Source organism: Schistocerca nitens, chromosome 8 (genome assembly GCF_023898315.1).
Source record: "Schistocerca nitens isolate TAMUIC-IGC-003100 chromosome 8, iqSchNite1.1, whole genome shotgun sequence".
NCBI lineage: Eukaryota > Metazoa > Arthropoda > Insecta > Orthoptera > Acrididae > Schistocerca > Schistocerca nitens.
Window position 1 is genome coordinate 572943275 of NC_064621.1, and position 72089 is coordinate 573015363.

The window sequence follows — 72089 nt, forward strand, 5'->3', positions numbered from 1 at the left end:
CACCAGCACTGCATTCTTCGTCAGGTTTCCCAATTACACAGACCTTGCCAGCTTACACGCTCACCGCCTCCTCCACCCCCTCTGCATCTTATGCTGTATACGGCCACCACCCTATCCAGACCTCGGGTGATGTACCATTCACCGATTCACCGCTACCGCACATCCGGCGTCAGAGGCATCCTGCTCTACCCGCACCTATCTCTGCCTGCTGGTGCTGACTCAACACGTGTTACCAGGCTGGTTCCCTAAGCTACCTGAATTTCAGAAAGACAAATCAAAAACTTGGTTCACCTTAGTGGACCACCTCCTGGACATCCACAGCATTTCCTATGACAGCACCCGTTTTGTCTGCCTCATGAACCATCTCCACTCACATACGGACCTCATCACCAACTTGCTCCTCTCACCACCAACCTCGCACAAATATTCGACTGCCAAATCACTGCTTATTGATGGACTCTCCTGCCCTCCAGCGGAGGCTATCCATCACATTATTCACAAGGAGCATCTCGATGACCACACCCCTTCGCAACTTTGGCAGTGTCTACATGCTTTAATTGACACCTATGCATTGCCTGATACTGCCCTTTGGACATTGTGGATGGTCAACAACTTCATCTACCGTCTCACAATGCTGCCCCACTCGAGGTTCAATTACGCATGATGTATCCACGCTTATGCCATTGCTCATCACCGACACCGCCTATCATGAATGGCATCTCCATCATCCTCAGTTGGCACACCTGTGCCTCTGGTTCCACACCCAGTCAGCAGAGGCCGGCGCACTCACCTCAGCTGCCGTTAGGAGCTGCCACTTAGTGGCCTACAGGATGTACTGCCAGCAGGCTCCCAACTCCCGTTTAGCCTCAGCACCTGCAGACAGCATACCTGCAGTCACAAGAATTCTCTTGCTCATTATGCTGAAGGTATCACAAAGGCTTTCGCTGATAGGTGCTATCCCCTAAACCTAGTCTAGGGTGACCAGACTCCTGTATTCTATAGGTTTATCCCTTATTTAGCTTAAGTGTCCCGTTGTCCCAACAAAGTACATACAGCATGTATTTTGTCCTATTTTTTATTAACCGTCCTTTATATTTTGAAATAGTGTGTATTTAAGAAATAAGTAATGTAACTAAATGGAGAACCAGTGTGGTCATACCCAAAAAATAAAGAAAACACACTCTTAGACTAAACAATACTGAATGAGACATGATTTTTGAAATTAATGGTTTGTTCTATGTAATGATTTTAAATGGTGATCAGTTTGCCACTTCCATTTTCTTTGAGAATTCCTGTCACTTCAGCTTGTTGCATTTAGAAGTGTAGTTTTAGGCCTTTAGAGTCACAGGTTGAAGTGATGTATTGAAAACCTTCCATAGTAATGCAAAAAAGGAAAAGGTGTGTATGTACTGACAAAATTAAAGCAGAGTTTCAGTTTCTGAAATTAGAACAGTAAAGTGAGAAATTATTTTGCACATTTTCTAAAAGCATTTTTTCAAATGATTTTGGAGGTAGATGTGATGTTCAACACATTAATCTGAGGAAATGCTCGCTGGACAGATGAAAAAAAAAATAGATTTAGTGTGGAAACAGTTAAGGAAATAGTTATAAATATGACTTATTTTCAAGATACCTCTATTTGAAAAATCAAACTTCTGAATGACATAAGCTCACCAGACAAGAAATTGCTGCTCCAGTGCAGACACACACAGATGAATCATTAAGCCTTTACAGATGGTACAACAACTGAGTCGTGAGCTCAACCACAGATGCTCTGTCTCTACATGAGCATAAGGCAGTAACGATCACTAAGACATTTATGTTTCAAGCGGACATTGTGTGGAAACATGATTAAGAATGTGACAGACTGGCAAAGAGGGGCAATTGTGTTTGGCCATGCAGTACATGAAGTTGCTGGATTGATGGTGTTTCATGGTGGGCTATTCAAGCAGCGGTGTAATACATCACCACAAAACACAACTTCTGAATTGTGGTCCTGACTGAGAGGGACCAGAGACTTGGTTCATGGCTTTTGAATCAAAATCACTTCCAGAACCTTCAGGAATTGCTGCAGACAATGAATGAAGGTCCATCCCAACCTGTAAGGGAGAGAACATTGTGATGGGGACTGCATGCAATGAATGTTTGTAGTCAGTCATCTCAAAAGAGGACATTGCTCAAACGAGCACATAAAGATGAAAACAGCAAATTTCATCAGTCTGGAGGAATATGTGACTGGTTTTCTGAACACTCTCACCCTATTACGAGGGTGGTTTGAAAAGTTCTCGGAACGGAATAGAAAAAAAGTACTTACATCACTGAAACTTTTTTTATTTTTCAATGTAGTCTCCTTGTAGATTACTGCACTTGGTCCAACAATGTTCCAGTGCCTTGATCCCATCTCGAAAATAAGGTTCCTCTAGACCTGCAAAACAGTTGTCAACTCCTGCTATCAATTCTTCGTTTGAAGTGAATCTTCGTCCACCAAGAAAAATTTTCAGTTTTGGGAAGAGATGGAAGTCTGACAGAGCCATATCAGGTGAATAAGGCAGGTATGGCAACAATTCATACCTTAGTTCGTGTGATTTTGCCATGGCTATGTCACAATGTGAAGTCACGCATTGTCTTGATGGAAGATGACTTTCTTCCTTGCTAAACCTGGCCTTTTTTTACATATCTTTCGTTGCAATTTGTCCAGGAGGTTAGCACAGTATTCTCCAGTAATTGTTTGCCTAGTGGGGAGATAATCTACAAAAAGAATCCCCTTCACATCCCAGAACACTGACGCCACGATCTTTCCTGCCGAAGGAACTGTCTTTGCTTTCTTTGGTGGCGGATAATCAGCATGTTTCCACTGCTTTTGACTGTTGTTTTGTCTCTGGGGTATAGTAGTGCACCCAAATTTCATCTATGGTCACAAACCAAAGCAAAAAATCTTGTTCCTTTCTTCCAAAACAGGCCAAACATTGTTCCGATATGTCCATTTTCATGTGTTTTTGATCCAGTGTCACCAGTCGTGCCACCCATCTTGCAAATAATTTATTCATTTTTAATTCTTCAGTTAAAATACGATATACCCTTTCAGATGACATCTGGCTAGCATGATCAATCCTCCATGACCATTTCGAGCACTTTTGCAATGATTTCTGGAGTAGTGACACATCTTGGCCGAACACTGTGCGGATCATAGTCCAAGCTCTCCCAATCAAATTTGAATTCATTTGTCCACTTGGCAACAGGTGAATATTAAGGATCAGAGTCCTCCAGCGTAGTCTGGAAATCGGCATGAATGTCCTTTGCTTTCATACTTTTCTTTACGAAGTACTTAATCACTGCTCGGATCTCAAAATTTTTTTTCCATCTCCGCAAATCATTATGTGGGAATAACAACAGAGCCACATCACTGCCACAGCTCTTTTCCAAGAGCACTGATGTGGCAAATGTTTACAGGCAATAGTACACTGAATATCATATGAACAACTCATTGCGCTAGTGCTGATCTCTCATGGTGATTCCAAGAAGTTTTCAAACCACCCTCATACATTTCAACTGGCCTACAAAATGATCTAGCTTGAACCCCATGAGGGACATGTTGGAATAGTGGGTAAAGTACCAACATCAGCATGTCCACAATTTGTTGCAACTGAGTGACCAAATCCTCAGTGAATGGCTTAACCTTGATTCAATGTACCTGTACAACCTTGTGGACTCACTTTCTAAACAAATCAAGGTGGTTATCGAGTCCCAGGGCAGAACTACACAGTATTAAATGATAATTGTAATGATTCCTCTAGGGGTGTCTAACTTTTTGTCTGGTGAGCTTTCATTTTTCTGCAAAATATAACAAAAAAATTTTCTACAATCTACCCAGGGTGAAATTCCCTGGTCAATTGAAAGTGAGAAATATGTAACCTAGCAGGGCACGCTGACAAGTTATGCCTCCGAACTTTTTATGTGACATCTCTTCAAGTTTTTTTTAAATAAAACATTGTCAATATTCTACATTGTTTTCTTCATGTCTACATATTTATTTCTCAACATTATCATCTTGGTCATGAACACATTTCTCCCAATGAGAGACCAGTTTGTTAACACTGTCACTGTAGAATGTCTGACTTCATTCATGGAACCATAACCTTACTGCTGCTTCCACTGTTTATCACTATCAAAGTGTAGTACTCGAATGAGAGATTTGAATTGAATGGGGCCAAGTTGGGATTGCAGCCCTGGAGGGTAATCAGTGAGAGTGAACCCTGGCATTGGACTTTTGCAGATGTCACAGCGCTTGTGTGTGGTCTGGCACTGCCATGCTGAAGGAGAGGGTGCTCCATGTGTGGATGAACTCTCTGAATTTGAAACTCAGTTACAGCGTGCTGTTTATCACTACCCCAGCAGAAATAATATCCATCATAAAATCTTTAAAATCAAAAACATCTAGTGGGTATGATGGAATATCAACAAAGTTAATTAAAGAATGTGATTCTGAGTTAAGTAACATATTAAGCTATCTGTGTAACCAGTCATTTATAAGTGGAATATTTCCTGAATGGTTGAAATACGCTGAAGTTAAGCCACTGTTTAAGAAGGGAGACAAAGAAACAGCATCAAATTTCTGTCAAATTTCACTTTCGCCAGCATTCTCAAAAATTTTCGAAAAAGTAATGTACAATCGGCTTTATAACCATCTTATCTCAAATAACATACTGTCAAAGTCACAGTTCCAATTCCTAAAGGGTTCTGATATTGAGAAGGCTATCTACACTGAAAATGTGCTTAATTCATTCGACAAAAATTGCAGGCAACTGGTATATTTTGTGATCTGTCAAAGGCATTTGACTGTGTAAATCACAATATCCTTTTAAGTAAATAAGAATATTATAGTGTAACAGGGAATGCTGCAAAATGGTTCAAATCTTATATCTCTGGCAGGAAACAAAGGGTGTTAGGAAAGAGACATGTATCAAGCTATCAGGCATCATCCAACTGGGAACTAATTACATGTGAGGTCCCACAAGGTTCCATTTTAGGGCCCTTACTTTCTCTTGTGTATATCAATGACCTTTCACCAGTAACATTACCAGAAGCCAAGTTCATTTTGTTTGCCGATGATACAAATGTTGCAATAAATAGCAAATCAAGTATAGTCTTAGAAAAGTCAGCTAATAAAATATTTGTGGACATTAATCACTGGTTCCTAGCCAATTCTTTGTCACTAAACTTTGAAGAAACACACAACATGCAGTTCAGAACTTGTAAGGGGTGTCCCACGAGTATATGTCTAACATACGATGACAAGCAGATAGAAGAAGTGAACAGTGTTAAATTTTTGGGATTACAGCTTGATAATAAATTCAACTGGGAGGAGCACACCACAGAACTGCTGAAGTGTCTTAACAAATCTCTAATTGCAATGAGAATTGTATCAGACATAGGGGATATAAAAATGAAAAAGCTGGAATACTATGCATACTTTCAGTCCATAATATCATATGGGATTATTTTTTGGGGTAATTCATCAAGCCAAGCTAAAGTTTTCCAGGCAAAAAAATGTGCAGTAAGAGTTATATGTGGTGTGAACTCAAGAACATCCTGCAGAAGCCTGTTTAGGGAACTAGGGATACTAACTAATGCTTCCCAATATATTTAGTCCTTAATGAAATTTATCATTAAAAATATATCACTTTTTCAAACCAACAGCTCAATTCATGGAATCAATACTAGAAATAAGAATAATCTTCACAAGGATCTAAAGTCACTTAGTCTTGTACGAAAAGGTGTGCATCATTCACGAACACACATTTTCAAAGTTCAGTGCAGTAATGTGTTCACTGTAAATAAGTATTTAGTAGTTGTATTACACATTTATTACCTTATAAATAAATAAAGAACTTTTTTATTTTAAATTCATTGCATTAGTATTTGTAAAATGATTCTTTCATATAGCGTTCATTAAAAAATGACGACCATGCCACTTGGGACCTGTGGAATGGTACATTAGCTTATTTGTTTGAGTTGTAAATATTTGTCACGTATTGTTGTTTTTCTGACATATTCTACATCCTGGAGGACCTCCTCACTACGGATCAATTGGAATGAAAGTAAATCTAATCTACTCTAATCTAAAAAAATTAACCAAGATATTTACATTACACACCATCATGTTACATGCTACAGTGCAGAGCCCTCTAATGGCAGAGGGCTGCAAATATGTACACATGAAGAATAAAGATGTAGAACATTAATAATAATTGTTTTATTTAATAAGCCATAAGAGCTTTCACATAAAAAAATTTGGAAGCAGTACTTTTCAGCACGCGTCATATGCAATTGTTATCACTGTTGAGCCCAATTAAAGACCTCGTTATATTAAACAGATACATTGTATTTGCATTGGACAACAATAAAAATTTACTCATTTAGTAATGCAAGGTATTATTATGTTTTTTTGTGTGAGATTTAAGAAAAAATATGATCTATGTAACTGTAACATAAGCCATGTATTTTGATACAAATCTGCTATATAGATGAAGTGTTACCAAGTTTCCACAAAATGTCAATTGACTTCAGTTTCTAGTTTGTGTACCATATTCTGGAAATCTGGTCCCCCTAACCTAGTCTGCAAACAAATTTCCCACACCATATCCTTACACACACTACCACCACCACCACCACCGCCACCACCGCCACCACCACCACCACCACCACCACCACCACCACCACCACATTCCTCCTGCTCCACCTCACCCTGTCTCCACAGGTGCCGACTCCATGGGGCCTGAGGGGGGCCCGAGCTACTTCAAAAATTCTTTTGGGGAGGCAGAGCCCCCCCCCCCCCCCCCCAATAATTTAAGAAAATTATTAGTTATATTATACTTTGTAAAATCACAAAATTATGTTGAAATTTTTCATTTTCCTTGTTTGACAATAGCTACCTCTTAAAATACCTTCAGTAGTGAGTTAAAACAAATAATTATTATGGTAGTAAGCAGCTTAACTGAAAATGAGTGGTGTGAATCATGATAATGTTATGGATCTGCGGGCACACTTAGAATTTGTCCCCATGCGCGAACCTTTGGGTAAAGAATGGTGCCGGTGGGCCAGGGCTGTGGCCGTGGCAACATCAGAAGGACTGGAGCAGAAGCGCCCAGAACCCTCCAACTCGCATCGCCTTGATGCTTTGAGACATTACGATGCCGTGGCATATAAAGCTCACCCTGCTGTCACAGTCATTCAGTGTGGATAGTTTCATTCAGTGCACGCTGCAGACATGTTTAATGTTCCGACTTTATTATTGTGTCATCAACTGCTTTGTCGTCTTCAGGCAAGAACCGTTCACAGCCGAAACCTGGACAATCTGGTAAGGGAAGATCATTTCAGAAGTCTTGGTTGATCAAATATACATGGCAGAATATGAAGCATCGACTGAAAAAGTTTTTTGCAAAACCTGCAAAAGAGGCAGAGGCTAAAAATCTACTACAATTTTCTTCAAAAAAAGAAGGTGCATTTACTTCCATAGGGTTTTCTAACTGGGAAAAGGCTTTGGAAAAATTCTGTCTTCACGAAAATACATTTACACATAAAGAAGGTGTTCTGAAACTAAATTCTATCACTAACCAAAGTGTGGCCTCCCAATTGAATATACAGTGAGATAGTGATATGAAGAAAGGACATTTAGCTCTTGAGACAATTTTTACTACCATGCAATTTCTATGCCAACAATAACTACCAATTAGAGGGCACGAAGATGTAAACTCAAATTTTTTTCAATTGTTGGAACTCCAAGAGAATGACATACCTAAGTTTAAAGATTGGTTAGGGCTTTCAGAGTATAAGTAGACATCCCACAATATTAAAAACAAGATCAGTGATCTACTAGGAAAGTCTGTGTTCAGAAAGGTACTGGCTTCAATCAAGAAGACTAAACATTTTTCTATTATGGTTGACAAAACATGTGATTCTTCGATTCACAAACAAGTGTCATTTTGTATTCATACTGCTGATGATTCCTTAATCATCAATGAAGATTTTATTGGCTTATATGAGACCCCCAACACTGAATCACAAACTCAGTTTTGTATTTTAAAAGACGTTTTTGCTCATCTTGATTTTTCAATGGATAACTTAAGACGACAGTGCTATGATGGTGCCTCGAATATGAGAGGTATGTTCAACAGACTAAAAAAGTTAGTTCTGGATATACAATAAAAGCACATTATGTGCACTGCACTGCTCACATTTTAGACTTGGCTGTTGTAGACAGTCTCCACCATCTTACATCTATGAGGGATATTATGGCTTTAGCCAAGGACTTTATAAACACCGTAAGGGAATCCAACAAAAGATGGGACTTTCCAGAAGCATATGCTGTGAGAGCTCCAATAAGCAAGTTGGTCTACGACCCTTTGACTGACTCAATGGACTATGCGAGCTTCTAGTGTCTTGAGAATATTGAAAAACTTTGAAAAACTTCTAGAGTTTTTTTGAAACATTTTCTGCAGAGGACAAAACAGAGGCAGGTTACAAACGTGCAAGCTACCTTGAGTCAATGTTACAATTCAAGACTTACTTCTTTTTATGTCTTTATTGCCATCCAATGAACCCAGTAGAGGACGTCAATGAAAAAATTCAATGCCCTCATCTATGTGTTACTGATCTGGAAAAAATATATGAGGACTTGATTTGTATATTGAATGGAAGGCGTGATACACTACTGGCCATTAAAATTGCTACACCATGAAGATGACGAGCTACAGATATGAAATTTAACAGACAGGAAGAAGATGCTGTGATATGCAAATGGTTAGCTTTTCAGAGCATTCACTCAAGGTTGGCACCAGTGGCGTCACCTACAACGTGCTGACATGAGCAAAGTTTCCAACCAATTTCTCATACACAAACAGCAGTTGACCGGCATTGCCTGGTGAAATGTTGTTGTGATGCCTCGTGTAAGGAGGACAAATGTGTACCATCACGTTTCCGACTTTGGTAAAGGTCGGATTGTAGCTTATCGCGATTGTGATTTAACGTATCGTGACATTGCTGTTCGCGTTGGTCGAGATCCAATGACTGAATCGGTGGGTTCAGGAGGGTACTACGGAACACTGTGCTGGATCCCAACGGCCTTGTATCACTAGCAGTCAAGATGACAGGCATCTTATCCGCATGGCTGTAACGGATCGTGCAGCCACGTCTCGATACCTGAGTAAACAGAAGGAGACGTTTGCAAGACAACAACCATCTGCACCAACAGTTCGACAACGTTTGCAGCAGCATGGACTATCAGCTCGGAGACCATGGCTGCGGTTACCCTTGACGCTGCATCACAGATAGGAGCAGCTGCGATGGTGTACTCAATGATGAACCTGGGTGCACGAATGGCAAAACGTTATTTTTTGGATTAATCCAGGTTCTGTTTACAGCATCATGATGGTCGCATCCGTGTTTGGTGACATTGCGGTGAACGCACATTGAAAGCATGTATTCGTCATCGCCATACTGGCGCATCACCAGGCAGGATGGTATGGGGTGCCATTGGTTACGCGTGTCGGTCACCTCTTGCTTGCATTGACGGCACTTTGAACAGTGGATGTTAAATTTCAGATGTGTTATGACCTATGACTCTACCCTTCATTCGATACCTGCGAAACACTACATTTCAGCAGGATGATGCACGACCGCATATTGCAGCACATTCTCCAGATCTCTCACCAATTGAAAATGTCTGGTCAATGGTGGCCGAGCAACTGGCTCATTACAATACGCCAGTCACTACTCTTGATGAACTGTGGTATTGTGTTGAAGCTGCATGGGCAGCTGTACCTGAACACGCCACCCAAGCTCTGTTTGACTCAATGCCCAGGCGTATCAAGGCCATTATCACGGCCAGAGGTGGTTGTTCTGGGTACTGATTTCTCAGGATATATGCACCCAAATTGCATGAAAATGTAATCATGTGCCAGTTCTAGTATAATATATCTGTCCAATGAATACCCGTTTATCATCTGCATTTCTTCTTGGTGTAGCAATTTTAATGGCCAGTAGTTTAGTTTTGAACAGTTTTGGGAATTGTGTTTAGAAGAAAAACCTTCATAAGTTGATGATCCTTCACTTCCTTGGAATCGAAGTATACCAAAGAAGTATGAAAGCAATGAAGCCAGCTCACCGCACACTTTCAAGACACCAAAGGAATACTACAGAACTATTTACACTGAAGTTTGCGAAACGGTGCTATCTTGCATTAATGAGCAGTTTGTTTCAGCTGGACTCTCACAGGTCATTGCAGTTGAACACGAGTGCTTGCTTTTAGTAAACTAATTTGAAAAAATCAATAAAGTTTTTCAAAAATGACCTAGACATTGAAAGACTGTGCTTACACTTGAATATGTTAGCTGATATCGCTAATAAAAAACACTTGGTCTTAAAAACCATGAATGATGTAAGAAACTACATTACATGAGAGCCTGCAATTGTAGAAATGTTATGTGAAGTAGCGAAGTGCACGAAGCTTCTCCAAGAACTTCCAATCATGACAGCAACAGCAAACAGTCATTTAGTGCCCTTAGATGTCTGATGTCATATCTCCAATCAACAAGGAGACAGAAGCGATTGAACAACCTGGCTGTTCTTCATGCCCACCAAGATGTTTTGGATGAATTGGATATTCGACCAGTCATCGACGACTTCATATTCAGTAATCCTGTAAGATGGTCGACATTTGCACCTTTCTAAAGACACTCTAACCCTAATAATGGCATTTAGAGCAATATTAAAAATCTTTATAAAACAGAGAATTAAATACATACATACTGTTAAATTTTCAGTTTTGAAATATTAGTACTAGTTTAGTCGGTATTACTATAGTACTGTATTAGTTATTTACAAATACTTAAATATTTTTAGGGTGTAAGACCCAATTAAAACCCGCTATTTACATCCTTTTTGACTGAAAGTATTAGGCGTACTGTATTAACTTTACTAACTGTATTAAAGCATTAACTTTGACATATTGTTTTTATTTAATGAACCCTGAGCCTTATTCAAAGTAAACTTAAATTAGCTATTTCCCTTATTAATAAAACTGCTATTACTGTGTGACAGCAATATTTTATGTTTTATTCTTTTAATGATAGTTTAGGACTTATGTAAATATAATTTCAGTCTTTTCAGAGTTATATATTCACTGCTTTGTAACAGTCTATAAGCACGATTATTAATGTAAATTAAATTAGCTTTTTACAAAAATACCATGCATGTTTATGTTTTGCTTCTTTTTTCAAAGCCAAAAAATGTGTCAGGCTTGTTGAGTTTCCTGGAGTGTTGAGTTATCGAGAGTCCAGTTTTCGGGGTTCTAATGTTGATCATATGACTCTAAAATGCTTACAAAACTTTAAAACTCACTATTTTTCATCTAAAATTTAGAAAATTTCCCAGGGCAAGGCCCCCAATGTGCCCCCCCCCCCCATATTTTTTATAGGTCAGTGCGCCTGCCTGTCTCTCAATATGCCCTGGACTGGAGCAAATGAACAATGTGATTTGCCACAGCTTGGACTATCATCATGCCTGGAAATAAGAGACATCCTACCCACAATCCTTCCCTCCACTCATAAAATGATATTTTGAAACCCATCCATCCCTACTCCGTTCCAACTATTAGTCCCTTGCCACAGGAGTCATATCCATGTGGAAGACCAAGGTGCAAGATCTGCCCAATTCACCCACCAGCACATCTTACTCTAGCCCTGTCAAAGGCTTGTCCTATCCCACCAGAGACAGTGCCACCTGTGAAAGCAGCCATATCATACACCAGCTCTCCTGCAATTTCTGCACAGTATTTTATGTGGGCATGACCAAAAACCTGCAGTCCACTAGAGCAAATGGCCACTGTCAAACTGTAGCCAGGAACAGAGTTGACCACCCAGTGGCAGAACAAGCTGCTGAGCACAGCATGCCCAAGTTCAATAGCTGTTTCACAACCAGTGCCACCTTGAGCCTTTTCTGCAGCACCAACTTTCCTCAACCATACAAATCAAAATTACCCTTCCAACACATCCTTCACTCCTGTAATCATCCAGGTCTCAACATCTGCTAACTCACAGCACCCACACCCTGTATCCAACAGTCTCCCATTCCTCTGTCCTCCACCTCCCAATTTCTGCCTCCATGTCACCATCATTATGTACTGCATCAACTCACATGCTCTGGTGCTCATGTGTCACATTTCTAACTCTCTGCCAGAACTTTCCTTAAAATATCTACATATCTTAGATGATGTGTGTTCAGAAAAATTTGGGAATTTTAATTATTCATCTACATTAAAGTTGTCTCCTTCAAAGCAGTCCTCATTACATATTGTACACTTATGCCAGTGCTTCTTCCAATTCCTGAAACGCGATGTCTAGGATAGCACTAAACTCTTTCAGCAATGTGCTTTTAATCTCATCTCATTTAAGCTTGTAAAACAACAACCTTTTAAGGTTCTCTTTATTTTTAGAAACAGAAACAAGTCACAAGAGGCCATAGCTGGTGAATACGGAAGCTGAAGTAACATTACAATGTTGCTTTTCACTAAAAAATTGCGAATAGGCAATTAAGTGTGAGCAGGTGCATTATCATGAATCATCAGCATGAATCGTTTCACCAGAAATCCAGACTTTTTTCAGATTTCTTCCAGCAAAAGGCACTGAACTTGTAGGTAGTACTCCTTATTGATAATCTGATCTTTTGGCAGGAACTCATGATGTATTATGGCACTAAAATCAAAGAAACAGTGACCAGAACCTTCACTTTTGATTGCACTCGCCAAGCTTTTTTCAGCCTTGGCAATCCAAAAAGCCTCCACTGTGTCAACTGAGCCTTAGTTTTGACATCATACACAAACACCCATGTTTTGTCACTGATTATGTCATGTTTCAGTAGTTCTGAACTGTTGTGGATTTAATTTAGAAACTCCTGAGCAACTTACATTCACTGCTGTTTTTGATTGAAATTCAACACCTTAGGCACAAATTTTGCTATCACATGTTTCACCCCCAAAACATCCAAAAAGATTTCATGACCTGAGCCGACTGATATGCCAACAACATCAGTAATTTCTCTGATTGTGAACAGGCGATCGCTCATTATCATTTCTTTCAAATTTTTCAAGTTTCCTTCAGTTGTTGATGTCGTGGGTGTCCAGAACATGTCATCTTCTACTTCTTTACGGCCCTCTTGGAAATCCTTACACCACTTGTAAACTTTTTTTTAACTCATAGCAGACTTGCCAAAAGCAATATTCAACATTTTAAAAATATTACTCTTTATTACATTTTGTAGCACAATGAAATGCAAATCCTCTGATCCATTGTTAAAATAAATCAGTAATTACCACTCATAAGCAAACATACATACCCTTCGTGACAACTGCTGATAGAGTAAACAGCCAATATGGCTACCAACGTACAGGTACGTTTCAGACATGTGTATCAACACAACAATGAAAAATCACACAAACTGGACTAATAAGACCAACAAAATCACAAAATTCCCGATACTTTTTGAACACACATCATATATTACTATGCAAATATCATATACCCAAAACCTAATCCCAGGAATATTGGAAATGGAAATGCCATGTGGCTAGGGCCTCCTGTCATGTAGACCGTTCACCTGGTGCAAGTCTTTCGAGTTAACGTCACTTAGGTGACTTGCGTGTCGATGGGGCTAAAATGATGATGACGATGGTGATAAGGACAACACAACACCCAGTCCCTGAGTGGACAAAATATCTGACGTAGCCAGGAATCTAACCCGGGCCATTAGGCATGACATTCCGTCGCACTGACCACTCAGCTACTAGGGGCGGACATCCCAGGAATATTCATCAGACTCTAATCATTCAGTTTATATTTTACAGACTACTGATGTTAGCAATATAAAAAGTTCATGAAGAAATGTTTTATTTAATGATATATCAAAAAAATTTAATTTCAGAAAATGATATACACTTGTAAATACAACCTCATAAATAGTTTCTTTTATGAAACTTCCTGGCAGATTAAAACTGTGTGCCCGACTGAGACTCGAACTTGGGACCTTTGCCACAGTTTGTCAGTGGTCATCCAAGCGAACATGGTTGTCATGCCTACATAGAATGCAGCACAGTGTTTGCAGCTTAGCTTGTAGACCACATGACTGGTTTCACAGGTAGCCCTGCCTTTGATGGGATAGGTGATGTTAGTGATCGGACTGGAGTAGGTGGTGGTGGGAGGATGTATGGGATAGGTCTTGCACCTAGGTCTATTACAGGGGTATGAGCCATGAGGTAAGGGATTGGGAGCATAGGTTTTGTAAGGATTGACGAATCTATTCGAATCTATTGTGTAGGTTCGGTTGACAGCGGAATACCACTGTTGGAGGGGTGAGAAGGGTAGTGGGCAGGACATTTCTCATTTCAGAGGATGACGAGAGGTAATCCGAACCCCAGAATCCATCTTCCTACTCATCCCTACCACTCACCGCAAAAAAATGGTTCAAATGGCTCTGAGCACTATGGGATGTAACTTCGTTGGTCATCAGTCCCCTCCACTCACCGCACTCCTACCTTCTACATACTTCCTAAAGTCCATAAACCTAACCACCCAGGATGCCCCATTGTGGCCGGTTACTGTGCCCCCCACTGAGAGAATCTCTGCTCTCATAGACCAACACCTTCCCTATCCTCCTATATAAAGATATCAACCATTTCCTACACCAACTCTCTACAGTTCCTGTTCTTTTACCACACCGTGACCTGCTCGTCACTATTGATGCCACCTCCCTGTACACTAACATTCCTAATGCCCGTGGCCTTACTGCTATTGAACACTACCTTTCCCAATGCCCAACTGATTCCAAACCAACAACCTCCTTCCTGTCACCATGAGCAACTATATCCTCATCCACAATTACTTCTGCTTTGCTGGTGTTACCTGCAAACAAATGGCTATGGGCACCTGCATGGCACCATCCAATGCCAAGCTATGCATGGGTCATGTAGAGAAATCGTTCCTAAACACCCAGAAACCTAAACCCCTCACCTGGTTCACATTCATTGATGACACCTTTGCTATCTCGATCGAACGTGAGGACACCCTATCCACATTCTTCCAGAACCTCAACAACTTCTCCCCCATTTCCTTCACTTGATCCTACTCAACCCAACAAGCCACCTTCCACCTCAAAGATGGCTACGTACCTCCGTCCATATCAAACCTACTAACCACCAGCAATACCTCCACTTGGACAACTGCCACCCATTTCATATCAAGAAGTCCCTTCTGTACAGCCTAGACACCATGGTCGTCACATCTGCAGTGACAAGCAGTTCCTCTCGAAATATACCAAGGGTCTCACTGAAGCCTTCATTGACCATTATTATCCTCACAACCTTGTACAAAAACAAATCTGCTGTGCTGTATGTTTCCAGTCTCTCACCGCCTCCCAAAGCCCCACTGTCCGGCCACAGAGGAGCATTCCTCTCATAACTCAGAACCACCCAGGACTGGAGCAACTGAATTACATTCTCCGCCAGGATTTCCATGACCTCTCATCATACCCTGAAATGAGTCTTGTCTGGCCGACTAATCTTCCCACCCCTCCCACAGTGGTATTTTGCCGTCCAGCGAACCTACAAAATATACTCATCCATCCTTACACAACCCCTGCTCCCAATCCCTTACCTCAGGGCTCATACCCCTGTAATAGACCTAGAAGCAAGACCTGTCCCATACATCCTCCCACCACCAACTACTCCAGTCCGATCACTAACATCACCTATCCCATCAAAGGCATGGCTACTTGTGAAACCAGTCACGAGGTCTACAAGCTAAGCTGCAACCACTGTGCTGCATTCTATGTAGGCTTGACAACCAACATGCTGTCTATTCATATGGATGGCCACTGACAAACTGTGGCCAAGAAACAAGTGGACCACCCTGTTGCTGAACACACTGCCAAACATGATATCCTTCATTTCAATGACTGCTTCACAGCCTGTGCCATATGGATGCTTCCCACCAACACCAGCTTTTCTGAACTGCACAGGTGGGAACTTTCCCTGCAATACATCCTATGTTCCTGTAACCCTCCTGGCCTCAACTTTCATTAGTCACTGTCCTCACCCATCCAGCCCATTCCCTGCTCCCATTCTAGCACTACACAGCCGTCATTCCACCACCACACCCAGCCTTTTTTAAATTTCATTTTAGTTTTTATTTCTTTCTCTCTATTTCTCTCCTATTCCACTATTTCCAAACCCCCCCCCCCTCCCCACCTCTTCCCTGCCCACAACCCAACCTGCAGCACTTCACTTCACTGTCTGCCATCCCTACCATACTATCCCTCCCCCTCACCACTCCTGCCTCCTCCTTTCCGCCACTCATTCGCCACTCCCATCACGCACTGGAGCTGCTGCTCACAGTGTGGTTTCAGTTGCCTGAGTCTGCAGTCATGTGTGTGAGTTGTGTTTGCTTGAGTGTGTGTGTGTGTGTGCGGGCGTATGTGTGTCTAATCAGCATCACTCAGTAAAGGAATGAGCAAGAAAGGGTCATGTGAGTGGTGGGAGTGGTGTTGGGTGAACAACAAAAAGCAACAAACATAAAATCACTCTGTCATGAAGTTAATGAGCCCGAACCTCAACGCGAAAGTCAAACATGTCAATGCTGAAGACCACAGCTATGGTAGAAAGGGGGGGGGGGGAGATTATGAAATCACAGAACGCCTGCGCCTGCTTCGCCCAACGACATCTTTCAGCTGGGGAAGTGTCAAGAGGCACTAGGGTCACAAGATACACTGGAGGTGTAGAGCACTGGGAGGAGATATCCTTTATCTTTACCCACAACAAGGGTATCATCTGTCGGAAATGCATCTGCATCTGCATCTGCATCTACATCTACATCTACACTCTGCAAGCCACCATGAGGTGCATGGCAGAGGGTACGTCTCATTGTACCACCTATTAGAGTTTCTTCCCATTCCATTCGCGGATGGAGTATGGGAAGAATGATTGTCTGAATTCCTCTATGCGTGCCGCAATTATTCTGACCTCCTCCTCATGATAACCTATTTGAGCAAAATGTAACGTAGGTGGTTGAGTACGTTACTAGAGCCATCAATTAAAGCCGGTTCTTGAAACTATGTTAATGGACTTTCTCAGGGTAGTTTACGTTTATCTTCAAGAGTTTTCCTGTTCAATTTCTTCTGTATCTCTGTGACACACTCCCATGGATTAAACAAACCTGTGACCATTCATGCCACCTTTCCTGTATACACTCAATATCCCCTGTTAGTCCCATCTGCTACAGGTCCCACACAGTTGAGCCATGTTTTAGAACCAGTTGTTTGAGTGATTTGTGAGCAATATCCTTTGTAAACTGATTGCACTTCCCGAATATTCTACCAACAGCCCAAAGTCTATCACCCGTTTTACCCACACATGAGCCCATGTGATCATTTCATTTCGTATCCCTACAAAGTGTTACACCCAGCTACTTGTACGGGTTGTCTGATGCCAACAGTGATTCATTGATATTATAGTCATAGGATACTACAGTTTTTCATTTTGTGAAGTGCAAAATTTCACATTTATTAACAATGAGAACAAGTTGCTGATCTCTACACTACATTGAAATCTCATTGAGATCTGACTGAATATTTATGCTGCTTCTTTCAGACAGTACTTCATTACAGATAACTGCATCATCTACAAAAGGCCTGATGTTCCTATTAATATTGTTTGCATGGTCATTACTATACAACACGAACAGCAAGGGTCCCACAATACATCCCTGGGATACACCCAAAGTTACTTCTACATCTTACAATGACTCTCCATCCAAGATAACATGCTGAGACTTCCCTGTCCTCAATCCAGTCACAAATTACACTTGATACCCCATGTTATCGTACTTTTGACAATTATCATAGGTGTGGTACTGAGTCAAATGCTTTTCAGAAATCAAGAAATACTGCATTTACCTGATTGCCTCAATCCCAAGCTTTCAGTATTTCAGGTGAGAAAAGTGCTAGTTGGGTTTCACAGTTTTGATGTTTTCGGAATCTGTGCTCATTGGCATTAAGGTAATTCTGTTCAAGATACCTCATTATGTTTGAGCTCAGAATATGTCCTAAGATTCTACAAAAAATCAGTGTCAGCAATATTGGATGGTAGTTTTGTGGATCACTTCTGCTGCACTTCTTGTAGACAGGTTTGACCTGTGCCTTTTTCCAAGAACTGGATCCAATTTTTTTTTGTTTAAGTGATCTACAATAGATTATAGTTAGAAGAGGAGCTAACTCAGCCGCAAATTCAGTACAGATTATGACAGGGACCCCTTAAGGCCCTGCAGTTTTTGTTCAGTTTTAACATTTCAGCTATTTCTCAACAGCACTGATACTAACACTGATTTTATTCATGTTTTCTGTGGTTTGAGGATTAAATTGGGGCAGTTCTACTGGGTTTTCCTTTGTAAAGGAACATTCGAAAATGGAGTTCACAATTTCAGCTTATGCATTGCTACCCTCAGTTTCAGTTCCTGTCTCATTCACTAGGGACTGGACACTAACTTAAGTGCCACTAACTGGCTTTACATATGACCACAATTTCTTAGCATCCGGGGAATGATCACCTGATAATATTCTGCTATGGTAGTCACTGAAGGCATCATGTGTTGCTTTCTTGACAGCCAAATGTGTTTCATTTAGCATCTCTCTATCTATAGCCCTACACATTGTTGGACACCTATTATGCAGTAATCTGTGTTTCTTTAAAAGTTTCTTTTCAGTGACTGTACTTATCCAGTTTATTGGATATATGTATCTCTCTGCTTGTTTCAGTTGTCCTTTGTACTTCAGTAATCATTGTTACCACAACCGTGTCATGGTCACTGATTCCAGTTTCGATGTGGACATCCTGAAAAGGTCACGTCTATTTGTTTCCATTAGATCCAATATATTTCCATTTGAATGGGTTCCTAACTATCTTTTCTGGGTAGTTTTCAGGGAAGTCATTTAGTAATGTTTCACAGGATGTCTTAATATGTCCACCATTAACAAAACAGTACTTTTCCCAGAATGAGATTTTCACCCTGCAGCATAGTGTGCACTTATACAAAACTTCCTGGCAGATTAAAACTGTGTTCCAGACTGAGACTCGAACTCGGGACCTTTGCCTTTTGCAGGCCAGTTTGGAAAGTGGGAGACGAGCCAAGAATTGGAGCAGTGAGGACGGGTCGTGAGTTGTGCTTGGGTAGATCAGATGGTAGAGCACTTGCCCGCGAAAGGCAAAGGTCCCAATTTTGAGTCTCGGTCCAGCACACGGTTTTAATCTGCCATGAAGTTTCAGTACTTTTCCCGGTTAATAGTTGGACAAATAAAGTCTCCACTAAAGATTACACTATGGCTGGGGAATTTATGTAAAAGTGAACTGAAGTTTTCTTTAAAGTTTTTGGTTACATCAGGACACGAGTCTTGTGGGTGATAGACAGATTCAATTATCATTTTATGCCCACCCCCGATACTAAGTCTTGCCCAAACAATCTCACATGTAACTTCAATTTCTACCTCAGTAGATTTGAGTTCCTTGTCTACTGTCACAAATACACCACCTCCTTTTCTCACTTGTCTATCCTTATGAAATACACTCAAATTTTGCAAATTTGCTATCAATTTCAGGCTTAAACCACCTTTCTGTACCTAATATTATGTGAGCTTCACTGCTTTTCAGGTTCACTTCAAAACCTGTGGGAGGCATTTCTTTCAACCTTACACTGATACTTCTGTGTTTCCTACAGCTATTTATTTATTTATCTCTTGTTCTGGTGACCCATGTTGTGACACTATCACAGGATATGGAACATGTCAATTTTACAAGCTTTTGGCCAGAATTTATGGTAATACATTACATAAAACAAAACAAAAACAGTAAACAGTAACTTTGCTCCCACTACAAAAAATACATTTTAGAGACAGATAAAGATTACAAAATAATAAGTGTTACAGAGAAATAAATATTGCAATATATATGTTAACAATAAAATTTTTCAGTATTACAAATACAAATTTGGGCATACATTTGCAATTTACAAAACAAGAAATGTTAAACACTGTAGTTCAGGAACTCTTCTATTGTATAAAATGATCCTTGCAATAGGAAATTCCTAAAGGTTTTTTTTAAACAAGAAATCATCATCTACCAAACACTTAATTCGTGAAGGGAGGGCATTACAAATCTTACAGTCACTGAAATGGACTCCTTTCTGCACCATACTTAAGATTTGGCTGTTCATAGTGGATATCATGTTTCCTTCTAGTATTGTGACTGTGATATGCACTATTCAGCTTAAAGATGGATTTTTCTTTCCTTATGAAGCACATCAAAGAGAATATATATTGCGCATTGGATGTAAGTATTTCAAGCTTCTTAAAGAGATTCCTGCATGTGGCTCTTTTTTGTACACAAAGTACTTTTTTAGCCAGTGGCTGATTTCCCCAAAATATAATTCCAAATGCCATAATTGCATGAAAGTAACCATAATATGCTGACTTCATGGTTTCAATATTTCTGTAAGAAGAAACAATGCGCAATGCGTATGTTGCCGCATAGATCCACGATGTGGTTTGACCAATTCAGTTTGCTATCAATATGCAAGCATAGGTATTTTGAGGACTCTACCCTGGTTATTGTCTGCTCACTTATTTTTACTACTATTTCCTCATCTTTGGATGTTTTGTGGAACTGAATGTAGTTTGTTTTACAGTAATTTAAAGAAAGACCATTAATGTTGAACCAGTTCACCGTTTCATTTAAAACCTTATTTGTTGTTACCTCAAGTTTATCTACTGAATTATCAATAAGTAGTATAGTGTCATCAGCAAAAATGGCGAATCTACAATATTCCGTACAGAGAGGGGGATCATTTATAAATATAATAAAAAGTAGGGGGCCCAGAACTGAGTCCTGCGGCACTCCACATGTGATGGTACCCCATTATGAAGATAATGGGACACCATCTTGACTATCTACTACAACTCTTTGTTTCCTGTTTGACAGATATGAGTCAAGCCATTTCCCTGCTACACCACTTATACCAAGATGTGCAGCTTTTTGTGAAAGGATTTGGTGATTTACACAGTCAAATGCTTTTGTTAGGTCACAAAATATGCCAATCACTTTCAGTTTTTTGTTGATAGATTCCAAGAGTTTGCCAGTAAATGCAAATATTGCATCTTCTGTTGACAAACCTTTCTGAAATCCAAACTGACTTTTGCTGAAGCTATTGTGTTCACTGAGATGCTTAACTATCCTGGCATGCATTAATTTCTCTATAACCTTTGAAAAGCTTGTCAGTAGTGATATTGGCCTATAGTTAGCAGTATCCGTCTTATTCCCCTTCTTATACAGCAGTTTTACAACTACATACTTAAGCCTCTCAGGAACTATTCCTTGCTTAAGTGACACATCAAAAATGTGGCAAAGGACTTTACTTACATGACTGGAGCAGTATTTTAATAATTTGTTAGAAATGTTGTCAATTCCAGCAGAGTTTTTACTTTTCAGGGATTTAATAACTCTTTCAATTTCTTGAACAGTGACTGTTTTTACCTTCATGTGTTGTACTGAATCAGGGACTCTAGCTTTCAAAAGATTGATGGCTTGCTTCATGGACCCTTGTAAACCCATTTTTTCTGTTACTGTTAAAAAATTTTTGTTGAATGTGTCTGCAACTGTTTTCGGATCGCTAACAAGATTACCCTCACTTTTGATTTGAATATTTTCACTACAAACTGCATTTTTTCCCGTTTCCTTCTTTACAAATTTCCAGATAGTTTTTAGTTTATTGCTCGAGTTGTCAATTTCTGCCTTCAAGCACATGTTCTTTGCTGCCTGAATGGTCTTATTCAGAACTTTATTGTAGGTTTTATAGTGTGTAATCCTACTGTTATCATTTGAACTCCTGGCTGCAACATATAGTTTTCTTCTTGTTTTACAAGAGATTTTGATGCCTTTAGTAATCCAAGGCTTGTTTCCAGATTTGAACAGGTTTTCTCTCACTGATTTTTTAGGGAAGGCTTCTTCAAAAAGGCTTGTAACTTCACTGATAAATATATTAAACTTTGAATTAACATCAACTGTAGCATATACAGGAGACCAGTCCACAAGCTGTAATTGCTGATTAAATGTTTCAGTGGTGTGTCTCCAGTAGAAATTGTCTCCAGTGGTGAGTCGTGCTTCAAACTGAGCCCCAATGACCAACGAAGATGTGTCTATAGATGACCCTTACAGCAGTGCGATACCAACTTGACTGTCACCTGCCATACACCATGACAACCAGGAGTGATGGTCTGGGGTGCCATTTCATTTCGTAGCAGGAACCCTTTGGTTGTCATCTGCATCACCCTTATAGCACAGCAGCACACAGACAATATTTTACACCTCATTTCATGGCAAGCTATCCTGGGCTTACATTTCAGCAAGATAATGCCCTCCCACACATGCCAAGAGTTTCTACTGCTTGTCTTCATGGTTGCCAAACCCTATCTTGGCCAGCTAGGCTGCTGAGAACGTCCAACAACTCTATGGATCAATGCCAAGCCATATAACTGTTTCCAAAAGGGCCAGAGGTGGACCAACATGTTACTGACTTGGTAACTTTGTGAATGTCTTTACCTTGAATAAATCATCCCTTTTTCCTAAATTGTAATCATTTCTTTCTCTGTACGTGTACATCCCATCTACCGATTTCTGTCACATTCAGATAATTCCTTTGTGGTGTGCCGTTCTTCTTAAGAAATGAGTACATGTACTTATACTTTACCATTGATGTGTTCCTGGTGTAATGGTGGAAATACAATTGATTCTCTTCAAATTATTTATGATGTGGGGCAGTGTGGGTACCATTCGAGTGACTGAGGGACATGCTGGTAACACAAAGGTGTTCATGTCGCAGTAGTGTATTCTACTATGGCTTCCATGGGCTGGATTCTGGGCAGTATCTATCTCAGTATAGGCACATGTTGTATGCCCTTGAACAGCACATAATCGTGCGCACATTAGGTGTGCATTTTAAGACCAAAATAGTCCTTGCAAAATGATTTAAGAGCTGCCGACAGTTCTGTCCATGAATAACCAATAGAGTAGACAATGTGTTGCTAAAGCAATCAGTAATTCACTTTGAGAAGGTGGGCATATGGTCCCCTTTAATACATTCCAAGAGTAACTATGAAAACTGTTAACTGTAAACTTGAAGTTGGAAGAACCAATGTGTCAGCTGATACAGCTTGGTGCCTAGGATTATATGGGCAGACTGGTCAGTAGCAGATGGGGGCAACCACACTAAGAACAATGCCTGAGTGGACATTTTGAAGGGGGTCAAATTGAGCATAAAGGGGAGACAGATAATCAATTATGAACCATGTAAGGCAATGTTTTGCAAGTAAAATAAGAGTCACCTTCTGTCCTTGCTAGCAGGTATGGCTGTGAGTTTGTGCAGTAGTATACACATGCCTGATGTGTCTGTAGACCAGTGTTCCAGCGTCTTTAAACATAAAAGATAGAGTATAATGATATACTGTGTGCAATTACAAAACTAACAAGAGGAAACGGTGCCTATACTATCCATGAAAAACACACCTCATTGGTTTCAAAACAACATATATGGTGTTGTGCTTGGGAGGTGACAGCAGAGACTTGAGAGTTATCGGGCACATGTATCATATCTCCATGTGTAGGTGCAAGTGGCAGTGGTTGTAGACATGGTGGGAGAGAGGAAACTCCACGCAGTAACAGAGTGCGGAGGGGTAGGGCACTAGGGGGGAGAGACTTCCCATCTTTCTTGATGTCGTCTCTGGTGGTGGCATATGGCACACCACATGCATTGGTCTTTAAACAGCAGTAAACAACATGCACAAAGTGTAGCAATGACGCCGTGCGGTTCTAGGCGCTACAGTCTGGAGCCGAGCGACCGCTACAGTCGCAGGTTCGAATCCTGCCTCGGGCATGGATGTGTGTGATGTCCTTAGGTTAGTTAGGTTTAATTAGTTCTAGGTGACTGATGACCTCAGAAGTTAAGTCGCATAGTGCTCAGAGCCATTTTTTTTTTTTGTAGCAATGACAGCTGGGCCACTGCTGACAATGGTGAGTAGCATGCTGCACGCCTATCACCCTTGACTCACAGAAACCTCCTCTCCCATGTTTCTTACTGGTACCACGAACAGTAAGAGTGCTCGAGGAAAAGGTATTGTCAATGTCAGATTTTACCTGAAGGAAATAATCCCTCCCCTCTCTCTCTCTCTCTCTCTCTCTCATACATGAGATGGATTCTAGGCAAAACAAGTAAGTCACAATATGAAGCCTTCATCCGGGAAAGTACCAATAAGGTCAATGCAAAGACACAAAAAGTAACTAACAATCAACTGTACAGCCACGTAGGTTTGAGACATGATAACTTTCATAGGCACCCCAAAAACTGTTAGGGTGTTCATCACCTATGTGAACCTGTTAAACAACTAACTCCCACACCATAAAATTTCTCACATGGAACTATAAAGCTTCAACACTGCAAGTGATCTCATGGTAAGGGTATGTTTACTACCTCTACATAAATAAATACCATACAAAATTTCATAAATGCTAAAATAAAAAGAACATGTAATCTTAGGCAGTCCATATACTGCAAGCGAGTGGCACAGTGCAGCACTGCGATGCAAATATTTGATGGGGTCACAGGGGACCCATTCTTGAAAAGAGAAAGGCAAGAAGCCTTGTAACTGCCCTCATGTTACACCTAGGTGGCGGATCTTCTCTCCTTTGATTGATTTCCTAAATACAACTACAATCAGACTTGACCAGGGTCTAGTTGATGGCTGAATAATTGCTACATCAAGTTGTTGCTGGACTGTTTCTCCCACAACAGAATGTAATTGATGCAGAATTCAGTATGGCTTCTGTGCTATTGGTCTAGAATTTCCGGTAGGTGTTTCATGGTATAAAACATCAGTGGCAGGCAAGTATTGCCTGTCATCAAACAGCCACAAATAGTTCTCTAAAACTGGGTACAGCCATCCCTGCTTGGAATCAGTTAAAAATGACAGCTTATTTAGCAACTTATGTTCAAAGTATGGCATGATTGTGTATACATCTTGAATAAGCAGTGGCTTGCGTTGGTTTCTTCTCTTAATCTTTTGCTCTTTGGCAAACGGCACCTCATCCCCAGATATTTCTTCAACAGTGGCTAGTATAGTTCCTCATGGTATTGCTACACCTCATGCGTGAAAATTGTCTAAACTCTATGGCATCCACACATTTGTCCCTCTGGTCTCAGCCTTACATAGGCCTCTCTTTACATGCACTTGCGTTCTATGGAGAACATCATTTGGTGTGAGTGAGTCATTCAAAAAGATGGCCCCTTTGGGCTTCTGGATTTTGACAGTAACTGAAGAACCTTCCACAGCATCCCCACTGATTGTTACAAGGATATTGTTATAAGGACATTAGCCGAACATGATAATTAGGCCTTTTTTCCTGGGTTTCTCTCATGGATGGCATGGCTGTCGTCAGAATTATGGTTCGCCCCACTGAATTGAATAGTATGTGGCCTATAGCCAAATACATACTGGTAATGGTGTAGGAAGTCATCAAAATCTGACCTATGCCTTACAGTTTCCACCTCAGTCATAAAAGCACGCAATTAATTGTTAATTTAACTGGACACATATCCACACCACTAATACAACATCAGGGCAGTTTTAGCATCCAATTGTAATTAGGAGGAAGAAAATTTAACTTACCTGTGTGTCCATATCCACCTAAATTTTGCCCAGTTTTCCTTGTATCCCTCCATTCACAGTGACACTTGCCAGCTCCTCCAGACCTGAGTAATTTATGGGGTTACTGTTCTTTCTGGGGGCAGGGTTGGGTGGCTGTACCTGCAATCCCTGCCATTTCCCTGCTTAACTGTAAAATGCTCATTTCCTCTGTTACAGGAAGGACCTTAGCAACTACAGTTCGATCTATTGCGAGTCTGCAGTCAGTGCATTCCTAATGCCCAAAATCCCAGCAATTAGGACAATAAGGAGCCAAATACTTGCCAGCTGTATGACCAGCTTGCCAAACACAAGGTGTCGTTCATTATTCCGCATTGGGGCAGCAACAAATCCCCATGTTTCTCCATGCAACAAAGGCAAATGGACTGCCTCGTGAAGTGAAGTGGGAGAGGGCACTTCAGTCTATCCTCCAATATAGGGCATGATACAAGGAGTAAAAACACTAATCGTATGTGCTTCTGCTTCGTCTAGAAGAATATGGATGGTATCCCAACCAAGAGTATATATTTTGCGTAAGGTAGCCATTATGGGGTCTGCAAATTGTTCAAAATTGTCCCCTGATCTTTGTCTAAGGATGGACCTCCTATGCCTTACAGTTTCTATATCGGTCATAAAAGGGTGCAATTAATTGTTAGTTTAACTGGACACATACCCACACCACTAATAAAACACGCAACAGCAGATAATGTTCTGGGTAGAGCCACCCAAGGACTGCGATTCATTGGCAGAACACTTATAAGGTGCAACAGGTCTATTAAAGAGACTGCATACACCACACTTGTCTGCCCTATTCTGGAGTATTGCTTTGTGGTGTGGGATCTGCATCAGATGGGACTGATGGTTGACATCGAAAAAGTACAAAGAAGGGAAGCTCATTTTGTATTATTGCAAAGTAGGGGAGATAGTGCCACAGACATGCTACGTGAACTGGAGTTGCAATCATTAAAACAAAAACTTTTTCATTGCGATGGGATCTTCTCATGAAATTTCAGCCACCAGTTTTCTCCTCCAATTGTGAAAACATTCTGTTGGCACCCACATACATAGGGGAAAATGATCATCACAGTAAAATAAGAGAAATCAGGGCTCATACAGAAAAATTTAAGTGCTCGCTTTTCCTGTGCTCCGTTCAAGAGTGGAACAGTAGAGAGACAGCTTGAAGGTGGTACATTGAACCTCCTGCCAGACCCTTCATTGTGAATAGCACAGTAATCACGTAGATGTAGATGTAGACAATTTTTCATGGTAGTAACTAACATTCCGCTTCTCAAAGTATCGCTCTGCTAAGTCTTTTGCCAGGATTCAAATCTTTTGGCATTTTTCAATGTGTCAACCGACTCTAAATAGATACATCCACTGACAGCTTCAATCAGACCGCATTTAGTAGGAAATTACCCAGCCATGGGCAGATATGACCCACATTTGCAGGAAGGTATCCACATTTTCTGTGGATTTTCCTGAAAATGTAGGAATGCAATTTACTGCTGGGAAGCTGCTTGTAGTAGCAGACAGTGGAATAGCTGAGCTAGTTTCAACTCCTCTAACTTGGCAGTAGCTTGAGCATTAAAGTCTGCCCTCTATGGAGCAGCTTCCCTTCTCAATTTATGTTCTTCTCTCTTAACTCTACATTTCTTCCCAGAAATTTGTGAAGTTGGTGTTGCAAAGATCCAATAGGGTTTTCGCCATCACTCTCAGCATCACTTCGCCTGAGAGCACGTTTGAGGCATAGTTACAGCAGAAGAGGACCTAACTGTTAACAATAATGGATTAAAGCAAAATGTCTGTGATAGTACACAACCCCTCTGGTTCTTCTTGAAGCCCCTGAGATTCCAGGCCAAATGCACCTGACACCCTGGAAACAGGCTTGTTGGTATACAGAGATCAATGCCAGTTGGCACAGGGGCTGCTGCGAGCTCAGCCCCCATCCTGTGATTCGCCTATAAATTGTCCTTGTCATCATTGAAGCACCAGTTGCATGTTGCATCAATAATAAAGATGAATCCAGGGCTCTCAGTGTGCCTCTGGCGATTGCTCGGTCCTTAAATTCTGTCATCTCTCTATGTTTATCGCTTCATTCTTGACACTCTAACTGGCTTCTTTGACCATCACTACATGCCCGCCTGCCCGCCGCCCCCCCCCCCCCCCCCCTCAAATGATGACATGACATCTGCATACATTGTTCATGTACCTGTCTGCAAGACATAGTAATTGTCTGACTGAGTACATGAAATCTTCTCTACAATCGAATCTACCATCCTTACACACTCACTATTCAGACACCTCTATGATATGTGCAAAAAAGTAAATTTTCCATTAGTTTCTTCCTCTTTATCCAGTGATGAACTGTTGGTATGAAATCAGATGTTATATGCATGCCTCTGGCCAGAAGGCCACTTCAGATTGACTATATTACGCTTGGACTACACCACATCAGCTGCTCAGCCTTGTTTGGCCTCACACACTGCTGTTAGCCCACAACAAGACCAATTGTAGGTTATACTCAATATTCGCCATTCATGATGCTTCTCCGAAAGATAAAAAGTGGTTAACAACCCAGGAAAAAATAAGTCATTGACTTTGCTGCATTTTCAACAGAATTCTTTTTAGATACTAATCAAAGCAGATGTGACAGTAGATTTTTTTGAATGATCAGCACAGAAGTGTGGGTGTGGAGGAATTTTACTTAATATTTACAAAAATGTGAGCTTAGGCTTCAGTTTACAATGGCACTTCTCCTCCAGCACCTGGCATTTCCCGTGCAGCACCTTCCCACAATCTTCACCACTAGCACTCTCCCCATGTATGCCCTGCTGCATCTACAGGCCATGTTATTCTGTATGCACTCTACTACAGAACAGCATATGAGGTGCTATCCAAAATTTTCAGGACCAGTGCTGCCATCTGTTGAAAACTTTACCTTTGGACTAGTGGTCACCATCACCCTCGAGAAAGTTCCCATCTACATGTACACACCGGTCCCAGCACTTCTGCCACTGGTCAAACATTTTCTGGAAGTCCTGTTCTTTGAGGGTGTTTATCATCACCAGCAATGCTTCTTGAATCCTCTCTAGTGTGTTGAACCGACGGCCTTTCAACTTGAGTTTCAGTTTTGGGTATAGCGCGAAGTTGCAAGGTGCCAAATCGTGGTGAGTACAGTGGGTGGGGTACAAACGCCATGTTATTTTTTGCCAAAAAGGTCCTGGTGAGCAAGGACATGTAACAGGGTGTGATGTCATGATGCAGCAGCCAGTTCCCTTGACGCCAAATTTCAGGCCTTCGGCACCGCATGTTTTCATGGAGTCATCGCAAAACGTCACAGTAGTATGCGGAATTCACTGTTTGATTGGGTGGGGCGAATTCTTTGTGCACAAGTCCCTTGGTATCAAAGAAAATGATGATCATGCTCTTCACTTTGCTCTTCACCTGTCTAGCTCTTTTGGGTCTTGGAGGGCCCGGGCCCTTCCAGTGGGAAGATTGTTGCTTTGTCTCTGGGTCATAACCGTAAATCCAGCTCTTGTCGCCGGAGATTTTCCCGAGATTCGCACAGAATTTGAGACACACGTGCTGTTCTGTTCGCGTATCCATTGAAAAATTGCCATATGTCAAACACAGAGTATTACGGAAATGAAACGAAATGATCGTATGGCATTGTAGGCCGGGAGGCCCCTTGCGGGGAAGTTCGACGCCGTATTGCAACTCCTTGTTAGTTGATGCCACTTCATCGACTTGCAAGTCAATGATGATGGAATGATGATGAACACACAACACCCAGTAATCTCGAGGCAAAGAAAATCCCTGACCCCGCCGGGAATCGAACCCGGGACCCCGTGCGCGAGAAGAGAGAATGCTACCGCAAGACCACGAGCTGCGGACAATCGCTGTGGACATGCAAGACATCTTCCCAGTTGAATGCCACCCCACACACTGACCCATCAGATATGCAGCTCTCACCACCTAGTGGTGCAAAGATCTACTACTCCTACTTTCAGATGGCAGCACCAGTCCCAAAAATTCTGGATTCCTCCTCGTATGCTCCATTTGCCTTAGGCAACCAAATGGCTGTTTGCATGATCTGGATGGATTGGCAGAGTTATTCTGCATCATATATGATTAACATTTAATGCATTTAGTCTGGTACAACCTATGCACTAGTGCTGTATCACACTATGTTCCCTACAGCTTATAAGGTTACTACGGAACAATCCTCTTCCATTATTCATTATGGGTTCATTACACTGCTTGGCCCCTGTTCTGAAGGGCATAAATTACAGAAATCCACAGTGAAAAGCTGTGGAGCTTGTCTGTCATATTTTGTTGTCATCTGTTTAATGAATGGGAAGTTAGAGAGATTGTTTCACACACACGACAGACAGGGGCTAGTTGTGACACACTTTGGGTGGCAAAGTTTCTTCTGCTACCAAAGAGGCACCAACACAGTTGCCTGTTCTGCCAACCTGTGTTGTGAATTAATGTTGGTCAGTGGCTGCTGTCTGAGACTTCTTGGTTTTGTTTGGCCTGCCCCTATTATTGTTGCTTTAGTATGGAGGCACCCATTCTATTCTTTGTTTTTTCTTTTGCCAAAAAAAGAGTAGTTTCGACTAAATTCTCCCATCAATACCAATTTGCCCTCACATCTATTCCTGCCAGCGTCACTGAGCAATCACCACTCCCTGTCTCATCAACTAGCTTCTCTCTTCAATGTTCTGTCATGGTGGGGTGAACTTTTTCTGAATGTGCCTGTCTGGTACACAGTCTGTGCTATCAATCTTGTTGCTAACTTAGCACCCAAGCTCTCATTGACCTCGAAATGAAGGCTCCTATGATCCTGGTCACTGTCACTCAAGAGCGTATTTCCCAAGATGACCGTGTAGATACACTGTTGAACACCACCAACAAACAGCTATTTTGAACATATGAAACATGTCCACTGAACCTTCATTATCACTGAAGCTATCTCACTTCCCGCATTGCATTAGTAATTGCTGCCTTCTTGTCAAATATTTGCATGCCTTCACATTAGCTTCCATGAAAATGCAATATCCTGGCATGCTTTTCACTACATGCACTTATGTCATAATTGTTTTCTGAAACTAACGTCTTAGCTACTAATCTCTGCTCTTGACCCTGGTAAAATATTAAGGTCCTCCATTGTTGCCTCCAATTTATGGTTGCCCTGCCTAGTAATGACCCATGCCTGATCAAAAAACAGCCAGTCTCACACTTCTAACTTTCACTTTCCCTGAAGCTTGTTTCCAATCAAATGCAAGTCTGCAATCTCACGTAGTGCGCAATATGAGGACTGGCTGAAGTATAGGTTTGGATAGGGAATTACCTATCCTAAACCTATTTGAAATTCATTCTTTCCGACTGCCTATAAATCGTCCTCCAACAAACACCTAACCTGACGTCCTAAGCTTAGTGCCACATTGATTAATGTAATTTTCTGTAAAGTATGCGGTAGCTGCCATTTCATGATACCAGAATTTGAACACTATTCCATAAGTATCTCAGATTCCAATTGCCAATTATTAATAAAGATCAACGAATGCATTCCACTTTAATGTTAGCTGATTTGCAACACTGCCTGAAGCTACTTTCTACCCAACAACTACTATCAATGTGATGACTAGAGCCCAGATTTTACGTAATTATATATTCAATTGTTTTATATGTAGTTATAAGAAAAATGTCAACAAATTACAACATAATTTTACATATTTTAAAATTATTATGGAATTTTGTAAGTCCCATAAATTTTCATTACATGGCAAAATAGGAGATAAAAATTATGTTTTATTACTGCATTTCTCATACTACAGTCATCCCATTACACTCAAAGCTAAATTGCACGCATTTAATGTGAGCAACAATGACTCCTTTTAAACACCTTTCTTTCTCATTGTCAAACAGAGTCAGTTGCTTTTAGGTTAACCATGACACTGGTTGTGTCTTCATTGTCATCAAAACTGTAAATGTAGATTTCCACTGACAGCGCTAACAACTGATGGGAAAATAGTCCTCTGCCAAACTTGTGACAAATGTATATGATGTATGATGAAATCTCAAACTGAACAACATTTATGAACCTATTGAACATATCAGGAATAAACTACAGATTTTTTTAAAGAAACAGGTTCTACTTACACAGATGCATGGACTGCCTAAATTATCTACTAGTGAATTTTACAAAGAACTGTGTTTTGCTTTGGTTGCAGGGAACATAACCCGGAAAAAATACTTTAGTTACCTGGATTTAAACATTTCTTACAGAAATACCACAACCGCAACATTCCCAACAAGTCCAGTTTAAGGAAGAACTACCTGGATTCTTTTTGTGTTGCAACATTAGAGAAAAATCAGGGCTGACATTAGCAAATCACCTATATGGATTTCTGATGACGAGATGTCAGAAGCTGTAGGCCAATTCTGTTGCTAGTTTAATTGCTGGCAAGTTGGACCTTGACGGCGCATCTAAACCCTATTTAATTTATTGTAAACTTTTGGAGGCAACAAATAGTTCAACAGTTGCTAGATTTATTAATGATGGACTTAAGGTACTATGGCCAGATGGTGTAAAAGAAAAGAGGGCCCTACTGATGTATGGTGATGCAGCTCCATACATGTTGAAAGTGGGGAAATACACTCCTGGAAATGGAAAAAAGAACACATTGACACCGGTGTGTCAGACCCACCATACTTGCTCCGGACACTGCGAGAGGGCTGTACAAGCAATGATCACACGCACGGCACAGCGGACACACCAGGAACCGCGGTGTTGGCCGTCGAATGGCGCTAGCTGCGCAGCATTTGTGCACCGCCGCCGTCAGTGTCAGCCAGTTTGCCGTGGCATACGGAGCTCCATCGCAGTCTTTAACACTGGTAGCATGCCGCGACAGCGTGGACGTGAACCGTATGTGCAGTTGACGGACTTTGAGTGGGGGCGTATAGTGGGCATGCGGGAGGCCGGGTGGACGTACCGCCGAATTGCTCAACACGTGGGGCGTGAGGTCTCCACAGTACATCGATGTTGTCGCCAGTGGTCGGCGGAAGGTGCACGTGCCCGTCGACCTGGGACCGGACCGCAGCGACGCACGGATGCACGCCAAGACCGTAGGATCCTACGCAGTGCCGTAGGGGACCACACCGCCACTTCCCAGCAAATTAGGGACACTGTTGCTCCTGGGGTATCGGCGAGGACCATTCGCAACCGTCTCCATGAAGCTGGGCTACGGTCCCGCACACCGTTAGGCCGTCTTCCGCTCACGCCCCAACATCGTGCAGCCCGCCTCCAGTGGTGTCGCGACAGGCGTGAATGGAGGGACGAATGGAGACGTGTCGTCTTCAGCGATGAGAGTCGCTTCTGCCTTGGTGCCAATGATGGTCGTATGCGTGTTTGGCACCGTGCAGGTGAGCGCCACAATCAGGACTGCATACGACCGAGGCACACAGGGCCAACACCCGGCATCATGGTGTGGGGAGCGATCTCCTACACTGGCCGTACACCACTGGTGATCGTCGAGGGGACACTGAATAGTGCACGGTACATCCAAACCGTCATCGAACCCATCGTTCTACCATTCCTAGACCGGCAAGGGAACTTGCTGTTCCAACAGGACAATGCACGTCCGCATGTATCCCGTGCCACCCAACGTGCTCTAGAGGGTGTAAGTCAACTACCCTGGCCAGCAAGATCTCCGGATCTGTCCCCCATTGAGCATGTTTGGAACTGGATGAAGCGTCGTCTCACGCGGTCTGCACGTCCAGCACGAACGCTGGTCCAACTGAGGCGCCAGGTGGAAATGGCATGGCAAGCCGTTCCACAGGACTACATCCAGCATCTCTACGATCGTCTCCATGGGAGAATAGCAGCCTGCATTGCTGCGAAAGGTGGATATACACTGTACTAGTGCCGACATTGTGCATGCTCTGTTGCCTGTGTCTATGTGCCTGTGGTTCTGTCAGTGTGATCATGTGATGTGTCTGACCCCAGGAATGTGTCAATAAAGTTTCCCCTTCCTGGGACAATGAATTCACGGTGTTCTTATTTCAATTTCCAGGAGTGTAGCTTCATGCATTTTATCAAAAAGCAGTGCATGTTACATGCACTGCAACAAGTGGCAAAGGCAGACATCAATTTCAAGAAGTAAATACAATGGGATATCAACAAAAAAGGTTTTCCTGAAATGCCCTTATCATGTACAAAGCTACAGGCAGCAGCTATCTGATGTAGCTCTGCCTCTGGAGTCAGTGATAACAAGGTGGGCAACATGGATTGAAGCTGGGACTTTCTGTAATAAGCACTTTGAAGCTGTGATGTCAGTGAAGGAGAACTTCTCTCTCTCTCTCTCTCTCTCTCTTTCTGTGTGTGTGTGTGTGTGTGTGTGTGTGTGTGTGTGTGTGTGTGTGAACCACTCTCCAAGAGGCTGCAAAAATAATGGAAGAGGCAGTTAGGAGGGTCAATGTTGTACCAGTTGAAGTAGGTAATGGAGTTTTCAGTAAACTGCAGTCTGCACTGAATAAGATCCCCGGTTACCCATATCTTGTTATTTTGTCTCACTAATTTAATGGTGAAAATGTAGAGTCCCCTGCAAGTATAGTTCTCAACACAATCCCCCTGTATAACCATGCACTTTTTAATTCTTGTGAAGTTGAGTGATGTTTCTCTATTTATAAAAACTTATTGTCAGGCACAAGACTGTGCATGGCAACAGAACATTTGGAAAAGTATATTATAATTAATTGTGCATCCCGTTCCAGTGTGACTTAAATGCTTGAACAGGTGACGCTTTTACTTCAGTACTTTGAAGCAGAAGTGAACTGATTAAGAATTAACATAGATATTTGAATGTCCTATTAACGAACTTATATTTTCTGGTGAAGAAGTAAAATTCTGAATTTTACATATAATTTCTTCATTACATATGTATTTACATATTTCATCAATTTTGGTTACATATTTATGCACATATTTCTTAATTTGATATTATATAAAATCTGGGCTTTAGTGATGATTACACACTGTGCAATACACAAACATTGTAACACATTGAAATAACTTTGTAAACCTACCCATATCATTCAACCCCCTTAGCTTGTAAGGTCCCATTCACATGCCATCTCTCCACTGAAGTTTTAATGTCTAATTACCTTTGCTGATGTTGATAACCAACTCTTGCAGAAATGTGGAACAACTGTACAGGAACCACCTGCTTGGAGGGGGTAAAGGCAGTAAATTTTAAACCACAGCTTCAGCATGTGCTGCTGACCTGTTGTTCACTTGCTCGGGATTGCTGATCAGAGAACACTTGGACTTCATTTACCTTCTATGGCCAATAAGGCCACCAGAGAAATTTATGCAGTGTGACAGGCTGGGTACCGAATTGTCATCACTTCCCCCTCTTGCTTGCCAACACTTCCACCCCATCCCAGGTACTGTGGCCATAGTGACCACCTTTACAAGCAGGTGGTTGCTTCCTCAGGTACCTTAATCATACACCCTTTTATCATGAATAAAACACTCCAAGGATCTCTCTTTAAAGTTCCTGGTGGTTATTCAAAGGACCCTACTGATCCAGACACCCTCACTAAAAGCACTCCTGCCGTCCTGTACAAAACATTGTCAGTATCAAGAACTGTTATGGAGTAAATATGCTGGAAAGTGAGAACAGCATTCCAGTATCCTTAAAAATGCCTCTGCAAGATGTGAAATTACTTACTTTATGCAAAATTTTTAGTCGTTTCTTCTGCCAAATAAGTACTTTGTTTACTTTAGTTGCACTGTCTCAGAGAATAATTCTGTAAACAGTATGGAAGGTGTAGTGCAGCTTGTGGGAGCATGTAGTGGTGTGATGAGGACAGGGTAGGTCTGCTAGGTGCAGTTGGAAGATTGTCTGGAGAGGAGGGGGGGGTGGGGAAGAAATGGTGTACAGAAGGCGGGGAAAAACTAATGGTTGCTGCAATACACCTTCATGAAAATTATTTCTTATGTGTAAATTTTTGTGTAATGATTCCAAACCAAAGAGTCCATATATTAACATACACATTATCTGTACGAATAAATGAGGTTATGGCCTTCAATTTTTTTAAGGGCAGCTATGAGATGCCTGGCTATTTGCTTTAGTCTCTTGCCATCCTCATCTTGTCATGTAAGCATTGTTCTCTGTAGCTCTGAATATATTATAATATATATTACCCAACTAATATGTGACCTTTATGCCCCATCTGCATTTCCACTCCACCAGACTTCTCTCCTCCTACAAAATCCTGCAGTTATCTGCCCTTCGTTTCCTTGAATGGTATCCTCTGCCAAGCCAAATTCAGACTTCAATAACATGCCAGACTTCATCTCAAAAAGCTATCCCACCTTCTCCTAAATTACCTCAACAGTGGTGTTTCCCTTCCCATCCCTTTACAGCTCCCCAAACAGTCACACCATCAGCCACCTTTCCTCTCCCACAAACCGAGCTTGGCCAACCTCCTTAACATCCCACAGCCTTCACCACTGCTGTCCAGGCCAGTAATAACTCATGATCACATGAACCAGTCACAACAGTACACTGTTCTTAACCTCTCGTCCAAAGCATTCTCCCCCCCCCCCCCCCCCTAAATTGTCTGCATTATCCAAGGGTCTCACTTACAGTCCTAAACCTGCATTTAACCATGATGCTTTAGTGAAGGACCTACTTTCCTTTACAACTGGAAATATCACTGTGCAACCCAATCCCAAAACCTTTCCAACAGCAAACCTGACATTGAATCCTGCCTTGAACAGTTCTGACCACAACCCCAACTTGATCCATCACCACTGCCTCAGAATCATTCCTTACAAATCTTCCAAGAATTCCTCACATCCAGGATTGCTTCACAATCTTTCCTCAGGTCCCTACAACAGGACACTAGCCTGTCGTATGCAGAACTCCAGGCTCTACATTCCTTAAAAGCTGATGACCATTGTTATCCTTCCAGCAGATAAAGGATCTACCACTGTGGTACTTTGCCAACAGGAGTATCTTAGTGAAGGTCTATGCCAGCTGTCTGGCACCTCTGCATACAGCACCTGCTGCAACATCCCATCCCTGTGATTCGAACTGTACCACAGTCCCTCCTAAGGACCTCACACCTCTCACAAGAACTTAAACCTCAATTCATAGAGCTTCTTACCCTACCCAAACCACACACTGCCACCTTTTACCTTCTTCTTAAGATCCACAAACCCAATCACCCTGGCCATCCTATAGTTGCTGGCTTCAAAGCACTCTCTGAATATATATCTGCCTTAGTTGATCAACACCTGCAACCCATCGTACAAAGACTTCCCTCCTATATTAAAGATGATAACCATTTTCAGATTGTCAGAATTCTGTGCCCGTCCCACTCCCACCACACACCATGCTTGTCACCACTGCTGCCACCTCCCTCTATATCAACATCCCCCACGTACATGGTTTGTCTGCAGCTGAACATTTCCTCAGTCAACACCCACCTGATTCCAAACCTATGACATCCTTCTTACTCACTTTAATCAACTTTATACTTACCAACAACTACTTCACCTTTGGGGGACAGACATACAAACAGATCAGGGGTACGGCCATGGGAACCAGTATGGCTCCTTCCTATGCTGACCTTTCCATGGGTCACTTGGAGGGGGCTTTCCTGGTATCCATAAGCCTTCAGTCCCTGGTTTGCATTAGATACATTGATGACATCTTTGCCATATGGACTCATGGTGAGGCTGACCTGTTAAAATTCCTGTAATCTCTAAATACATTCTCCGCATTAAATTTCACATAGTCCTATTCTGAATCCCTTGGCACTTTCCTTGACATTGATCTCACCCTCATTGAAGGCCAGCAATACACTTCCATCCACATCAAACATACTAACAAACAACAGTACCTACATTTTCAGTTGCTGTCCCTTCCATGTCAAATGTTCCCTCCCATACAGTCTTGGCATTTAAGGCAAACATATTTGTTCAGATGCAGACACTTTACAGCAATACACCACCACTCTTACTTCAGCCTTCACTGGACGTAATTATCCCAACAACCTAGTCAAAATCAGATTTCCTGGGCCATCACATCCAATCCTGATTGTGCTGATTCCTCCAGAAAACAAATTCGGAGCACACCACTTGTCAGCCAGTACTATCCTGGTCTTGAATTTGTAGATCAGCTACTTCGACAACACCATGACTCCCTAAAATCATACCCTGAAATGACACCCATTCTGTCTGTGAAGCGACACATCATATACAATCTGTTATGTAAACACTTTACATCGGTGTGACTACCACCCAGTAACCAGTCATGATGAATGGGCATAGTCACATGGCATATACAGGCAATATCTTCGGTGCACGTATGTACCATCTATGCAACTAAAGGAAGGCAGTATGTTTATTGCCATACACGTTTTGCTTCTTTTATTTGGGAAGCATCATCAGTGGTCTTGTGGTGCAAATTCCATATTGTGAATGTATCGTTCGGTGTTACTTACGATTTCCAGCATGTTAACACATTTGTGTGGCTCTGGAGTTGTATTTGTCAGTCTTCATACTCCAGTTGGCTGATTTCTGATGTTCTTCCATCCCCATTTGTCACATCACATGTTTAAATTTCACCTTCCATTTGGTGAGCAACATATGTGATTTCATTGTGTAGTTTTGCCAACTGTTGTTGTGTGTTTGTCTGTCTTTTGTTTGTGTTGTAAGTTTTTCATTTGTAGTGTGTGTGTGTGTGTGTGTGTGTGTGTGTGTGTGTGTGTGTGTGTGTGTGTGTGTGTGTGTGTGTTTTGGGGGGGGGGGGGGGTTGGCTGTGTGTAAATTTATTTATTTTTTAATATGAGATCATGCGTCTGTGTGTGTGTTGGGGGGGGGGGGGGGGGGAGCAAGAGAAGAGGGGAAGGAGATTAATTGATTATTTATCCTGATTACATTTCAGTTTGTTATTGTTATTGTTTTGTGGGTGGTTCGATGAAGCATATATAATTATGGCTGTGGGTGTTGTCTTTCCAAAGATATCAAATATGTGTTTAGTGTTCTCTCTCTTTATTGTTGTATTCAAGAAATATATTTGCTTTTGTGTTTCTTTTTCCATGGTAAATTGAATATTTTAATGTATGTTGTTTATATCTTTATGAAGGTTGTCAATTTTCTCTACACACACACACACACACACACACACAAAGAAAAACACAACACAAATAAAAGACAGACAAACACACAACAACAGTTGGCAACACTGCAAAATGAAAACACACTTATTTTGATTGGAAAGTGAAACGTGATGGGACAAATGTGGATGGAAGAACGCTAGAAATCAGCCAGCTGGAGTATGAAGGATAACAAATGCAATAACAGCGCTGGAAATCATAAGTCACACCGAACAATACAGTTACAATACGGAACTTGTGCAACAAAAGTTGCTTCTAACCTAAAAAACAAGAAAAAAACTTGACAAAATGTAATATAGCAGCATATTATATCCATCACAAAATGTGTTTATTGTATGTATAAAAAGAAATATGTATTTCAGGCCGCCGCTGATGCTTCCTAAATAAAAGAAGCAAAACGTGTATGGCAATAAACATATTGCCTTCATTTAGTTGCATAGACGGTACACATTGCTACGAATTTAGAGCAACTAAGGGAAAGATGGAAAAAAGATAAAAACGATGATAATAGAGCCATGTCAGTATTTTTTGTAGTGGGACCTAAGTTACTGTTTTTGTTTTGTTTTATGTATTACCATAAATTTTGGCCAAAAGCTTGTAAAATTGACACGTTCCATATCCTGTGATAGTGTCACAACATGGATCACCGGAGCAAGAGAGAAATAAATATATATAAAAAACAAAGATGCTGTATCTTACCAAACGAGAAAGCACTGGTACATAGACACAATAAAAAACATACAAACACACACACAAATTTCAAGCTTTTGCAACCCAAGGTTGCTTCATCAGGAAAGAGGGAAGGAGAGGGAAAGACGAAAGGATGTGGGTTTCAAGGGAGAGGGTAAGGAGTCATTCCAATCCCCACTCCCAGGATTGGAATGACTCCTTACCCTCTCCCTTAAAACCCACATTCTTTTGTCTTTCCCTCTCCTTCCCTCTTTCCTGAAGAAGCAACCTTGGGTTGCAAAAGCTTGAAACTTGTGTGTGGGTTTTTTATTGTGTCTGTCTACCAGCATTTTCTCGTTTGGCAAGTTACAGCATTTTTGTTTTTTACATATATTTTTCCTATGTGGAATGTTTCCCTCTATTATATAAATAAATAAATAAATAAGACCATCCAACACATTAAACTCAATCAGACCTGTAAAATAAATAATATAACTCCAAGTTATATTAATGTAAAGGTCAGAAACAACTCTTTGGTAGCACAAAGAACGAAATCATTTGCACAAAAGACTTGGTTAATAAATGAAATCAAATTGCTTTATACTAAGAAATTCATACTTAATAGGATGTTACATGACATACATCTCGAGTTATCAGCATTTATTAACAACCAATAGTGATGATCAACATAACACAAACAACTGAACACATCACAGCAAGAGCACTGCAAAAAACACAGAACAAACACAAATGATAAGACACAACACTCACTAACAAAAATAACCATAAAGAAAAAGCATGACAAAGTGCAACACACCCGTCACCACAAATTTCACCCAAAATTAATAAATCTCACAGATGCAGAATGAACAGAGAAAGAACCAGAGCTATTAGAGAAAGGGCTCAAACACAACACCAGTACAAAAAAAGATAACCACTACACAGAAAACTTGATTGTAGAAACGAAACACATCCTGACAGAGGTAGAGAAAAAAGAAAACAACATTATAAATATTGGGCTAACATGGGAACTAGTGAAGAAAGAAATGAATAACATAATCACCATGTCAAAGAAAGTGCAAAACAGTAAACTTCAACCAGAAAATTACACCACTAAGAAATTAAAAGCAAAACTACAAGCTAACAGCATTGTAGTCACAAGGGATGACAAAGGGAACGGCACAGTACTGATCGATAAAGAACAATATACAGAAAAATACTAAAGATTTCATCTCTTCTAACAATATCATAAAACTAAAATCTGATCCAACAGCACACTTCCAGACATACATAAAAAAACAACCTCAAAGACATCAGACACATACGCACAAATAAACAAAAACAACACATCACACAGAACAATCCAAAAGCTCCAACACTCAGAAGGCAACCCAAGGTCCACAAACTCTGATGCAGTCACTGTAGTGAGGCACACGGGCCAGCTGCGGTGGTCTCGCGGTTCTGGGCGCGCAGTCCGGAACCGTGCGACTGCTACGGTCGCAGGTTCGAATCCTGCCTCGGGCATGGATGTGTGTGATGTCCTTAGGTTAGTTAGATTTAAGTAGTTCTAAGTTCTAGGGGACTGATGACCACAGCAGTTGAGTCCCATAGTGCTCAGAGCCATTTGAACCATTTTTTGGGGCACACGGTGTTGGGCAGCATGTTCAGCAACTGGGTGATCCAACTGTCTCATAGCCACAGTTTGTCAGTGGCCATTCATGCAGACAGACAGCTTATTGGTTGCCATGCCCATGAAGAATGTAGCACAGTGGCTGCAGCTTGCAGCTCAGGGCATGGGAAATCTATTTCTGCACGAGGTTCAGGTGGTAATTTCGGCCCACAAAGGCTTCAGTGACACTCTTGGTGTACTTGGAGAGGCAATGCTCATCACTACGTATGAATGTTCATCTTGTGGTCACAGCTTGTATAACATGCCACGCCAATTTTAGTTTTTTAAAAGTCATAGTTTACATACTAAAATCACAATTTCATGTGTACATTTTTCTCACCAGATCACATCCAGTTTGTAGCACTCCATGGTCATGTTTTAATCACTATTCTGCAAAATTCTCGCATATATTCAGAACTCCTTATATCTTCATCTTCAAATGCTCCTTGTTTTCCCAGTCCCATAAATTGGCTAGTTGTACACTACAAAATTCCCGTGAGAGTATAATTAACTTTTTCTGTACAGTCTCAGTTCTCACACTAATGTGTACTCAGTTAACAGACATAACAGTATTTATTCAATATCTTACTTTCCATTCACATTAATGAACAAATTAGCAACAATTAATGACAGTTGTAACCATAAAAAACTAGTTTTGAGTCCGAAATGTGTTTTAACTACTTGGTAATTTCATAGTCTATAAGAAACTGACACCTTTTTGCCACAGTCATAACTATCTGCAGCTGGTTCCTGGAGCAGAGCGCATCTGTCACTGAATAACCCTGAAGCTGTCTGCCCACTATCGCCTCTTACTTAATGTAGGTGCAATATGAAGCACTAGGCCTCACACCCAGGGCTGGAGCGACTGAATTACACCCTCCACTAGGTTTATGACTACCTCTATCATGCACTGAAATGAGTAATATCCTGTCCACTATCATTCCCACCCCTTGCACAGTGGTATTCCCCTGCCCACTGAAACTACACAGTACTGTTGTCCACCCTCGTCCAACCCTGCTCCCATCCCTTACCTAATATCCCTGCAATAGACATAGATACGAGACCTGTCCCTTACATTTTCACACTAGCACCTGCTCCAGTCTAGTCACAGGCATCTCCTATCTTATCAGAGGCAGGGCTACCTGTGAAATCAGTCATGTGATATACAAACTAAGCTGCCCCCTATGTTGCTTTGTACTTGGGGGATGACACCCAACAAGCTGTCTGTCCACATGAAAGTCCACTGACAAACTGTGGCTAAGACGGTTGGACTACCCAGTTGCTGAACATCCTACCCAACACAAAGTGCCTCTCTTATGTGGCTGTTTCACAGTCTGTGCCATCCGGATTCTTCCTGCCAACACCGGCTTCTCTGAATTGTGCAGGTGGGAAATCTCCCTGCAATGTATCCTACACTCCCATAACCCCTGGCCTCAACCTCCACTAGTATCTGTCCTTCCTCTGTCTATCTCTTTCCCTGCTCCCAATTCGACACAACAGTCTTCTATCCTACCACCTCAAATGCACTCACCAGTCTCTCTCTCTCTGTCTCTCTCTCTCTCTCTCTTTGCCTCCTTTAATCCCCCCTCCCCTCCCACAAACCTCCCAACTGCAACAAGCAGCGCTAACCTGTCCCCACTATGTCTCTGCATGCTTCTACAAGCAGCATTACACCTTCCTCCACACCTAACACTCCCCCCACCCCCACCACCCATCTCCCCACCTCCCACCCCCCTCCCAACACGAGCCTCCTCCTTACCCTTACCACCCACAGATTGCCTTCACATCAGGAGCAGCTGCTCCATGCACTCTGGTTTCAGTGGCAAGAGCCTGCTCATACATGCGTGTATGCACGCACGCGCACACACACACACACACACACACACACACACACACACACACACACACACAGAGAGAGAGAGAGAGAGAGAGAGAGAGAGGGGGGGGTGGGGAGGGGGGAGGGAGAGAGAGGGGGGAGAGAGAGGGAGAGAGGGGGGAGAGAGAGAGGGGAGAGAGAGGGGGGGGAGAGAGAGAGAGAGAGAGAGAGAGAGAGAGAGAATGTGTTGTGCTTGTATGAATGTGTGAGTTTTCTACTTCAGAAACCCAAATGTATTGTCTTTTTGTTGTGCCTATCTGCAAATGAATGTCTCCTCTATGTGGTGAACAGCCATCTGTTTTTCTTGTTCTTGTGGTCAGACAGGTTGGGTTGGTTTGGGGTAGGAGACCAAACTGCGAGGTCATCAGTCTCATTGGACTACGGAAGGATGGGGAAGGAAGTCAGCCATGCCCTTTCAAAGGAACCATCCTGGTATTTGCCTGAAGTGATTTAGGGACATCACAGAAAACCTAAATCCAGATGGCTGGACGCGGGATTGAACTGTCATCCTCCCGAATGTGAGTCCAGTGTGCTAACCACTGTGCCACCTCGCTCTGTGACTGCTGTTGTGGTCTTCAGTCCAGAGACTTGGTTTGAGGCGGCTCTCCAAGCTACTCTATCCTGTGCAAGCTTCTTCATTTCCAAGTAACTACTGCACCCTACATCCTTCTGAATCTGCTCAGTGTATTCATCTCTTGGTCTCCCTCTATGATTTTTACCCTCCACACTGCCCTCCAATGACAGACATGTACTCTTTTCATAATACTGATGTTGCCATTCCATAATGACTAATGCTTACTTCTGGTACTACACAGTCATTTCTGCTTGTTTGAAATCTCTTACATATGTGTTCGAATCCCAGTCTGGCACAAATTTTCAGCTTACCCCATTGATATAAATCAATGCCCACTGGCAGATAATGTCTAATTCCTTTGTGTCTTGATACCTGATGGCTGCAGGATCAAAATCATGTCCGTTCTTTCAGATGTCTGAAAGAATAGACATCACACACACATATATTAACTATTGAGCAATTAAAGTTTCACTTTTCATACTCTCAACTAAGCATTCAGAACTGACTGAAAAATTTCTCAATATTGGTGTTACCATGAGACCAAATCGTAACTACCTTTAACAGTTTTACTAATGACTGTGGACTGGTGTGTACAAGAATTAACTCATTCCAAAAATAATCTAGGCATTGGTTAGCCTGTCAATTATTTTTGAGAAACTGTTGTGCCGAAGGTTAAGAACGTAAATCATCGAAATATTGAGTAATTTCATTAGCTGGAATTCCACTGATCCAATTGTATTCACCTGAAATAGTGAGTACTTTTCTGTCTCCATAGGAAAATGTACAAGACTTGGATCAAAACACAAGACTGCTTTAATAAGCTTACACAGTAAGGGGGGACTGCATCAACAATTTTTCTGTGTAAGCTGCGAAAGCACTTGCACCATCTTTTCTAAATTGCAAAATGATAAGATCAGTGATGATGTAAGTTTTTAATTCTTTGATAGTTTTTTTCAGTATCCAGATCCTATGTCTATTTAATTGTTTAGAAGAAAATTACTTTTATCAGTTAAGTCGGTACTTGATAAGGAGTCTACAGACTTCAGTTCATCCACTTACGTGTATCTCTTCACAATATTTTGAATAATGATGAATGAACTAAAGAGCTGTGCAGAAACAGTGATATAAGAGTGTTTGTTTGATATCATTATAGGAATTATTGTGACTCAGCTTCTAATAATTGCCTAAATTCAAATTTTGCTGGCAGAAAAGGATCAGAAAGTGCCCCAGTGACAATTTTGTTGCTGGTGCTACTCAGTTCTGTTTCATCATACTGTGAACCTTCTACCATTTTTTTAAGAACCCAAATAATTTCAATAACACGAACAGCAATACTTTCATTTCCTACCCAACAGACAGCAGAAAAATTCTTATGATGAAGATATGATCCTGAATACTCCGTTAATTGAGTGGGATGAGTCGATACGTCTTTAAACAGATAATATATTATCATCAAAAATGTAACAAAAGTCCAATTAGTGGCTTTAATTCCACATTCAAATGCACCAAGCATAATATGAAGACTGCTACTGCCCGTATCAAGAATCACTCGATCATTGATTTTTTTTAGTAGACTGCAGCTCAGATTTCCGACCTCTTGAAAATTTATGATTAACATTTGGTCTATCCATTGAGATTTGTAAAATTTTGTAAAGACATGTAAGAGATATAAGTGTTTCCTTAAGTGAGAGAAGAAGATCAGAAGTTCTTGTACAATGAGGAGAAGTAGATGTTAAGTATAATGTACAAACTTCCGTATTTTGTGATTTCTGAATTAGTGGTTCATTTTCTTTATTAGGACTGTATGAGAAATGGTTAATTTTTCTGACAAATCATGTTTAATTATCTCAGTACTAGCATGTTGTAAGTGAGTTAAAAAATTTTGAAGAGTAGTAGTATTTCTGTAGATTTTAACTTTGCTAATATGTTTCAATCCTTCACCATTACTTTTGGCAACAGTTGTACCCGTAGTGCTTAAAGAAAAAGTAACACTGCAAAAACTGCATTTTTCATTCTTGGAATCTTTTCTAACTTCTTATTTAAAGACCTAAAAATATTAACAGTCCCCTCTTTATACATCTTTGATGTGGGTCTTTTCCTATGCCGCAGAGCTGATCTATTTAAAAAAAATCATTTTGAACACTCAAATGACAAGATATAAAGAGAACTTTATGCTCACCTCCCATTGCTTAAAACTGCGTGCTCAGACTCCTGAGTATATAGCCATGAAAATTCACAACACAATAAACGGGGGTGACATAATGAATATGAAGATAAATATTCTAAAAAGCAAGTTCCATTATTTTCTAATTGAATGATGCCACTACTCTGTGGAAGATTTCATGAAGGACGAAGTGATAGTTTGAGCTGGAATAAAAATTTATGATAATTATAGTAGATGTAAATTCAGTAAGTTTGACAAATTGCAAGTACGTAAATGCTCCACAAAGTATTACTGTAAGCTTGACAAAACTCTACATCGTCATAATGCTCCCCTTCTAGAGTTTTTTTTCATTCATGGAAACAGGAAACAGTCGCACGGGGCTAGGTCCAGCAAATACGTAGCATGCGTAACGACAGACCACCTCTGAGATGCCAAATAGTGGGTCACTCGTAAGGCCATGTGTGCTGGAGCATTGTTGCGATGCAGAAACCAGTCACCTGATTGCCAAAATTCCGGGTGTTTCCTCCTCACATCCTCTCGCAAATGCATTAAAACATCCAAGTAAAAGTGCTGGTTAACAGTCTGGCCAGGGGGTACAAATTCCCGATGCACAATTCCACGAACATCAAAAAAGACAATGATCATCGTCTTCACATTTGACCTCACTTGCCTTGCTTTTTTTGGTCTGGGAGAGTTGGGAGTCCTCCACTGGCTTGACACTTGCTTGGCTTCTGGGTCATACGTGCAACACCAACTCTCATCCCCTGTAATGACTTTGTTCAAGAAGTTTGGATCACGTGCAATCTTTGTTATCAAGTCCTGACACGCATTCTTGCGGATGGCTTTTTGTTCCTGTGTGAGAAGGCGCAGAATAAATTTAGCAGCAACACATCTCATGTGCAAATCTTCACTCAAAATCCGCTGGCACAAGCTCCAACTCATTCTTGTCTTTGCTGAAATTTGGTCGATCATTTGGCGATGATCCTCGTTGATCTTTTGGCGGACCTTTTTAATGGTCTCCTCATTTCGCGATGTTGAAGGGCGTCCAGAACTAGCTTGGTCTTCAACACACATCTCACCACATTTAAAGTCCCAAACCACCCGAAAACCTGTGTGTGGCTCATAACGTTCTCCTGGAAAGCTTCCTGAAGCATTTGGTGTGTCTCCATTGCAGTTTTTTTTAAGCAGGAAACAAAATTTCACACACACTCTTTGTTCTTTTAAAGTTGCCATAACGACTTCGCAGAGGTAACCCGCCAACAGTCAGAGAAACGCAATACCACACTTGCACGTTCAGCTCTACACTGACGCCGTCTGCACAGCTGTTTCATGAAGGTCTCTACTAACACTATCTAGCTTGAGAACCCTGCACTACGTCTACAAGCGGCAGCACCCTCGGAGTCCAGTTTCTTTTGGGTCCCCCCTCGTAAACAACAAGGATTTTTTGAAAGTGCATTATAGACAGTCCCTCTCAGAAACTGTATTTACATGTAATAAAAAAATATGACAAACTCATGGGTCTACACAGTCCTGAGCCTCATGGTAGTTCGTATATGTACAGTGTATACTAAATACATATATACAAGGTGCTATCCAAAATTTTCAGGACTGGTGTTGCCATCTGTTGTAAACCTTACCTTTGGACTAATGGTCACCATCACCCTCGAAGTAGTTCCCATCCGCACGTACACACCGGTCCCAGCACTTCTGCCACTGGTCAAACGTTTTCTGGAAGTCCTGTTCTTTGGTGTGTTTATCACCACCAGTGATGCTTCTTGAATCCTCTCTAGAGTGTCGAACCGACGGCCTTTCAAGTTGAGTTTCAGTTTTGGGTATAGCGCGAAGTTGCAAGGTGCCAAATCGTGGTGAGTACGGTGGGTGGGGTACAAACGCCATGTTGTTTTTTGCCAAAAAGGTCCTGCTGAGCAAGGACGTGTGACAGAGCGCGTTTTCGTGATGCAGCAGCCAGTTCCCTTGACACCAAAGTTCGGGCTGTCGTCACCGCACATTTTCACGGAGCCGTCGCAAAACGTCAGAGTAGTACGTGGAATTCGCTGTTTGGTTGGGTGAGATAAATTTTTTGAGTACAATTCCCTTGGTATCAAAGAAAACTATGATCATGCTCTTCACCTGTCTTGCTTTTCTGGGTCTTGGAGAGCCCCGGCTCTTCCCCTGGGACGATTGTTGCTTTGTCTCTGGGTCATAACCGTAAATTCAGCTCTCGTCACCAGTGATAACCCATGAAAAGACGGTTGGATTATCAGATGTGGTCTTACGAAGGTCCGTGAGCACTTCAACATGCTGTGCCTTCTGATTGGCAGTCAAGATCCTTGGCACAAATTTTGCGGTGGCACAATGCATGCCAAATTCATCAGTCAACATTCTTTGCCATGTCCCATAACCAAACACCCACTTCATCCGCAAGGTCTTGAATCGTTTGATGTCGATCCGCACGAACCAAATGTTGAAGTTTGGCAACAATGTCTGGTGTTGTGCTGCTAACAGGGCTGCCAGTGCGATCATCATCTTCGATATCTGCATGGCCGCCCCTGAACCGAGCATGCCACTCAAACAAACGCATATGGCTCATGCTCTGTCCCCCAAACAGTTGTTGAGTCATTGCAAGGGTCTCCATAGCATTTTTCCCGAGATTCGCACAGAATTTGATACACATGTGCTGTTCTGTTCACGGATCCATCGTAAAATCGCTACACACCAAACACAAAGTATTACAGAAATCACTGTGGACACGCAACACATCCTCCCAGCTGAATGCCACTCCGCACTCTGACTCATCAGATAAGCAGCTCTCGCCCCCTAGCGGTGCAAAGATCTACTACTCCCACTTTCCAGAAGGCAGCACCAGTTCCGAAAATTTTGGATTCCACCTCGTATATATCCCAAACAATAATGTACAGTGAGCTTACAGGAACAAATGACGCAGGCAGAAAGGAATACAAACGTCTCAAAAATGAGCTCGACAGGAAGTGCAAAATGAATAAGCAGGGATGGCTGGAGGACAAATGAAAGGATGTAGAGGCATATATCACTAGGGGTAAGATAGATACTGCCTATAGGAAAATTAAAGAGACCTTTGGAGAAAAGAGAACCACATGTGTGAATATTAAGAGCTCAGATGGAAAGCCCGTCCTAAGCAAAGAAGGGAAAGCAGAAAGGTGGAAGGAGTGTATAGGAGGTTTACATCAGGGCGATGTACTTGAGGGCAATATTATGGAAACAGAAGTGCACATAGATGAAGATGAAATGGGAGATATGATACTACGTGTAGAATTTGACAGTGCACTGAAAGACCTAAGCCGAAACAAGACCATGGGACTAGACAACATTTCATTAGAACTACTGATAGCCTTGGGAGAGTCAGCCCTGACAAAACTCTACCATCTGGTGAGCAAGATGTATGAGACAGGCGAAATACCCTCAGACTTCAAGAAGAATATAATAATTCCAATCCCAAAGAAAGCAGGTGATGTTGTTGTTGTGGTCTTCAGTCCTGAGACTGGTTTGATGCAGCTCTCCATGCTACTCTATCCTGTGCAATCTTCTTCATCTCCCAGTACCTACTGCAGCCTACATCCTTCTGAATCTGCTTAGTGTATTCATCTCTTGGTCTACCTCTACGATTTTTACCCTCCACACTGCCCTCCAATGCTAAATTTGTGATCCCTTGATGCCTCAAAACATGTCCTACCAACCGATCCCTTCTTCTAGTCAAGTTGTGCCACAAACTTCTCTTCTCCCCAATCCTATGCAATACCTCCTCATTAGTTACGTGATCTACCCACCTTATCTTCAGCATTCTCCTGTAGCACCACATTTCGAAAGCTTCTATTCTCTTCTTGTCCAAACTAGTTATCGTCCACGTTTCACTTCCATACATGGCTACACTCCATACAAATACTTTCAGAAACGACTTCCTGACACTTAAATCTATACCCGATGTTAACAAATTTCTCTTCTTCAGAAACGATTTCCTTGCCATTGCCAGTCTACATTTTATATCCTCTCTACTTCGATCATCATCAGTTATTTTACTCCCTAAATAGCAAAACTCCTTTACTACTTTAAGTGTCTCATTTCCTAATCTAATTCCCTCAGCATCACCCGATTTAATTTGACTACATTCCATTATCCTCGTTTTGCTTTTGTTGATGTTCATCTTATATCCTCCTTTCAAGACACTGTCCATTCCGTTCAACTGCTCTTCCAAGTCCTTTGCTGTCTCTGACAGAATTACAATGTCATCGGCAAACCTCAAAGTTTTTACTTCTTCTCCATGAATTTTAATACCTACTCCAAATTTTTCTTTTGTTTCCTTTACTGCTTGTTCAATATACAGATTGAATAACATCGGGGAGAGGCTACAACCCTGTCTCACTTCTTTCCCAACCACTGCTTCCCTTTCATGCCCCTCGACTCTTATAACTGCCATCTGGTTTCTGTACAAATTGTAAATAGCCTTTCGCTCCCTGTATTTTACCCCTGCCACCTTCAGAATTTGAAAGAGAGTATTCCAGTTAACATTGTCAAAAGCTTTCTCTAAGTCTACAAATGCTAGAAATGTAGGTTTGCCTTTTCTTAATCTTTCTTCTAAGATAATTCGTAAGGTTAGTATTGCTTCACGTGTTCCAACATTTCTATGGAATCCAAACTGATCTTCCCCGAGGTCTGCTTCTACCAGGTGATGGCAGATGTGAAAATTATCAAACTATCAGTTTAGTAAGTCACAGCTGCCAAATACTAGAATTCTTTACAGACGAATGGAAAAACTGGTAGAAGCCGACCTCGGGAAAGATCAGGTTGGATTCCGTAGAAATATTGGGACACGTGAGGCAATACTGACCCTATGATTTATCTCAGAAAACAGATTAAGGAAAGGCAAACCTACATTTCTAGCATTTGTAGACTTAGAGAAAGCTTTTGACAATTTTGACTGGAATACTCTATTTCAAATTCTAAAGGTGGCAGGGGTAAAATACAGGGAGTGAAAGGCTATTTACAATTTGTACAGAAACCAGATGGCAGTTATAAGAGTCGAGGGGCATGAAAGGGAAGCTGTGGTTGGAAAGGGAATGAGACAGGGTTGTAGCCTATCCCCGATGTTATTCAACCTGTATATTGAGCAAGCAGCAAAGGAAACAAAAGAAAAATTCGGAGTAGGTATTAAAATACACGTAGAAGAAATACAAAAATTTGAGGTTTGCCGACGATATTGTAATTCTGTCCGAGACAGCAAAGGACCTGGAAGAGCAGTTGAACGGAATGGACAGTGTCTTGAAAGGATGTACGATGAACGTCAACAAAAGTAAAATGAGGATAATGGAATGCAGTTGTATTAAATTGGGCGTTGCTGAGGGAATTAGATTAGGAAATGAGCCACTCAAAGTAGTAAATGAGTTTTGCTATTTAGGGAGCAAAGTAACTGATGATGGTCGAAGTAGAGAAGATAAAAAATGTAGACTGGCAATGGCAAGGAAAGCGTTTCTGAAGAAGAGAAGTTTATTAACATTGAGTATAGATTTAAGTGTCAGGAAGTCGTTTCTGAAAGTAATTGTATGGAGTGTAGCCATGTATGGAAGTGAAACATGGACGATAAATAGTTTGGACAAGAAGAGAATAGAAGCTTTCAAAATGTGGTGCTACAGAAGAATGCTGAAGATTAGATGGGTAGATCACATAACTAATGCTGTGTGTTTGGGGTCTCCCGTCGGGTAGACTGTTCATCTTATGCAAGTATTTTGAGTTGACACCATGTCGGCGACTTGCCTGTCGATGGGGATGAAATGATGATGATGATGATGATGACAAGGACAATGCAACACCCAGTCCCTGAGCGAAACAAATCTCCGACCCAGCTGGGAATCAAACTCGGGACATTAGGTATGACATTCCGTTGCGCTGACCACTCAGCTACCAGGGACAGACACATAACTAATGAGGAGGTATTGAATAGAATTGGGGAGAAGAGAGATTTGTGTCACAACTTGACTAGAAGAAGGGATCAGTTGGTAGGACATGTTCTAAGGCATCAAGGGATCACCAATTTAATACTGGAGGGCAGCGTGGAGGGGTAAAAATCATAGAGGGAGACCAAGAGATGAATACACTAAGCAGATTCAGAAGGATGTAAGTTGCAGTAGGTACTGGGAGATGATGAAGCTTGCACAGGATATGGTAGCATGGAGAGCTGCATCAAACCACTCTCTGGACTGAAGACCACAACAACAACAGACTTACAGTTGCAGTCCACAGATGGCATGTCATATTGTGGAAATTCTGTTGGTACACAGTAACCTCTCTCTGCAGTAAATAAATAAAGAACAAAAAGAAAAATGAGGAAACATACTGGGTAGTCACAAGAAAATTCCCTGATTTCCAGAATGAAATTTTTACTCTGTAGCGGAGTGTGCACTGATATGAAACTTCCTGGCAGATTAAAACTGTGTCCCGGGCCGAGATTCGAACTCAGGACCTTAGCCTTTTGCGTGCAAGTGCTCTACCATCTGAGCTACCCAAGAACGACTCACGCCCCGTCCTCACAGCTTTTTCTGGAAGGTAGGAAATGGGGTACTGGCGGAAGTAGAGCTGTGAGGATGGGATGCGAGTTGTGCTTGAGTAGCTCAAATGGTAGAGCACTTGCCCGCGAAAGGCGAAGGTCCCGAGTTCAAGTCTCAGTCCAGCACACAGTTTTAATCTGTCAGGAAGTTTCTAATTCCCTGATATTTGCCAGTTGCATAAAATTCCTTGATAATTCCCTATATTACTGCTTTGTAGCCACCATAACATAGTAAGAGACTTATTCATGTCATACTGTTGGTTGAACAGGGATCAGTATACATCAGAAAAATATCTGTGTTAGTCTATAGTTGCTATTTTTTTATTTTGCCTACTGGCTACTGGTTTCGGTACACAGTACCCTCCTCAGGCCATCTTATGATTTAAAAATTCCAATACATAGTTAGAACAACAAAGCAGGAAAAATTTACAAAATTCTCTCTGTCAGCAACATTTGAAACTTTTTTTTTTTTTGAGTCTTCAGTCTTATGACTGGTTTAATGTAGCCCCCAAAAATTCCTCTCCTGTGCTAACTTCTTCATCTCAGAGTAGCACTTGGATCCTACGTCCTCAATTATTTGCTGTATATATTCCAATCTCTGTCTTCCTCTACACAGTTTGCCCTCGACAGATCGCTCTAGTACCATGGAAGCCACTCCCTGATGTCTGAAGAGATGTCCTATCACCCTGTCCCTTCTCCTTGTAAGCATTTTCCATATATTTCTTTCCTCTGTGATTCTGTGCAGAACCATCTCATTCCTTACCTTAGCAGTCCACTTAATTTTCAACATTTGACTGTAGCAGCACATCTCAAATGCTTCAATTCTCTTCTATTCCAGTTTTCCCACAGTCATATGTTTCACTACCATACAATTCTGCGCTCCAAACGTACATTCTCAGAAATGTCTTCCTCAAATTAAGGCCTCTGATTGATACTAGTAGACTTGTCTTGACCAGGAACGCCGTTTTCGCCAGTGCTGGTCTGTTTTTGATGTTCTCCTTAGTCCATCCATCACTAGTTATTTTTCCGCCTAGGTAGCAGAATTACTTAGTGACCATCAATCCTGATATTATGTTTCTCGCTGTTATTATTTCTGCTACTTCTCATTACTTTTGTCTTTCTTTGATTTACTCTCAGTCCATTTGAAATATAGGGCAACCTTAGCCCCTTACCCCTGGTGCACAGTCTTTGCACTCATTTCCCAAGTAGGTGAGTCAAATACTAGAAGTCAAGTTTGAGCTTTAAATAAATGTAAATTGTGGCCAGCAATGATAAGAGTGCCCCCTACGTAGTGCGCTTCTTTTTTACACTTTAGAAAGAGTTACAATGTAAAAGATGCCAAAAATAGCATAAAATATGAAATTAAGAAATTACATAAGAAAAGATTCCCACGTAATAAAATATTAAAACACTGACCTGACCACAAATCTTTAAATCATGCATGTTCATAATAATAATAATTGCATTATATATTAGAAACACAAAATTACAATATTATGAAAAGGATAGATTGCTACTCGCTATATACTATTTATTTATTTATTTATTTATTTATTGTATTTTTTTTGCATGGAGACACCAACTGGTGTCTTTTGCAAACGTCATAGCATTTTTTTACAAGTTTAGTACATATATATATATATATATATATATATATATATATATATATATATATATATATATATATCTAAAAAGAAAGATGATGAGACTTACCAAACAAAAGCGCTGGCAGGTCGATAGACACACAAAAAAACACAAACACACACACAAAATTCTAGCTTTCGCAACCAACGGTTGCTTCGTCAGGAAAGAGGGAAGGAGAGGGAAAGATGAAAGGATGTGGGTTTTAAGGGAGAGGGTAAGGAGTCATTCCAATCCCGGGAGCGGAAAGACTTACCTTAGGGGGAAAAAAGGACAGGTATACACTCGCACACACACACATATCCATCCACACATACAGACACAAGCAGACATATGTCTGCTTGTGTCTGTATGTGTGGATGGATATGTGTGTGTGTGCGAGTGTATACCTGTCCTTTTTTCCCCCTAAGGTAAGTCTTTCCGCTCCCGGGATTGGAATGACTCCTTACCCTCTCCCTTAAAACCCACATCCTTTCATCTTTCCCTCTCCTTCCCTCTTTCCTGACGAAGCAACCGTTGGTTGCGAAAGCTAGAATTTTGTGTGTGTGTTTGTGTTTTTTTGTGTGTCTATCGACCTGCCAGCGCTTTTGTTTGGTAAGTCTCATCATCTTTCTTTTTAGATATATTTTTTCCACGTGGAATGTTTCCCTCTGTTATATATATATATATATATATATATATATATATATATATATACAATAACTTATTTTAGTTTAATATTAATATTCACTTAAAGAGTATAAACATCTGTCAATCAAGAAATGTTTCAGTTTCACTTTGAATAAGTTCCCTTTGTGGCACCTTATAGAGCTCGGTAATCTGTTGTACCATATTTGACCACTAATGCATGGACTATGGTCTGTTGTTTTTAATTTTGTTCTTTGTCTGTAGTAGCAGTCTTTATTTCTTGTATTATAGGCATGCATATCAGAGCACTTTGTTTCTTTGTTTTGATGTGTCACAAAAAATATAATTAATTTGTAAAGATACAGTGAGTAGACTGTTAGGTATTTATGATGGACAAAGATTTCCCTGCATGAATCTCTATACCCTAATCCATGGATAATTCTGATTGCTCTTTTCTGTAGGGTTAATATTCTGTTCATATGTATGTCGGCAGCACAACCCCATATCTCTATCCCGTAATTAATCTGTGGAAAAATGGTTCCATAATAAATTGTTTTTAATGTCTGATGTGGAACTACCTTTGATAACTGGCTGATTAGATGTAATGAACTGCTGATTTTATTGCATAAAAATTTGATATGGTTTACCCATCTTAGATTTTCATCTAGGTGAATACCTAGAAATCTGCAGCCTTCTGTGTCCACTACTTCAATTCCACCTATGTTACTGATAGAGGTTTGGTGTGAGTTTGTAAGTTTAAATGGCAATAACTGAGATTTACTGATATTAACTTTCAAACCTTGATCTTGGAAATAAGTAGTTATTTGCTGTAGTCCCTCAGTGGCTACCAACGTTAACTCATCATTTTGTTTACCAAGAAATAACAGTGAGGTATCGTCTGCATAGGTTACCAATTGGGAGTTGAATGGTTGCTCTATATCATTTATGTACACTAGGAAAAGGAAAGGGCCCAAAATTGAGCCCTGGGGTACACCTTGTGTGACTGTCTCATATTTGGACTGAAAATTAATGATCTGATTATTGATTTTGTAAGTCAGCATTGTACACTGCATGCGGTTAAATAAATATGTAGCCAGCAATTGCATGGATGCGGCATTTACATTGTATGACTCAAGTTTACTTAAAAGTAACTCATGGTTTACCGAGTCAAAGGCTTTAGTAAGGTCTAGAAATATGCCAGCTGTTTGCATTCCTTGATCAAGGGCACCATACGTTTTGTGAAGAAATTCCGTAATTGCTGTCATAGTACTATGATCTTTTCGGAATCCGTGTTGTGTCTCTGTTAGGAATTTATTTTTCAAGAAATAGTCACTAAGTTGTATCAGCAGCACAACTTCAAATACTTTGCTGAAGACAGGTATTAATGATATGGGCCTGAAATTTGAAACCTCTTCCTTGGATCCTTTTTTATGCACTGGTTTAACTCTGCTCCATTTCAATACATTTGGAAATGTATGTTCTCTGATACTGCAGTTTACCAGGTGGGTGATTATTTTAACTAATTCCTTATTACACTTTTTAATCACGATACTACTCAAACCATCCCATCCAGTTGAGAACTTATTCTTTAGGTTATTTATTATCCTGCCTATTTCTTTTTCACTTACTTGTTTGAATTCAAAAGGCGGCTCTTCAAATGGGCAGAGCTTTACCTCACTACTCACAACTGTGTTATTAATTGGACTAACAGCTGCAGATATAAAGTATTTATTGAAAACATTGCAGACTTTATTAGGATCTTTAATTGTGTTTCCTTCATGTCTTATAATTAAAAATTCAGTTTCTGGCTTCGGTGTGGCTTTGCGAAATTGATTTACAATTCTCCATGAGGTCTTGGCTATATTGTCTGATTGAGCTATTTCACTGCTGTATATCTGTTTTCTTAGATTTGAAAGCTCTTTCTTAAAGATTTTCTTGGCTTCGTTGTACTTGGCCTTAAAAACCTGCAGGTTTGTTGACTTGTGTAACACATCCAAGTCCTGGATGTTTTGCCTGAGTTTTATCATATTTGCTGGAAGTATCAGTCTGTTGGTTTTTGCACTTTGGTTATGGGTGAACACTCTTTGTATTTTCTTAACAGGGCAGCATCTGTCAAAGTGTCTTAGCATAGTATCATAGAATTTGGCCCATTTGTTTTCAGATCCTTCAGTCTGGTAAACCAGACTCCCTCAACAAAACGACAGCTAAACAAGTAAGATTTCAGCCAAAAGACCTCCTTCTGAAGTAGACAAAAAAAAAAAAAAAAAACACACACACACACACACACACACACACACACCAGTCTTTTTGCTCATCTCCACTGCAGTGTCTGTATGTACACTGGAGTTCTCCTTGCTGCTGTGTCATGCCTTCTCCATGCAGTGTTGCAGGTCATTGACCAGCCATGTACGGATGCGCAAGGTAGCTACGGACTTAAAATGATCTTAGCACCACCAGGTTTAGAACATAATAACTGGATTAAAGGGCCGCAATAAGACAATGTTCTAACACGTGGTTGCCTAATATCAAGGACCATTGCTGCAGCCTTTCACAACTGCAAATACCCACGAGGCGTGGTCATCGCAGCCATGGCTGGTTGATGAGCTGCAGCAATGTACAGAGAAAGTGCAAAGCAGCACCACAGAGCTCCAGCATACACATGGACACTGCTGGATAAACATGCACTAGGAAGTGCGGCCTAAATTCGTCCACTGATGGCCACAGTGTAATACATAGCCAACCTGTGCCACTATTTCCTCTGGACACTAGATTTCCTTCCAATAAAGCTTCGTGTTTTTAATACATAATCCTATTATTATGATAGCACTTGCTTGATTTGAAGAATCATGTCATATCAGTGTTTTATAGTTGTACAAACCATATGCAAATGGTCAATGTATACTTGGTTAAATAGATTTGCTATTTTGCTTTAAATATTTTATTATAGTGAGAAGTATTTTCTTATGTAATTTCTTAAGACTGCATTCCAGGGGTAAGAGGGCTACTTATACATTTTAAGGTTGCACATGTGGCGGTTATCGACTGCAAGAGTTGACTGCCTCATCTTTGAGAATTAACTTCTTTGAAAACTGTTGATCTCAGTGTGTTCTGAACTCTGTATTCGAGCGAATGTGTTTGTACCGACATGATCAAAATAAAGTTAATTCATTATAAATGAACGAATACTTAATGTTGGGCTCAAGATTATCGTATGTAACATCTCGATCCCCATGTAACAACACCAACTGTACATATAATAATTTTTTCTTCTGATTTTCGATAAATTAGTGTAAGCGATGTTCTGATTTCATTTCTTTTTTCTTTTCATGTCATTATGTTAAAGAAACTGTAAACAATTTTCGATGTGAATATTAATGTTTATGTCAAATTGCAAGCAATATTATAGCAAAATGGAAATGTAACAAATGTTGAAACTGTTGTAAGATGTTAAAGTTGTAATTGTGCGCCTGGTCCATACGTAGGCAATGTATTAAGATATGTAGAATGCAAAACCTTTGGTGAATACCCTGTCTGTAGGGGAGCGGTAAAAGGTGGATGGCAGGCGAGCGAGGGAAAATGCACACGGGCACTGCACGGCATAACGGGCTCAGCAGTAGTAGTCGGAGTTGGGCGTCAGTCTGAGAAACACGTTCTGGATCGAGGAGGCTCTCCTGGAAAACGTGATTTCGTTGAGCCTCGGATGTGCCGTTTCCAACGACTACACAGCATGGCTATATTCCATAGGCACTAAATGGGAAAGTATTGCGACGCTAAGAAGAAGCAAAGTGCCGATACATCAAGAGCCATAGCTGTGATTGTATGTGTGCTTTGCACCTCGCCATCTCGCCGCCAGCCAACCGCCGCATCGACACGAACAGGTTGAAACTTTTAGTACTGTATTCGTGTAGACCAGTGTTACTTTTGTTCCTGACTGTTCAATAACAACTTAACTTTTACCAGAATTGTCCTATCATTTAATTATCCTCATCACTAACCTAGAAAGGGTCCTTTCCACATGTTGTGCAATCCGAGTGTACCGAAATGAAGATTTAAAGTTTATGTTAATAATACTTACCTGCAGACCTATCTATGTTAGAATGATGTTTAAAGAACTTTGTTGTTAATGAATATATAGGTAAATAATATAGGTCTGACGAAGTTGGAAGATAATGTTGAAATTGGTTTAGTAATGAAGGCTAATTAATTTGAGACAAAAATAATGGTAGTTAAATGAGCAAGAAATAAGACAAAAAGAGTACTAACTCATATATTGGAAATCTTGAGTGCTTAACGATTTCGATAATCAAAAATTTCAGTACAGTGATCATAACAGTTTCAGGGTCTCCCCCCCCCCCCCCGCCCCCCCTTTTCTTTTCTATTCATGTAAATTCTGAAATGTACTGAACTGATTTGACCAGCAAAGTTAAAGTCGAGATAAAACCAAAAGTTATTAGTGTTTTACTTCTTTCAAAATTGACATTGTATGTGTGTTTCGAAAGTGCTATTTCTAGGGTAACCTATGCCCGATTTTAATCAGATCAATAGACTGTATGAAGTTTGTAGTAAACATTATAGTATATTGTTGTGTATTTATGGCTTGTTCATATTAGTACAGAAAGTGAAATTATTAGTTCAGTAGATTTTCTGGTTCTAAAATTTACCATATTATGCAGTGTTATTACGTGTTGTTTTGCATACACGTACTTCAACTTGTACAGGGAAGAAACTCAATTAATGCCTAATTAGGCTGGCGACCGTATTATTAACAATTTGGTAGCATCTGCTGTGTCGTTTCTTGTCCGTCCTAACGTGTAGTTGCACTTCAGACTTGCTTGATGTATCATTGTTTTTACTGAGTGGGTGAAAGTCTGATTTTGCCTCCATTCTGGTACACGCAGTCAACATATATACCAAAATCCTTTCTTATAAGGTGAAGCCCGCCAACTTACCATAGTACAGGCTTTAATAAGTATCGTGCACAGTAGCGTAGTGTTACAAGTGGCGACCGTGACAGGACTATTTGTTCTGTTGGGGCATACTACGTAATAAACAAAATTTGGTATTTCATAGTACAAGCTACGTAAATGCTGCTGTAGCGTTTACAAGTGGCTCCCGGTGACAGGACATCCAGTTGTTGTCGGTAACAAATTAACGTGAATTGTAATAATATTCAGTAAAATAAAAAGCAGTGAACGTCAAGTACGGTAGTGTGGTGTAATTTGCATTCAGTATGGACAAGAACGTAGAAACAGTAGATGTGCCGAGCGAAATGGAAAATGCGGCTGGCAATGACAGGAGTGTACGCAGCCAGATAACAGATGGCGTTAGCGGTAGACAATTGGCATACATACAATATCACGAACATGTTAACGAACAGATTGAAATGTCGAGATTGCCTCGAACACAGCAAGGGATAAAACAGGAAGTAGAGGATGACTTTGTAGATGATAGTGGGTACGTGAATGAATCCAATGACATGTTTGATTCTCCACAGATAAAGAAAGAACCGAAAGAAACTTTTGAAGTAGGATCGGAACACACCGATTCCGTAGAACAAAATAGTGTGAAAATTTTAAGCATGAACGATTTATTTGAACAATTAACCAAACAAATTGCAGGGTAGAATAATCAGCTTAAAACACACGTTGCCGAGCAGCTCAAAACACAAAGTAATCAGCTCAAAACGCAGAATGATCAGCTTCAGAAACAAGTCAGTAATCAGGTTAGTCAGCTTAAAACACACGGTGACGAGCAGCTTAAAACACACAGTAATCAGCTCAAAACACAGAACGAGCAGCTTAAAACACACGTTGGTCAGCTTAAAGCACAGGTCGAAGAACAAGGAATTAAAATTAGTAAACAAATAGAACAGGTAGAACAAAAAGTGGGTAATTTAAGCTCTGTAGTAAATACTATTAAATTTGAAATTGACACAATTAACAAGAATATGGATACTATGCAGGGGGAAATTGACAACATTAACAGTAGATTTGATGTTGAAATCCTCAACATCCAAGAGAAAGTAGAGCCTCTGGTTGAAAGAAAAGTAGACGAAAAAGTTTTCGGTCTTAAAACTGAGATCGTAAACGAATGTCAACATGGAATCTCACAATTGAAAAAGGCAATTTCAGACACTGAAAGAGATTTAGGTGAGAAAGTTACCGGATGTGCACAAAAATGTTAACAAAATACTTCGAAAATTCAAGGCAAAATTTTCGATCTTGAGAGTAAAATTAAAGATAGACCTGGTGTTGTCTGTAGTGGCACACCACTTACGAAGCTGTTAGAAAGTGAGGAACGCTTCGATCCCGCCAAGAAACATAACGGATGGCATCCGTTAGATTTCAGCAAAAATTGCGAGAGGATATTTCCAGAACACTTGTCTGATCAGGAAAAGATAAACGTAGTAATTAGCGCCTTAGCAGGTGATGCTAAGCGCTGGGGAATTAATTTGAATACCGAACGAATGACGTTCGAAGAATTTAAGCAAAAGTTTACGGAAGAATATTGGTCCGAACAAAAACAGGATCATTTACGGCGTGAGTTTATCATGGCCAAGCTTCATGATAACAGGGGCAGGAATTCTTTGAAAGATTTCTGCGAATATTGGTACCGGAAGTTGACGCATTTAAGAGGGAGAAGATCCGATTCGGAAATCATATGGGAGCTATATAAAAAGCTTCCAGAAGATTCGAAGAGATACGTGGGAAGCAATCATCGCAGCTTCCAAGCGTTTCTCGAAAGGGTCGAAGGCGAAGACCATTGGCGCGAAAGTCGTGCCAATCATCAAAATTTTAGTAACAGGAATGACCGTAATAATGACGAGAGAAATGACTGCGATGGGTTTCGCGTCAATACGATTCAGAGAGGTAGAGGTAGAGGAAGAGGGAGAGGAAGTTATCCAGGTCGCGGTAGAGGGTACACCGCGCAAAATAATAACGACGCGGGAAACTGATTTCCGCGAACGTTGCGGGCCAAACGGAAGCAAACAGTATATACCGGCCCCAATTTAAGAAAGGTTAGCAAACTGACAGTAAAGTTATGAGACAGGTTAGAGACAGGCGTGGAACGACACAACGTGTTGTTGCGAAACAAGCGTCAGGTGCGAGCGCGAATGAGTCATCTTCGCCACGCAGAGCGATACTGGTTAACAGGCGAGTGGAGCATCAGAGGGCAACGGCCCAGCCTAGCGGAGCAGCTGTTCAGAGAGAAGCTGCTAGCAATGCGGCAGCATTAGGTAAGAACATTGCCGTAAGAGCTGGTGAATACATTATGAGTGGTAATTCCGGGGCGAAGGAAATAACAGATGAAACTGTGGATACACAGAGAGGTGCGGTTAGCAGTGTTGGCAATGAAGTAAATGGCAAGAATGAATTAGCGGAAGTAAGTAATTGATGTGTGCAGATCGACGATCTGTACAAAGGCCTTAAGCAATGTGAGTGGGAGGATTTTAAGAAGGAGTATGAGGCAAGGAAGTTAATTAGTGGAAAAGGAAATAGTAGGGACGTCGATAAGGTGACGTGGCCCAAATTTGAAGAGGAGAGAATAAATAGCGCCGCGCAAAGTACGCGTGCTGCCGATACGACGAAGGTTAAAGATAGGAAGGAATTGGAGGATGAAATCCTTAGCATTAATGAGGAAGTAACTTCTGTTAACAATACGCCAACAGTACAAGCTGCTACCGAAAGGCACCGTGGGGAAGAGGTAGGGAATTACCTGAAAGTAATTGAAGTCCACGAGGATTACACTAAATATGAAGTAACAGGGGATGTGAGTAAAGCTGATAATGAGGCCGTTTTGCCAAAAGAGGATATTGAATTAAAATTAAAGCCTGACGAAAATGCAGAGGAAGAACTTAGTGCCTGTCTCTGAAAAGCTTTTATGTTAGAACCTGAAAGCGATCCAGAATGGTCGGATTCGGACGATAATTCAGATGACGAGTATTTCGGTACTAGTGAAAATAATGGGGATACAGCTAATTGCGATATTGTACCTAATGATCACGAAGTTTCAAAACAAAATCCAGATGTTGAGACTGAACAAAGAAAGAAAGAGCCACCGGACGACTCAGTGTTTATTTTGCAACGAGTTCAAGTAAGTAAAGACTTTGAACTCCAGAAACCGAAAAAGCCGCCAGATATAAATGGTTCACAGGTCAGGAACGTATCTTGGGACAATGTCACAGTCGACCAAGGTACGTTGTGGAAAAAACAGGAAGGGGCATGATTTAGAGTCTGGGGCAAGTTTATATCGGACTTTGAGAATGTCATGAACACCTTACATCATGAATCTACTGGATTCCCTCCGGAAGAAATTTTGTTAGGCAGCAGAAGTAAAAGTTTAATTGAGGAAAAACTAGAGTTTCCACCTTGTACAAGTTTGGGGGTTGAGTCAAAAGAAAGAATTAATCAGAAAAAGGGCAATACAAAAAGCTGAATCTAGATCTAAAAGACATGATAAAAATCTGAAAGTTTCAAAATTTAAAATTGGGGATTATGTTCTTTTAAAAACCCACGAAAAGTCTAGTGAACTGAACCATGAAATTTCCAAATTTAAATATATTTACAATGGGCCGTATATAATACAGAACATTCCACACGATAATGCTTACTACCTGATCTACCCAAAATCCAAAAAACCTTTAGGTGAAAGAAATGTTGTGGACCTGAAACTGTATGTTCCTAGGAGTGAGTGACCTAAGTACACTCAGAGAGCAATTTGCAGGAAATATGCTGTATCTTATGCTGAAACTAATTTATTCCAAATGTAACTAATCTTTGTAAATATACGTGTACCAATATCAGTGTGCTAATGTACTTATGTGAGTTTCAGATTACCAAATGTATTGTAAATGTAAAGATGTATGGAGAAAAGGGATGAAAAGATGCTGCAAGCCAAATAAAAGATGGGACTGTCAAAAATCAAAGTGGGCAGTATATGAGTCATAATATAAAGGACTGCCAAACACCCATGAGGGCAGATAAATAGTCAATGGAGAATTGTAAGTGTGGTACAGGTGATGTGGTAAAATGATGCAAAATGGACTGCCCAAATCTGAATAATAGGCAGCAAATATATGTAGTGATTTTTCTAAATATTATTGTGTGTTTTTTTTTTTTTTTAGTAAGTAAGGAAATGGACTGCCATTCAATGCAAGCAACAACAAATTGTCTTATAGTGTATATAGATATTTGCATTTGCTTTTGTAGTTAAATGTTTGTGTTCCAGATTTTGAAATTATTTCTCTGAGAAATTTAATAATGATACGTAATTTGCTATTTAAATAATGTTGTGATAGGAGGTTGGACTGCGCCAAAGGCACTTAAGCAGTATAGACCTAGATAATGTGAGTGAAAGGAAGTTTGTGGTATAATTTTTTTTTTGGGACATTCACACAAAGATTTAGAACCACTGTATAAATATAAAAATTAGTGTTCCCATCAAATTTGCACTTAAATGAAATTTACTGGAAACAGGGGCATGTGTAACAACAACAACTGTACATATAATAATTTTTTCTTCTGATTTTCGATAAATTAGTGTAAGCGATGTTCTGATTTCATTTCTTTTTTCTTTTCATGTCATTATGTTAAAGAAACTGTATACAATTTTCAATGTGAATATTAATGTTTATGTCAAATTGCAAGCAATATTATAACAAAATGGAAATGTAACAAATGTTGAAACTGTTGTAAGATGTTAAAGTTGTAATTGTGCGCCTGGTCCATACGTAGGCAATGTATTAAGATATGTAGAATGCAAAACCTTTGGTGAATACCCTGTCTGTTGGGGAGCGGTAAAAGGTGGATGGCAGGCGAGCGAGGGAAAATGCACACGGGCACTGCACGGCATAACGGGCTCAGCAGTAGTAGTCGGAGTTGGGCGTCAGTCTGAGAAACACGTTCTGGATCGAGGAGGCTCTCCTGGAAAACGTGATTTCGTTGAGCCTCGGATGTGCCGTTTCCAACGACTACACAGCATGGCTATATTCCATAGGCACTAAATGGGAAAGTATTGCGACGCTAAGAAGAAGCAAAGTGCCGATACATCAAGAGCCATAGCTGTGATTGTATGTGTGCTTTGCACCTCGCCATCTCGCCGCCAGCCAACCGCCGCATCGACACGAACAGGTTGAAACTTTTAGTACTGTATTCGTGTAGACCAGTGTTACTTTTGTTCCTGACTGTTCAATAACAACTTAACTTTTACCAGAATTGTCCTATCATTTAATTATCCTCATCACTAACCTAGACAGGGTCCTTTCCACATGTTGTGCAATCCGAGTGTACCGAAATGAAGATTTAAAGTTTATGTTAATAATACTTACCTGCAGACCTATCTATGTTAGAATGATGTTTAAAGAACTTTGTTGTTAATGAATATATAGGTAAATAATATAGGTCTGACGAAGTTGGAAGATAATGTTGAAATTGGTTTAGTAATGAAGGCTAATTAATTTGAGACAAAAATAATGGTAGTTAAATGAGCAAGAAATAAGACAAAAAGAGTACTAACTCATATATTGGAAATCTTGAGTGCTTAACGATTTCGATAATCAAAAATTTCAGTACAGTGATCATAACAGTTTCAGGGTCTCCCCCCCCCCCGCCACCCCTTTTCTTTTCTATTCATGTAAATTCTGAAATGTACTGAACTGATTTGACCAGCAAAGTTAAAGTCGAGATAAAACCAAAAGTTATTAGTGTTTTACTTCTTTCAAAATTGACATTGTATGTGTGTTTCGAAAGTGCTATTTCTAGGGTAACCTATGCCCGATTTTAATCAGATCAATAGACTGTACGAAGTTTGTAGTAAACATTATAGTATATTGTTGTGTATTTATGGCTTGTTCATATTAGTACAGAAAGTGAAATTATTAGTTCAGTAGATTTTCTGGTTCTAAAATTTACCATATTATGCAGTGTTATTACGTGTTGTTTTGCATACACGTACTTCAACTTGTACAGGGAAGAAACTCAATTAATGCCTAATTTGGCTGGCAACCGTATTATTAACAATTTGGTAGCATCTGCTGTGTCGTTTCTTGTCCGTCCTAACGTGTAGTTGCACTTCAGACTTGCTTGACGTATCATTGTTTTTACTGAGTGGGTGAAAGTCTGATTTTGCCTCCATTCTGGTACACACGGTCAACATATATACCAAAATCCTTTCTTATAAGGTGAAGCCCGTCAACTTACCATAGTACAGGCTTTAATAAGTATCGTGCGCAGTAGCATAGTGTTACACCCACACTGGTGACCCTGATGCTCACGAACACCGCTTACGATGCCTGAAATGTGTACTGGAACATTGCCATGGAGCAACCCTTTGTTGGATTTCTACGTCCATCGACTTCGCATCGCGTCGCATCTGGATGCAGTGTACAGGAAATGTAATTAGTGTGTCAATACCCGACTCGTGTGAATCGTGCTTTTTGGTAACTTTCGTCACCTTCTCACACATTGACAATGCAACCGAGGCGCACACGTCATCCGTCGAGACCCGCTCAACGTGCCAGTAATTTCACTTCCGGACAGTGTAGTGCTCCTTTGCCGATTAATTTGGACTATTTTGACTTGCTTTGGTGTAATGAATTAACTTTGTGCAGTGCTTCAATACCGGACAACCATGCCAAACAATGGACTGCAACAAACGGGGACTATGTTGCAAATCCCAGTTCACATGAACTCCGAACTACAGCTAAATTGCATGCCTGGTCGAATTCACAGGAACCATCAAGGACATCCTACTGATGAACGACAATGCACCAATTACACCGTTTCTCAGTGCAACACTGGACGTGCCACGCCTCCTTGTACGCAGCACCCAAGCCGCACCGACTCTGCCCGACTGCTACCGACAGCGACGTCACGACCGCCGCCTGCTGGCTCACTGACCTCAACCCAGTCAAAACAAACAGCTGCGCGAAATGCGAACTCGCCGACACTATGCACGCTTACCGCCCGGCCGTTCACTACTCGATCACGCCCGCAACTTGTTCATCCATCCTAGAAGACGATTTCAGCCGTTTCACTGCTTCATACAACAGTGAATGTGTTCTCACTCCGCCGCCGCCGAGTACTGAGTTTCACATTCGTGATCGCACACGCGATCTCTTCTACTCAAACTGTTACGTCAATACTGTGCCGCCGACCTTGTTTTGTACGCCAGGTTACCCTTTGATAGAGACAGATTCTGATTTCAACCCCATCTTACTCAGTGATACACAGCAGACTGCTTCACGACATACATTTTCCCCTGAACAACTGCAACAGCTACGTGAGCAAATTGGGACATACAACTTGTTGGTACAAGATCAGTTACACATGCTGCAGGTGACACTGACCGAGCACCACATGCAACAAGATGCATTTTTGCCTGAACAACTGCGACAGCTACATGAGCAAATTGCGACACACAACTTGTTGGTACAAGATCAGTTACACACGCTGCAGCCGACACCGACCAAGCACGACATGCAACGAGATGCTCCTGTCATTGTTCCGCCTCCGACTGCTGATGATCCTTTGCCGTAACTACCAGCTACAACTAATACCTTGATGATCACGCTGCATGGATCTATGCCCCAGATGTCACAACTGTCATCATCACGCCACCTCAAGTGGAAATTCTACGTTACGGATGTGTTACAAGCAACTTATTTACGCCGCTGCCACCTTTCCTTGGTAGTTCCAGACACTTAGTTTCTGTACCATGGCATAACCAGCCGCATTCCAGAGCCCCCTCTTCACTACCTCCGCAATATACGACCAACACATCTGCCATTTCTGCTTCGACGAGTGAGCATCTTTCCACTCTGACACAAGACCGTGCAACAGTTTCGCGCGAGCAGCTTGCAGCCTTTCGACTCTAGGACCACAGCGCTGACAGCGACAGCACACACGCAGCTCCGGTTCCATCGAACTGTGTCGCCTCTCCACCACGGACCAGTAGTTCATCCGCCGATTCGACTTCTTCACATTCACATTACGTCTCATCGCCTTCCTGCTCTGACCATGGTTTCGCCGACCACGTCCGCCTTCCACCACCTCTCGCCGTTGCCATGCCTCATGCACAGGGCTCACGGCCACACCCCCCAACCTTCAATCACGGCTGTTTCGCACATCAAAACACCGGCACTGTCAACTCTGCTTGGAACATCCTGCCATCTACCGCTGTAACACACTCACCGTCCACGGACTCTGAGGTGACGCTTCCGTCTACACCGAAGTCATCTGCCGGCCAAGGTCAGTCATGTGCAGCTTGCTGTTTTCTCCCCTGCTGCGACATCAAGTGCCTCTATAACTCCATCATTACCACGTGTGTTGCTCATTCGGCATCTCTTACACAACCTGTTAAGCCACAGCATGCTTGCTCCTTTATATCATACGGCTAATAACAAACTGTTACCGGACACGTTGCACTTACCGCGGCACTCGCCGGCAAATACTTTGGGAATACATCGCACTGCATCTTCGACGCACTCCGCGCCTTTGATCGGATCAAAACCCTGCTGCGCCGCACGGCCTCGGCACGACAATGTTCTCCCCACCGACACGCCGCCGCCTTCTGCTTCCACCGTGCCATCAGTAGCATGGCACGGGCAACCTGTGGACGCCTTCTGCGCCTCCTTCCCTCCACTGGTCGTGCCTACCAAGACATCGAGAAACGGTCCGATCGCGCCTCGCACTAGCACCTGCCACGACACAATCGGCCAGGTGCACACATGCCTCTCATCATCCTTACCTTGCTCCGCACTACTGGCAGGGGCTCTGTGGCGGTTATTGACTGCAAGAGTTGACCGCCTCATCTTTAAGAACAAACTTCTTTGAGAACGAACTTCTTTGAGAACGAACTTCTTTGAGAACGAACTTCTTTGAGAACTGTTGATGTCAGTGTGTTCCGAACTCTGTATTTGAGCGGATGTGTTTGTACCGACATGATCAAAATAAAGTTAATTCATTATAAACGAGCGAATACTTAATGTTGGGTTCGAGATTACCGTACGTAACATCTCGATCCCCACACACTATATAGCATGCGCTGCTGATATACAGAAAACATTTTGTAGATTTCTCTTGCATTGTTGTTCTGACTATGTACTGGATTTTTTTTTATCATAGGATGGCCTGAGGATGGCACTGTGTACTGAAATTAGTAGCCGAGAGGCAAAATAAAAATACTGCAACTATAGACTATAAACATTACGATCCCTTGCAAGATTAAGATTTGAACTGTTAGCTGTAAAACAGTAGTAGGCATATTCTACAGCATATGTCCCCCCCCCCCACTCTCTCTCTCTCTCTCTCTCTAGCACACTGACATGCCTCGGACCGATAGACAGACAGACAGACAGTGTTCATGCCTGCAGACTACTAAGAATATACTGATTTAACACTTAATATGCAACTAGTGTATTATGAAGGTGATTCACAGAAACTGGTATGTGCGACAGACATGACATTACCTTATGTCAATTTTCCACAGTACTGAATTAATATTTATGACTTCCACAAATGTCTAAGGTCTGAAGACTTTATTTTGCCTTGCTCAGAAAAATTCATCATTTTCACTTCCTTGGTAAGTGTTAGCTGACATATGGGTTCTCTGTTTCACGCACTTTATGTACTTTTGGTTTCAAAATGTGCAGAGGAGAGAAAACATTTCGAGAAAATGATTTGCAAAACCTTTTACAAATCTACTCATGACAAAAACTAAGTATTACATGATGACTGAGGCTATATATCATCAGAAAATAGTTGTTTGCTTCCATTTTTTTGAAGTTGAGTTGCTACATATTTTTATCTTATTATTTTCACTGGTTGCATTGTTATGAATGATTCTCTTTCAGGTACAACAAAATCTGAAGTTGAGGGTATGAGTGTGTAGAAGCAGGTTTCTCTTCCATATAGAGTTATGGTGTGTTAGTGAGTGTTTTAACCCTTTGTTTCCTGACATAAGAAAAAATTTACTTTTTATTTTCTTTGCATAATTTATGCTATTGTGGTCTCAAATGACGGTAGGATTTTTTGTAAAATTTTATTTTATTTTTCACAACTTTCTTCTCTCCTGGTACTCAGAAGTACCGTCAGACTCCATGGACAGAATCACAACATGCGCAGAAAAATGCTCCAATTTTTATAACTTGTACTTTATTCCACATAAATATTAAATATTTTTACATTAGATAATTAATCAACAGAAATATGATATTTCTGATTTTTTTTTTTTAATTTCGCATAAATTTATTCTAGAGCAACTTCACAATACATAGTAACTTTGCTATACATTTTTGACAGTATATACATATCACATATTTAGTGATACCTCATGAAATTGTAGGAAACAGTTCTTTTTCTCATTACAGCACAAATACACTTTACATGTACTACATTGTGAATGTGGTCTCGACTGAATTTTATTTTTCGCACACATTTCGCATCGTCCTCTTTTACAACTGAACACTACAAAATGGTTTCCTCGGTTGCCAAGACGTACATCCTTCGGAACAGAAAAGTTATCCGTCCTTCTCTTTGGGAGAGTTATTTCATCTTTACCAGAGTTTCTCTTTTTGAGATTTGGCACTTGCTGTTCATTCATTAGCCCTAGTGCCACAGCACGCCTGAATTCCAGCAGTGGCAGTGCCCCATGTAGATCACTGAAAATGACGTAAGCATTGACAAAAGCAATTTCTATTGCTGCTCAGAAGAGACGGTGCCACCATTTCTTTGATCGCTTGTCAAGACCATAAGTTGAACGTAATCTGTCTGCATGATCCACACCACCCATGTTTTTATTGTAATCACATACAATAACTCGATGTGGTATAGTCATACTAGTTCCATCTTTCTGTTTTCGTGTCACTACGCTCTGTTCAGTCCCATGGAAGTTTGACGCAAAATACACTACTTTATTTTCCTCCCATTGAAGTACTGTTAGGTCTAAAGATGACTCTCTGTGATTTGATTTAGACTTTTTCTTTAGGTAAATTCCCTGGCAAACCTTTCCTGTTTGTTCTAATTGTTCCACAGGCAAATGTATTTATGCATTTCTGTGTGAGAAAAAGTGGACAGAACAACTAGTGAGAGGTGACGCATTGTTGCTACAATAAAGTGTTCGCACAACCTGACGGTACTAATAAGTCCGCCTTATATTTTCCACTTTATCTCATTCACTTGTAACATAATGCTTCAAACTATTATAAAAAAACAAAGAAGGTAAGTAAGTACAATGGAAAACTCAACGGAAGTTTCAATAAATTGCGCACAAATTCAGGCAACGCCATGGAAACAAGCACATACAATCTTCTGTTTTCACAGCAGCGCGCGAAAAACAATTTCAAGCTCTGACCGCCAGAGAGGTCTATGTATTGCACAATAACATCTATGAAACAGTACAGCAGAGTTACTGTTATGTACCGACAGGCTCTCAGATCACGAAAATGCACCACAAGAAAATAATGAAAGTCAAAACTTACTGGTACTTTTAAGTACCATCAGGCAACAAAGGGTTAACATCGATAAGGTTAGCTTCAGAGCTATATGTTCTGTGATATCACAAGAGACAAATGAAAATTGTATTATTTTTGAGAGTTGTAAAATGTATCATTGCCTAAGCAACACGCCGATTCACGGCCTATAAAACTATAAAATGTTATAATAAAAAAGTTTTAAGTTCTTATTTGTGTGTGTGTGTGTGTGTGTGTGTGTGTGTGTGTGTGTGTGTTTTTACCTGTGTTAGACACCACCGACAAATTGGTGACCCCAACGTGATCGGCGAGACAACAAAAGAAACCCTGCAACGTAATTATTGGCAAATTGTCCAACGCAGAATCTGGTGGAATTCGGAGCAGACGGTCTTCAATAAAATACTCAAAATGCAATCAGGAAGTGGACTTGATGGGGACAATCCTGTGAGTACTTCGGAAATCAATAAGGTAAGCGTAAAGCTTCCTCCCTTTTGGGTAGAAAAGCCCGATATTTGGTTTTGCCAAGCCGAGGCTCAGTTTACAATCACTGCCGTAGCAACGGAAGCAACTAGGTTCAATTATCTGCTGGCCCGGCTTGAACTGAAATATGTCAAAAACTTCTGGGATCTGGTAACTAGTGATGAAAATAATAAATATTCACTGGCAAAAGAACAAATCTAAACAATTTTCAAGGAAAGTGAAGAATGTAAAATAAAGAAACTATTGGGTGGCTTGGAATTTGGCGATACGAAACCTAGCCCGTTATTATGAAAAATGCAAAACTATGCTGGTACCAACTTATCGAAGAA